The sequence below is a fragment of the Musca autumnalis genome, unplaced genomic scaffold (assembly GCF_047663935.1).
Source record: "Musca autumnalis isolate F117 unplaced genomic scaffold, ASM4766393v1 scaffold_1, whole genome shotgun sequence".
In the NCBI taxonomy this organism is placed as follows: Eukaryota; Metazoa; Arthropoda; class Insecta; order Diptera; family Muscidae; genus Musca; species Musca autumnalis.
The window spans coordinates 166441991-166514079 of NW_027411644.1; positions in this window are offsets into that span (position 1 = coordinate 166441991).

Here is a 72089-nt window from a genome sequence, read left to right on the forward strand (position 1 = left end):
CATTATAGATAATATCCTTAATTTTAGTAAGCGTGACTACACAAACGCTATATACACTGGCTTCAATAAGTGGGAAAGCGCGATCAATCCCACGTTTTAAAATACAGTACAGCCTCGATAATATAAAATGCTGCGTGATCGAAATTCCAAAAAATTGATTGAGAAATCAGGCAAAACCTAATATCGAAGGTGGTTAAATAACTGGAACGTCTAAAAATGTAAAATGGTCACTAAAACGACGGGTAAACTATGCTATGATCTTTCTAAATGTATATAGATTCTTTAAGACTGACATGATGTTTTAAATTAGACTTCCGTGTGTGCATGTTCATAAGGTGGTAGAATACAGAAAATGGAGGGGATGGGGGACCTCTCCCATAACAGGTTTTAACAAATCGCGAAACTCAGAGATTATTAGACGTATTAGTAAAAACAATAGTAATTGTGGCCTCTGTCAATAATGGGTTTTTTGAATCAGTATATCGCAATTGCGTCCAATTTTTGAAAACTTAATTCTTTCTGATCCGATTCACTAATTTAAAAAGGGGGCAGCAAACACGCCGCGAACATTAATTTTAGGGCTTGAAATACAGCAGAGTCTAGAAATCTAAATTCTAAAATTCAACTAGCATTTTGAAGTAATTTTTTATGAATCACCGTTGTTTCATGTTTAAAAGTGTAAAATAATAACATGATCAATGAAACAGCACTTTGTTAACAACAAGTAAAAACGACGTTACCCACTAACATAAATTATACTGAAATCAGGTTTCAGAAATTTCGGTTGAAAAAAAAATTCCCCAAAAATCGGTAGGTATCGTTTTATGGGGGCTTTATGGAAACGTAGATCTTACCCACAATTCTCTGCTAAAATACTTGATACCTCTAAAGGAGACTACATACCAAATAATGTTGAATAATGCCGCTAAAACCTTGAAAATACCGAGAACCGGAAGGTGTCGTTCAATGGAGGCCACATAACAACTTCTACCGGTAATGTTTTATACCCATAATGGAGACTAAACACCAAATTGTATCCTTTTCGGTGGAATGATGACTCTAAAAACTCCAAAATATTGAAACTCGGGAGGTACAGTCCTATGGTAGATGTATTAGAACGTGGACATATGCCAATAATTCTCTGCAGAAATGTTTTATACCCCCAAGAGAGACAAAGTACCAATTATAGCCATTTCGTATGAATAATGTGGCTATACACATACAAATATCGAAGTTAGAAATCTAGCGATGACTATTTACAAAACCTGGACCTGTACCGAATATTCTATATTTTATACCCACACTGAACACTTAATACCAAATTGTAGCCATTTCTGTGGGATTACGAGACTAAAACCTTCAAAATATCGAGACTCGGGAGGTACCGGTTTAGAGTAGCTCTATCAAAACGTGGACCTATGTCGATTATTTATTACAGAAATATTGTATGCCTCCAAGGGAGACTAAATACCAAATTATTGTCATTTCGGTAAGATAATGCTGTTAAAACCTTGAAAATACTGCAAATCGGGCGGTCAGTGGTATGGCGGCTATATCAAAATGTGGACTGATATAATAACTTTTCAATACGAAACATGCTACGAGTAATAAATAGAAACTTCTGTACCAATTTGAAGAGTTCTATGTTAAATATCGCGAGCTGTATCTTGATTTCAACAGATAGACGGATATCGTTATATCGACTTATTTTTTATGTTGATCACGAATATATACTTTATAGGTTCTCCGACGTGTTCCGATGTGTTGCAAACATAATCACAAAGTTAATTATACCCTTAAACATCGTATGGTGGAAGCTATAATTTAATTAACTTTCTATTCTACATCTGGAGATACCATTGTATGAGGGTTATACCAAAACATCGACATATCGTCAATTCGGTTCGACAATCTAGAGGTATCAATATTAGATAGATAAATTGTTGATAGATTACCAATGCTTACATGGAAAAAACGACGGGCCAGCAACGCGAAACCGGGTCAGCTAGATCCATAGGTGAGCAGGTCTTCTTTACGAACAATTATGACGGAGAAACCCAAATATTGCCAAGGACTACAGTCGACCCATAATAACAATGTAATTTTTCCTTTTAAAAATTTTAAGAAGTAACAGATTATTATTCACCTAACTGGTAATGCAGGAAGTAGGGACTAAATACCAAATTGTAGCCATGACGGTGGGAAACCTCCAAACTGTTCTATGGTACCTATATCAGAACGTTGACTTATACCGACAAGTCTCAGCAGGTATGTTTAATACCTGTAGCGGCAATACTCTGCAGAAGTATTTACGACCCCCAACAAAACAAATTACAGCCATTTCAGTTTAATAATTTGGCTAAGATCTTGCAAATACCCAACATCGGGTGCTTTATTAAAAACTGGACACAGAATGGGAATGCTTATACCCCAAGGAAGACTGAATCCCATTTAATGGCGAATACCGAAAATCGGGTGGTAAAGTAGCATGGGGATTATATCAAAACGTGGACCGGTATAACCCATTTTCAATACCAAACATCCTAGGAGAAATTCATTACAAAGTTCAATGTTAAATATTGCGGGCTGTATCTTGATTTCAGCTGAAGAACATCGCTTCATTAGCTAATTTTTATTCTGATCAAAAAAATTCGAAGTGTTAGAAAGGGAAACAAAAAGTTAGTTACACCCTTCATCTTATGGTGGAGGGTATAATTAAAAGAATTTTCTATTTTAAATCTGGAGATACAATTACATGAGAGTTTTGCTAAAAATTTTATTTTATGAAGTTTCATGAGGAATGCATAGTTATGTACGTCAATTCGGTTCGAAAATGGCAACATTCCATTCGTAATTCGATTATCCTATTTGTAATTCAAATTATTCCATTTGCAAATTTATTTACAAAAATATTCCATTTATAAAAAGGAAAGGAAAAAAGGAACAAATGGAATAATTCGGATTACAAATAAAATAGTTCGAATTACAAGTAAAATAAGTCGAATTACGAATGGAATAATTCGAATTACAAATATAATAATTCAAATTACAAATAGATAAATTCTAATTACAAATGGAATAATTCGAATTACAATTGAAACAAATAAAATGTTACGAATTAAAAATGGAATTCTAGAATTACAACTAAAATGATTCGAATTGAATCTGAAAAGATGTGGATATATGTATAAATATGTAGATGGGTTATAAATGTTCACACGGAAAACTAAAAACGGGCCAGCAACGCGGACCGGGTCAGCTAGTATATATATATATATATATATATTGAAATCAAGAAGATACCGTCCTAATATTTACGACCGAGCTTCATAATTTGGTACAGAAATTTCCCTTACTTCTAGGAAGTTTGGTATTGAATATATATTATTTCGGCCCATGTTTTGATATAGCGCACATAGAGCGGAACCTCCCTATAAAACTGTATACCAGAAAATTTTCAGTATAGGTCTTTGGGGTTAAAAATTCCCAAACAATTCCCGAAAAGTCTAGAACCGCACATAATCAAAAATGTTTCAACAAGCTGTGAATAGATATAGCTTATCTCCGAAATTGACCTAAGTTTGGAACAAATAGTACATAGCTTGGATCAACTCGGTTTGTTATTCCCTTCGAAAGTAATCGTGTCAATCAACCAGACAGAGAGACGGCAGGACGAACACGTCTAGATCGAATGCAATTTGTCTAAAAAAGACACTTAGCTAAATGTAGCAATCCCAGGGCGGCGGGTGCTATGCACCAGATTGCTTGCTGCGCATGAACATCTCTTCGTCCTAGTCTTTGGAAGACGGAGCATCTAACACCACAAGTTGTTTTTAGCGGCCCGGAAATGCCTAATTTCTGTCATTCAATTTCAACAGTCTCCGCAATAAAGTCTGCGAAATTGTGGATTTTATGGATGGGAAAAACATCACGTAGCTTACATTGTTGGTTACAACGTTCTGCCGAAGGATCGCACAAGAAGCGGAGGAAGAGGACTTGCCTTACTAATACACCAATCTGTCCAGCACAGACCCATCTCACTTGAGCTTGAAGATAGTCACCCATACATGGAATGTGTGGGGGTAGCAATAAAGTGTGGTACTGCCGAGGTAGAGCTGCTTAATACCGCCGATAAATCGCTGTGCCCTGCCTATCAACGTCTCCGTAAATAGACCACCCGACTTCATAATCTCTGAACGCCGTACTTTTCGGAACCACGAAAAGCTTATTGGCAAGGGTTCAGAGAGAGCTGAGACAACTTTGAAGCGGTAATTGATAAATTCTCTGAACCCTTTCCAGCACTCCCATGGTTCCGAAAAGTACGGCGTTCAGAGATTATGAAGTCGGGTGGTCTATTTACGGAGACGATGATAGGAAGGTGATCCGAGTCAAGAGAAACGAGGGGTTTCCAGGATACGTCGTTTATCACACCTGGTGCCACAATGGTGATATCTAGCGAGCTGTGGCAATCTCCTCTTATCCTCGTAGGAGCGTGCTCATTCACCGTTCAAAACGTGGAGCTATCAATTTGCTCGGCTAGTGCTGCTCCTAATATCGGCTAGTGCTGTTCCGTGCAAAACGTGGAGCTATCAATTTGCTCGGCTAGTGCTGTTCCTAATATCGGGCATATAACGCAGGGCGCAGCTATTCATCGGCGGTATGTACACATAAAGCAGCTCTACCTCTCGGCAGTACCACCATTTCATGTATGGGTCACTAGAGTCAAGCTTAAGTAAGATAGGTCTGTACTGGTCAGATTGGTGTATTAGGGAGTCAAGTTCTCCTCCTCCGCTTCTTGTACGATCATTCCGCAGAACGTTGTAACCATTGCAACGTTGCAAGCTACATGATGCTTTCCGACGCATAATTTCGCTGGCCTTATTGCGGAGACCGTTGCAATTAAATTGCAGAAATTATGCAAAAATTTCAGACATTTCGGTGAGAAAATGTGGTTAAAGTCTTCAAAATGGTTGAGTTGTCCGCGAAAGCCACAGCTATTTACGATAAAATCAGAAGTAGGGAAAAGTCCTCAAGAAACCTTGTTGGCCACTTACAAAGCTATAGGCCGCTTAGTGCTACGCAGAGGAAGAATATTCCAACCTGCCAGAATGCCGCCCTGAGGACTGTAATATGGTACCTGCTCAGGACGCCAGTGAACCATCTTCATGAGGAGGCGAATGTTTTACCGGTGCATCAACAGAACAGGATGTTGACTATGCAGTACCTGCTTGTATGTTATCGCAGTGAGCATCCCTATCAAAACTTAATGGACAGGCTCCCCCACCCTGGCACGTCAGGAGAAATCTTCATGATCTAGAGAGAGAGTTCCAAAGGAGCACCTGATAACTGAAATAATACACGATCGAATATATTTACGTTGCTACAACAGCAACCAGAACTATACTATAGATCTGTTCCAGGAATAGTTTTACCATGTTTTTTTCCTACAAATTTAAAATGTTTTACAACAGGAACGAATAAACAAGAAACTCCTGAAGCAGAAAAAAATTAAATTTAAAACAGAAATCTGATTATAAAGATGTTTTAGTTGGAATCACTAAAAAATTTTACAACATAATACTCAAACAATGTCATAGGAATTTCACAAAATATTTTCCATTCCAAAAAGCAGTAACAGCAACAAAATGCAGGTTTAACATTTACTAGTGTTGTAGTGTTTTTTTTTGCATTTATTGTGAAAATTGATGTCCTAAAACACCTGTCTGCTGTTGATGGTGAGTGTTCTGGAATATTTATAGTCACTTCTACTGGCTGTGCTGCACTGGCATTCCTGTGCATGTTCGTTCGTTAGGACACTACTTACTGCTCTTTTGGATATTATATCCCCAAATGACTTGACTGAGTTTTAAGGACGACAATGGCACGAAACGGGCAATTGAGGACTCAAAAGAAGCATTTATGCAATGCTCCATAAATACATTCATACTCATCGCTCTTCTTCTTTTTGTGCATTTTCCCTTTGGTGTTCTGGTCGTTGGGCTTGTCGTTGCAATACTAATGACCAATGTCAAACACAAAGGATGACCAACAAAGCTGCGACTTCAGACCTGGGAAAAGAACTTTCTAATTGCAGTTGTATTCATGGAGAATATATGACGCTGAGTTTGTCACTCACTTCTTCGTTCATTATTTGAGTCTGAGTTATAGAGTTAGGCAGGCAGCTGGGCTGGTGGTGGTGTTAACTCAAAGTTATTTGCTTTGTTTTGTAAATCACACACACGCAGTGTCAATACAGTTTTGGAAAGATTTTTAGCAGACTTTTTGGGAGCTATGTGTGACCCCCTCTAGCGCAGATAAGTCCCAATGGGAGTTATGTCCGCTTTTAAAATTTAAGTGATTTTTATTTAAATACAATTATTATCTCAAATGTATATGAAAATTACAAAATAACTTTAAGTTCACATACATTTCAGTCGAACCTCAATTATCCGGGAATCGATTTTCAGTAATTATAATACATTCGACCAAATTTCAATGGACAAAAAACAAAACTTCGATTTATACCAAACATCCGATATTCCGGTAAGATAATGTGTCTAAAACCTTCAAAATATCGAAAATCAAGAAGTACGCTTTTATAGGGGATATAGGAAGACGTGGAGTTATACGAAAATTATCTTCTGGAATATAAAAATATGGCCAAAAACCTTCAAAATACCAAAAATCGGCATGTACCGTTCTATAGAGCAATATGAAGGCGTGCACCTATGCCTACAAATTTCAGGGGGGAAAGTTTTGTACCCCCAACGAAGACTAAATACCAAATTTCGTTCTATGGGGCTATATGAGGGTGCACAGTGTCACGACCTTGGACAAAAATGGTCAAAACCAAGTACTTCGGAATACAAATTTATTGATGAGAATTGATAGTAGACATTTCAGTTTGAAGGAATTTGAATTATGGTATTGATTTTTCAAGTAGCTTTGTCCATGTGAAGGTTCAAATCCGAGAATTGTTGGAAATATGCATATTTGTCCTAATTATACTAAAATTAATAACTTTTATTATGCTCCAATATTTCAAAATTTAAAGTAGTTTATTGTTCTAAAATAAATATTTACAGTTGCTTTGGATGTTATAAACGTGGATTTACTTTTGTTTAGAAGAAAATAGTGATCATATAGTGTTTACAGGTACCCTAGTCTGTAGTACTTAGTACATCGATTTTGTGAACCAAATTTGAAAATTAGTGGAGTGGGAAAATTTTTTATAAAAGTGTATATCGATACTATTTGCTGTTAGAGTTGTGAAAAGTGAGTACTTCAAATGTATAAAGGTGCCAGCTGCAGACCACCTCATTAGAGAGTTGTCCACTAAAGCTCGAAAACGAACGGACCAATCATCATATATTTTTGTGAACTTATTAAGTACCTAATAATATTGCTTTTGGACGAGAGACTTTTCAAAATATAATTTAAAAAAAATAATGGTGAACAGCCAATGTCAACATTAGATTGTTTGCAAAAAAAAAGGGCCGTTTTCACCACTACTAGGTCAAAACACATTTTAAAGTAAAATGATCATTTTTGAAGACAAGAGTTTGATGTATTCAATAAGCCCATAAAAAATATGAGAACTGAACACCAAATTTCAGACATTTCGGGTGGCTATTGAGGGCACAACCTTCAAAATACCGAAACCTACACTGACAGATTTCAGGTTAAAACTTATATACCCCCAACGAAGACTAAATACCAATCTTCAGCCATTACGGTGTGATAATGAGGCTAAACCCTTCAAAATACCGAAATTTTGGGAAGTATCGTCCTTTGGGACGATACCGACAAATTTCAAGGGGAAACTTTTATACCCCCAACGAAGAATAAATACCAAATTTCATCAATTTCGGTGTGACAATGAGGCTAAAACCTTCAAAATACCGAAAATCGTGAGATACAGTTGTATGGGGGCTATATCAAAACATGGACTTACACCCACAATTCTCTGTTGGAATGTTTCATACCTCTGGCGAAGACTAAACACCAAATTTCAATAATTTCGGTTGTTTATTGTGACTAAAACTTTCAAAATACCAAAAAATCGGAAGGTAAGGTTATATGAGGGATATATCGAAACGTGGACCGAACATCCCAGTTTTTTGTCCTCGATATTGTAAGTCGACAGTAAGTACGTGTACAAAAATTTATGCACCTACGACATCTCCTTCTATATTTGGCCACAGTTAATATGAACTTGCTACATGGTGGGGCGTGGACCTATACAGACAATTTTAGAGGTCATAATCTTCCAAATACCGGAAATCCAGAAGTACTGTTCTATAGGGGCTATATGAAGGCAGTCATTATTGTGACCACAAACTTCAAAATACCGAAAATCGGGAGGTACCGTTCTATGGAGGCTATATGAAGGCGTGGGCGTATACCGACAAAATTCTGGGGGAAAGTTTTATACCCCCAACGAAGACTAAGTACCAAATATTTGTGATAATGAAGTTAAATCCTTCAAAATACCGAAAATCGGGTTGCACTGTTCTACGGGGGCTATATCAAAACCTGGACAGATATAGCTCATTTGCAATACCACACATCCTACGGGTAATATAAACTTCTACACCAAATTACAAAGCACTATCTTAAAAATTGAGAGCTGTATCTTAATTTCAACAGACGGACGGACAGACGGACATTGGCATATCGACTTAGAATTTTACCCTGATCAAGAATATACATACCTTATAGGGTCTCAGATGAATATTTCGATGTGTTACAAACGGAATGACAAGTTTATTATTATGGTGGAAGTTATAAAAAGCGCCGCTGGTAAAAATATATTTGAAAAAAAAGGCGATTTGTTTTACTGAAATATTTCCACTATTTAATAAAATAAACATTTTTGTTACATTTTCCAAATTTTTTCTGAAAAACATAGAACGCAACAGGCGAAAATATTTTTAAAAATATTGTGCGATTTTTTTACAAAAATATTTTTAAAATCTCGCAATTTTTTATAAAAATATGTTCACTAGTTTATTCTGAAAAGCAAAAAATGCCACTGGCGAACATATTTTTGAAGAATCTTAACAAATATTTTCACAATTAAAATAATACAAAGTTTTTGTAAAAATATGCAAAAACTTAAAAAATCGGTCGATTAAAACTTGAGTTTTTCCTGATAATGCAAATTAAGAATAACAAGTTAAAAAGCGTTAAGTTCAGCCGGTCCCAACTTTTTATACCCTCCACCATGAAATACTCTGAGCTAATATGGAATTATTAGTTTTCTGTCTGTTGCGAAAGTACCAATCTATGCACACAATTTTAGCTGGAGAAGTCACTTGACCACTAGAAACCCTAAATGTCAAATTATAGCTAATTCGGTCTGAAAATGTATCTAAAAGCGTGAAAATAGCTGAAATCGGGTTGTACCAAAGCGTGGACCTATGGCCATAACTTTTGGTGGAGAAGTTTCTTGATCACTAAGAACCCTAAATGCCAAATTATATCTAATTCGGCCAGAACGTGTAGCTAAAAACGTCAAAATACAGGAAAACAGGCGGTACCGCTATATGGGGGCTAAAAGAAAACATCGACCTATGTCCATAATTTTTGGTGGAGAAGTTTCTTGCTCACTAGGAACCCTAAATGTGACTAAAAACGTCTAAATATCTGAAGTCGGGCGGTACCGTTATATAGGTGCTATACCAAATCGTGGACCGATATAGCCCATCTTCGAACTTGATCTAAGTTCAGACCAAAAACACATGTGTACAAAATTTCATTCGGAAGATAGCGTGATTACAACAGACGGACGGAAGGACAGGTCTAAATCGACTTTGAATTTTACGCTGATCAAGAATATATTTACTTTATAGGGTCGTAAATGATTATTTCGATGAGTTACAAACGGAATGAAACTTAATATACCCTCCATATTATTGAAAAATTTAAATAATTAAAATGTATACGAAACTTCTCCAAACAGCTACTGAAATAATTTCGCTTTTAAATAACACTGTGCAACATTTTTAAGGTAATCTTATGCAAACAATTTGAACTGAGGATTTTTTGAAAGAACAGACCCAAACGACAATAACACTAGTTGGGTTTTGTTGTGTCAGATCCAGCTTGGATTTAATGGCCTCATCTAAACTTGGGCTATATCTCTGAAACCTATGTGAATCTTCATCTCTCTTCTGAAGCAAATTTATAGATAAGGACAATAATAAAATATTTGTAGAAATAATGAACTAGAAAAACTACAATTACTGCTTCCAATTTTATAAAATATACAAAATTTCCATAATTTGTATACATTTCGCACCATATCTTCAAACCTTTAATTTTTTTTAATATTTTCTTTTGGAAAAAAATTCGCTGGAATGTACTACACAACTCTTCAGAACATGCCGTTGTTGTAAAATGACTCTCTCACGTTGTTTTCAGTATATTTTTCACAAATATGTCAACAATGTGGTGAAATCCGAAATGCGAGAATAAACTGTTGATGTGAACTGTGTTTGAAATACGTGTTTTAAAAGATATGATGCAAAATACCGCTCAAACAACATGAAATAAGCATTTTAGAGTTTCAGATTGTTCTGAAGAATTGCTGAGAACTATATTTGGAAGATTTTTCAAAGGGTTAATGGTTCAACTCGCAATAGGTTAGCTGATACTGACTAGAATTTCAGCAATTATGTAAAATTTTCTATATTTTATCGATTTTGATGCCCTAGATGGAGTTTTTCTTATGTGGTCTGTTGAAAAGATAATTTCTACTAGTTTAGGGCTACAATATTGCCAATGACAGCAAGGCCAAATTCCTATTCGTATCTGAGATAAAGGCCCGATAAATGCAAAAAACTGTAGTTTTAGCCCAGTTTAGATGAGGCCATAAAAGCCGAACTGGATCTGACAGGACAAAACCATACTAGGGTTTCTGGAGTCTTAATATGAACTTTTAAAAAATGCATACTAGAAGTTGTTTGCATTTTCAGTGTTGCATAGTGTAATTTTATGAAATCAGGAGGATTTTGTCGATACTTCGACACTATATGGCACTCAAGCCTATTCAAGTGTACAATTCCGCTTACATTCTAACTTCTTCTCTAAGATAAATAAAAATTTTTATAATTATAAATTTTTAAATTAAGCAAAGAAATAATTTTAAAGTTAAGAAAAAAATTCTTGAGACTTATGTCCGCGATTTTTTCAACTGCATTTTTTTCATTTGTTATAGGATGTCCCAGTTGACACATACGCGACACGCCTCAGAATTGGACTAAAAGAAATACCGACCCAGCAAAATGTTCGATGCCAAAGATGCTATTCAAGAATGGGTGCAAGTGAAATGGAATGTCATTTTTTTAGCATCTTCACTCATTCTTTTTACAAGAGCGTGACCCCCAAAAGATGCAACTCATTTTCAGATCCTAAGCATGTCATCTCCACTAACTCGGTGGAATGGCATCTTCAACAATTCTTTGGCATGGCATCTATACCAAATCTTTGGCATGTCATCTTAATTAATTCCCTAGAATAGCATTTTCGCTAATCTTTGGCACGTCATTTTCACCAACGCTTTGGCATGATTTTTTCACGGAAAATGCTGTATTGAAATATGATTTTCATGGCTTTTGTATTTATTCAATGCAATTTATGAAATAACTATAACTTAATTATAATTGCAGTTTGTTGTTGTAACAGTAGTTTACATGTTAATTTTTCTGCTTAATGAATGTGGCTACATATTGAAGTTTGTTAGTAGATTTGATGCTGAGAAGATCTTTTGTGTCATGAAACTTTGCTCTATAGAAATTTAAACGGCAGTACCATCCCGAGCGTATTGAGCCAACAATACTCTGCTTTGTCCTGACAGCTGACGCTCCTCAGCTAAGATAAATGGTCGATAGTTGTTTATTGAATCTGCGACTGCATTCATGTGAATACTTCTTAAACCTGCTTGATAGGCTTGTTGATCCTGGTTCTGCTCCCAGCGACCATGACATTCAACTCTATTGTTCTCAACTCTGCCGCCCAGGTGGTGAACAAAGTGGCCGTAGATTTATTGGCTGATATTTGTATATTCCTCGCGTGGAAAAGGGTGGTAAGATCAGACAAAAATGAGTTCAACCTTTCACAAATTTCATCAGGGAAGGCACCTGACACCAAGATCGTACAATCATCCGCATACGTTATAGGTTAGACAGTTCCTGCAATATCACCTCGGACAACTCAAAGTTTCACTCTACGGGTCTCGGACATCTTGATTCTAAATTCTACGCACGACAGGCGTCCAAACGTATAATTTATTATGCAACGTTTCAAACTTGGCCGGAGCGTAGTCTGCTCGATGAACTCAAACAGCGTGGAGTGCTTGACAATCTCAAAGGGTTACTATCACTGTTCTATTGCACTGCTTACTTTGATTGAGTCCTCGACTAATATGAGTAGAGATGGCGTTGTTGTGCTGCTTGCGGATCTCATGTTATTGATCCGGCAACTAGACAGTTATTTCTGATGCTGGGGTCTTTGTTACGGGCGACTAAAGCGAAATTGGTCCGCACGATTTACCTTCGCTGGCATACTTGCTTGGCTTCAGTAGCTGGTATATTTTCCAGACTTCGGGAACGATGTGTGTGGCTAGCGACAGGTTGAGAACTTTATTGAGATACTTGACATTCGGCTGTCCAGCTGTTGCAGTTTAAGCACCGCCGCTACTCGCAACATAGTTTAATTCCTCCGCAACTGATTGATTGATTCATCTTACAAAAGGTTTTTCAGTTCCCATCACCAGTACAGATTTCGACATGGACTCTAACTGTAAATTACTATTTCGTGAATTTTATTTTACGAACATTTTGGAAATGTAGAGATCTACAAATTGACTTGTAGAGCAGGGCTCTCTAGAGCAGACAAGGAAAATTTTATAATACCAATGATTGGGACTTCCTAGGGTTATAAATCTTACATAGCTTAAATAAATCTTAGATAAGTAAAAGAAAAAATATATACATGTGTATAAATAAAAACACAAAATTCATCTCTATTGGATCGTTGGAATGGGTTCAAATGCTGATGAAAAGATCGGATCTATCACGACTTCCTTTGAATGGGTTCAAATGCTGATGAAAAGATCGGATCTTTCACGACTTCATTTAAACCAATGCAAAAGATCCAGTGAAATCATGGCATCTCATGGAACCACATCCTTAAAATGTTGCTGGGGAGTTAGTTTCTGTGATCATTGAAATAAATAATAATGTAGGATCTCCCACCATATCCCAGCAAAATGTTCGATGCCAAAGATGCTATTCAAGAATGGGTGCAAGTGAAATTGAATGTAATTTTTTAGCATCTTCACTCATTCTTTTTACAAGAGCGTGACCCCCAAAAGATGCAACTCATTTTCAGATCCTAAGCATGTCATCTTCACTAACTCGGTGGAATGACATCTATACCAATTCTTTGGCATGTCATCTTAACTAATTCCCTAGAATAGCATTTTCTCTAATCTTTGGCATGTCATTTTCACCAACACTTTGGCATGAATTTTTCACGTCTTGTTCGGAAAATGCTGTATTGAAATATGATTTTCATGGCTTTTTTATTTATTCAAAGCAATTTATGAAATAACTATAATTTACTTATCATCAAAATTATAATTGCAGTTTGTTGTTGTAACAGTTGTTTATATGTTCATTTTTCTGCTTAATGAATGTGGTTACATATTGAAGTTTGTTAGTAGATTTGATGCTGAGCAGATGTTTTGTGTAATGAAACCTTGCCATATAGAAATTTAGACGGCAGCACCATCCCGAAAGTATTGAGCCAAAAATACTCTGCTTTGTCCTGACAGCTGACGCTCCTCAGCTAAGATAAATGGTGGATATTCTCCGAGGACCGCATGCAGACGATAGATAGCTGTTTATTTAATATGCGACTGCGTGCATTTGAATACTTCCTAAACCTGTTTGATAGGCTTGTTGATCCTGGTTCTGCTCCTATCGACCATGACATTCAACTCTATTGTTCTCAACTCTGTGAACAAAGTGGCCGTAGATTTATTGTCTGATATTTGTATATTCCTCGCGTGGAAAAGGGTGGTAAGATCAGACAAAAATGAGTTAGCCATTCACAAATGTCATCGGGGAAGGCATCTGACACCAAGATCGTACACTCATCCGCATACGTTATAACGGTCACCTCGGACAACTCCAAGTTTCACTCTAAGGGTCTCGGACATCTTGATCCTAAATTCTACGCACGACAGGCGTCCAAACATATAATTTATTATGCAACGTTTCAAACTTGGCCGGAGCGTAGTCTGCTCGATGAACTCAAACAGCGTGGAGTGATTGACAATCTCAAAGGGTTACTATCACTGTTCTATCGCACTGCTTACTTTGATTGAGTCCTCGACTAATATGAGTAGAGATGGCGTTGTTGTGCTGCTTGCGGATCTCATGTTATTGATCCGGCAACTAGACAGTTATTTCTGGTGCTGGGGTCTTTGTTACGGGCGACTAAAGCGAAATTGGTCTGCACGATTCACCTTTGCTGGCATCCTTGCTAGGCTTCAGTGGCTGGTATATTTTCCAGACTTCGGGAAGGATGTGTGTGGCTAGCGAAAGGTTGAGAACTTTATTGAGATACTTGACATTCGGTCGTCCAGCTGTTGCAGTTTAAGCACCGCCGCTACTCGCAACATAGTTTAATTCCTCCGAAACTTTCTCAGTTCCCATCACCAGTACAGATTCGACGTGGACTCTAACTGCAATTTACTGTTTCGTGAATTTTATTTTACGAACATTTTGGAAATGAACACTCTTCTGTTTTGTATGGATCTACAAATCGACTTGTAGAGCAGGGCTCTCTAAAGAAGGCAAGGGAACTTTTATAATACCAAAGACTGCAGTCCGACTCTATTTTTTGCTCAACGATTGGGACTGCCTAGCGTAATAAATCTTACATAGCTTTTTATTGCACTAATAACAATTGACGGTGGTAGTCACACTACGCTAGTTTTTAAGTTTATTATTCTAATTATTTACAAATCTCCCTGAAGATGAGATTCAAGGAATCTCGAAATATTGGAAATAAATAAAAATATAAACATTGACCTCAAGCTCAATTATCTTGGTTTTTATTACAATTCAAAAGGTCGAACAAAACATAGAAATACTTATAATTAACAAAAAGTTTTTGTTTTTTTCAAAAACTCGCGTGCCGACGGTGAGCGTTGAACACGCAACCCTAGGATTTATATTCGGACACACACACACTGTGCCACCGCCCTCATTACATGGTGAGGAGTAAAGTAAGTAGGTTTATCTTGTAAATTTTTTAAGAAGTAACCCATTACTTTTCAGATTACTTGTAATGCGAAAAGAAGCCTGTTTACATTACTTTGCTGGGTATGCTATTTTCATACTCCAAAATGTCACACGGAAATTGTTATGGTTGTGTGCTATCGTTAGAGAAAAAGGATATGGACACTTGGATGTGTCTGAATAATACTTTTTTCTTTCTTTATATTATGGTTTGCACTTTAAAGTTGTTGCTGCTTGCATTGTTGCTGTTGTTACCTAACGACACGTACAGAAACTTAATTAAAAACTTTTCAAAAATTCTCGCTTTTTTCATTTTACAACTTATTTTACACAACTGCATGTTTTTCGTCCATCTTCTGTATGTTCGGAGTTTACAACTCTAATCTCGATTAGATTTTTATCATAAATCTTTAATAATAAAATTGTCTGAGCTTTAAGTAATAACAATTAGCAAAAAATGTGTAAACATTGTAGTATGTAGCGAATATTTTCTGTAGCTTGGTATGGTGATGGCAAGTACAAAATTTTTGTAGAGGTCTAGTGCCACATCCCCGCATACATCACGGGAGACTGTGACCATGTCGGTTTTTCTTCCAAAATGACACATCATCTGATGCCTACTTCTTCACATCATTTCGGCACCGGCGCATAGAGATCCGATAAAGATATTTCAGTAATTGTTTTATTTATTTTATTTGGCGTATGGATTTTTTTTTTAAATTACAGAGTTAATTTTAATTTTATGTATCTACAGGTTAAATGTGTTTATCCAGGATATTGCGTCTGTTGAAAGGGATTGTACTTCCTCAATATTTCCTGGAAAATATATCATTGGGCAGTTGTAAATTATGTGGTCGATCGGCTGGGTGTGGGCTCCGCAAACACAGCTGGCGTCGTTGGCGAGACCCCATATGCGGAGGTTTTCTATTATTCGGCCTGTGGAAGAGCGAAGGCGATTTAAATTACCCCAAGGTTTCCGTCGTAGATCGAACTCAGTTCTTCTGTTTTGTTGGTTGAAAAGAGGACTGCTACGGAAACCATTCTGTCGGTGTTGATTTTAGTGGCCCTGCTATCAGACTGATGGTGGTGTTTAGTTGGTTGTCAATTCGAAGTTCGAAGACAGTTCGCCAAGGCATTTGTTCCTGCGAGTTTCTGGTTGATTTTGTTTCTAGATTTGGTTTTTTTGGGCTGTTTTATCTAGGTGTTGTTTAAACGAAAGGGTTCTGTCAAGGGTTACACCCAGCTATTTTGGATTGAAGTTGTGGGAGAGAATGATCTTATTTAATTTCAGCAGGAGTCCTATTTTCCATATGGTGTCATAGGCTTCCGACAGATCGACAGCTGCTTTTTTGAATCTGGTCGAAACTATTTTCTATGAAATTTGTGAGCCCCAGTATATGGTCGGTGCAGTTCCTTTTCTGAATCCAGCTTGTTCAGGTGGGATACAATTTTCTATATTTTTATCAATTCGGTTCAGTATAAGCCTTTCAAATAACTTTAGGGACACTAAGAGGAGGGCAATCTGTCGGTAGCTCGAAGCTCCAGCTGGGGTTTTGCCTGCTTTGAGAAGGGCAATGACGTTTGACTTCTTAAATGAGACCGGGATATGGCCTGAGTAAAGGATATAAGGATACGGAGACCACCATGCTTAACGAACTCTGGGTAAATGCAATCCACCTCTGCTGCTGTTCCATTTCTCATTTTTGACGGTGCTTGGTCAACTTCCGATACGGAGAAAGGGTGGGAGAACGAGTCATGTGAATGCATAGTCCCTTTAATTCCATGTTGATACTTTTTGTGAAAGGTTTGTCCTCCTCGGCCTTGGATAAATTGTCTATATGGGCAGCAATGATATTTGTATCCATCTTAGGACTTGTGGATAATGGGGGGTTTGCAGCCCCAAGCTTGCGAAGAAGTTGCCACGCTTTACGACTGGAGTGTTTGAAGCTCATGTTGGACATGGACTTTGTCCACTCAGATTTTCTCTGATCGTCTAGACCTTTATTGAGTTCATCTGCTACCTCTGGGCTTTGGTTTGTAAGGAATTCTTGAAAAAGTCTTTCACTGTTTTCATTCCAGCATGGGATAAAGCCCTTGCGGAAGCATCTTGGTATGAACTTTTTGGTTGTGTCAATAACAAGTGAACAGTTCGAAGTTGTTGTACATAGGGGGGCATAAATCTAAGGTCGCGGTCGAGTTTAGCGTTGAATTTGGGCCCGTCAGATTTGCGAAAGTTCCATCTTGGTTTAGGGGTAGATCTTATAATTGTAACAGTTATGCCAATGTTTACAATAACCATAACGGTACCTCCTTATTATCAGTATTTTGAGGATTTTATCTACAATTTTTAATTGAACTAGCTGTAATTTGACATTTGACATTTTTAGTGGTCAGCTGTTCCTACCGACACTGACTGCGCAACTGTATTAGTGTAAATGATTTGATTTCTCTCTCTCCAGATCATGAAAATCTCTCCTGCCATTATGGCAGAGATGTTCACGATTATAACACCGAATCAGGTGAAAATATCTTGTTGTGTTAATGCACCGATGTGTTGATCTCTTCATGATGGTGGTCCACTGGTGTCATTAGGTGGCATACGGTTGCCGTTCTTTTTCCCCTTATGCTCTATCCTATCGACTTCAAGAGTCAGTCTTTAGTTTAATCGCCTTTGCCAGGAAATTCAGTCTAATTTCTGGTAACGAGCATGTGAAGCTGTGATTATGTACCGAAAAGTTCTCTCAATTACTTAAGAATCTGAAGGCACGGACAGCTACCTTAAGCGGTGATTGGTACGTTCGTTGAACCCTTACCAATCAGCTTTTTCATGGTTCAGAAAAGTACCGCGGGTAGAGGCTATGAAGTCGGATCTTCTTTAAACGGCAACAATGTTAGAGATGCGATCTGAACTAAGGTATATGACCGGCCATTTGTCAGACCCGGTGCCACAACGCTGATATCTGTCGAGCTGTGGCAATCTCATCTTATCTTCGTGGGAGTGATTTCGTTTACCGTTCAAAATGTGGAGCTATAAGTTTGATCGGCCAGCGCTATACCCCTCCGATCGGACTTTGATATTTATTTAGGGCGTTATATTTCTGATATTAGTTCGCTTTTGGAAGGCAACTACCGTGGTGCTAGGGAGGGGACTTCACTGCTCATCATGAGCTTTGAAATTCCATCCTAGGCAATGGAATTTCAAAGCTCATGATGAGCAGTGAAGTCCCCTCCCTAGCACCACGGTAGTTGCCTTCCAAAAGCGAACTAATATCAGAAATATAACGCCCTAAACAAATATCAAAGTCCGATCAAATTTTCAAAATTTTTTGTAGAAATCGTTTTTAGCCACAATAATGACCTGTTAAGCTTTCTCATGGATCGGACCACAATTGTTGCATTTAGATAATTTTGGTGAAAATGTTGCTTTGGCCCCATACGAGTTACTATGGAAACAAAGATCGCTAGGTTGGCACGGGTTAACGTTAACCGATCGCCATAAAATTTCTTATATACGGTTTTTGGATCAAATGAAAAAAATTAGGGGGTAGGAAATTCAAAAAAAATTTTTTTTAGGTCACCCTAGTGTTCTCATTAAGAAACTCTACCTCGACAGAATAAATCTGAAGCGAGATATGTCTGTAATGAACAGACCGGTGTATGATTTAGGAAATCCTCATCCTTCGCTTCTTGGGCGATCTGTCCTTTGCCAAAACGTACATTCCATGCCTGTGTCTCTAGAGTCAAACTCAAGCGAGATAGGTCTGTACTGGTCACACTGAGGTATTAGGATGACCAGTTCTCCTCCTACGCTTCTGCACGGTCCTTCCGCCGGTCTCCGACTCATAGAGTCTACAATTTCGTTGACTTCGTTACGGAGACCGTTGCAATAGAATTGCGTGAACGATGCATTCCTGGGTCGCTGAATAACTGACTACATGTTGTGTAAGATTCTGCATTTGTGATTATTGGCTTTTGTAATATTTTGCCCAAACTTAGTTTAAGTTCGAAGATGGCTATATCGGTCCACTCCTTCCGGCTCCTCCCCCACAAAAGTTCGAAAATGTTCGGAAAATTTGTGCCACGATAACTCTTGAAGGGAGTAACCGATTTGGTCCATACTTTGCCCATCGTAAATTGCGTACCAGACTTAGATAGTGTTTCAATATAGACTCAATCGGCCTACTCCTTCTGGTACCTCCCATACAAAATTTCGGAAAAGTTCAGTTTAGGGCCATCTCTCGAATCGCTCTGATTTTTGTTTTAGCAACTTGTATTCACTGCCCTCCATACGACGGTACAAGTCCATTAGGGGCAAGTCCATACTTCCTGAGAAAATAGCCTGAAAGTTGCAAAAAACCCCTATGACACCGTGTGACGTGGTTGGAGCGCAAGAGAACTCTAGAACGGATCTGCCGATTCGGTCCAAAATTTGGCCTTAGTAATATTTTGTCCAAACATAGTTTAATTTTGAAGATAAGCCATATCGGTCCACTCCTTCAGGTACCTCCCCCACAAAAGTTTAAAAATGTTCGGAAAATTTGGTCATACGGTAACTCTTGAAGGGAGTGGCCGAATTTTTCCATACGTTACACATCCTAATATATCTACTAGATATAGATCAGGTTCAATATGGACTAAATTTTTCCACTCCATCCGGTACCTCCCACACAAAATTTCGGATAAGTTCACTTTAAGACCTGCTATCAAATCACTTTGAAACAACTTGCATTCGCTGCCTCAATTACGATGGTAAACGTTTTTTCAGGGGCAAGTCCATACTTCCTGAGCAAACATCCCGAAGGGTCTAAAAACTCCCTATGGCACCATATGTAGTGGCTGGAGATCCACTTCCATAACGGTCAATGTCGATCCATTCCTTATAGTATCTCCTCCGCAAAACTTTTGATCTCTAATCCTAATGAACATTTTTGTCAGTTTAAATTCCACAAAATCTTAAAAACCCCTAAATACATACATTTTTGGGAAAAAATTGTTTCAATATATACATGCTGAGGGTATATCTCTGTCGGCAAAGCCGACTGATACTTTTTTACTTGTTTACTTTCATCTAACTTTTGCACTGAATTCACCTCGAAATCCAGCCTGTTAAATTTTCTTTTTTTTATGCTATTCTCAAAGAGTACAGTAAGAAGGAATCCATAACAAATTTATTTTAGAGAAATTTAACATGTTAGGAGTCGATAGGAACACATTTGGTAATGAAAATAGACTTTAATTTTTTTTAATTTTGGCCAATGGCAACGACCTCTGTGCGTCGTGGGATTGACCGAATTGGTAGTTAATTGGAATGTCGCATTACCAGAAGATAGAAAAGTCATCTATGTTTTGGTATAGCCTCCACATAACGAAATCGCAGGATTTTATGTATTTCGAGGGGTTTGAAACATTTTCGTACCGAAATTGCTGCAATTTGGTATTGGGGGTTCCTAGAGGGTCCAAAAACTCAATTTGGAAATTTTTAATAATAGGTCCATGTTTTGGAAAACGTAATGATGCCACCCGATCTCAGCTCTTTTCTATCTGCCCTAGTTTCCGAGATATCAACGTTTCGGCCCGAAAGCTTAAGTTCCTTTCGGGTATGAAAATAATATTTTAATAACTTACACATTTAAAAACACATTCCAAAAATCAGAACTTAAATTTTCGATTTAGAAGGTTTGAATTTATTGAGGTAATAATGGACAAAGTTGTTTTTCACTCTGCTCCATATGATTTACAATATTTTGCATTTGTGTCATTTTATTCCAACAGATATTCCCACAACTTTTGCCATAGATGTTCTATATTCTATTACTAATAAATCTATTCAAGAATGTAAACATGTTCTTCAGTCAGCTCCAAGTAGTTGCAACGCAAACAAACGGGAAAATGGCGTATTGAACACTTTAGCATGACACCGACGATATAACACAATCACCCCATTTTAAGATTTCTGTCCCCTTAGGACGCAAAATACAAAATTTTATCCTTGAATTCGGAGCCGACTTTGTCCTTTGTAGCCGTACTTGGTAGCCGTCAGGTAAAATTTCCAAATTCCTTGGCTCAGAACAGTTGTGTCCGTCGTTGACAACTCTGGGGAGAAAAAAACATTAACTATTTTGGCATATTATACATGTTCCCAAGTTAGCCTAAAAATGTTTGTCTGGTTGAGTCAAGGGACCTTGTTCTGCAGAGTCTTTATGTATTTATTCTTTTTTTGCTCCTGTGGAGATTAATTTGGATAAACTCAATCATATTGAATGCAATAATCGAACTTTTTGGGAAGCGCTGATGACGGTTTAGGTTCCCTCCTCTGTGTTCTGAATTTGATATTTTCTGGCCCACCGTCTTTATTGGTTTCGCTGATCCTTGTCATCATAAAATACAAAGAAGGTCATGCCTTTGATATCAATTTCTTCACAATGAGAGATCTATCATCTTGATTCTCCCACTGGAAGACTTCATATCTCCTCCAAAGTTTTTTTTTTACTTCACAGATCTCGAGCATCTCCACAGACAATTCTTGTCCTTTCTCACCAGCTTAAGTTGCCACAATTAATCTAATAATTAGTACTATAAAAATGGGACAAATTTTTAATTCGCTGAGTTTAAAAAATTAAGAAATACACCATAAAACACCCTCCCCATTTGGTGGTTGTACATTATGTACAAAATAACCTCTCTAAACATAATCTCCAAATTCCTAAAGGCAACCTCATCACAGCGTTTTGCAACGAACCAAACAAAATATAAACACAAACAATAATATCGTCACCATAATTGCCCGAAGTCGTATCTCCAAAAAGTCAAAATTAGTTTTTTTTAATGAATCTATTACATAAGACTTAAAATACATGCTCTTGCAAAATTTCAAGCTTCTACGTTAAAAAAAAACAACGATCCTATTCAAGAAAAGGCATTTCGGGCAATGGGATAACATTGCAGATTTTGTTGTAATGACGGCGTTTCATTACTTACACCAATTCGTATATGATTGATAATATCCCATATACTCACCTTCATAAGATTAATATTCCATAAAAAAGTTATTCATTCTATAACGTTTTTTGCTTCTACTCTAAAATTATTATTTTGTTAGTTACGACTTTTGGAATTTATGGTCACGATATGTATTTCTTTACCTTTACTACCACATCTTCAGCAGCAAACAATCTGGTTTTCATAAAATTGTGTCATACTTTAGCATTTTGGCTTTCCTAAGTGGCCATTTCCAGGAATACTTTGCCCTGTTGTTATTTTCTTTTTATTTACTCAATCTTTGTTGGTTGTCGTCATCTAGATGAAGTAGAAAAAGAAAACTAATATCATATTTTTTCTATAAACTTGCCTTTCGATAAAGATTGTTGTGAACTTTTGATCTTCAAAGATTGGCAAAATTTGTCCTTTCATAAGTGTACGTACGTATCGACACACGTGATTGATATTAATTGCAGCCACAAGACAACAATCTGACCAATGTAAAAAGGCGTTAAGCAACAACAACAACGACACAATGTTGGACACAACGTACAAAAAAGTTTATCAAATGGGGAGTACCAACAAAGACGAAGATTGCTTTTGCACATTTTCCAATGGGACTTAAATAAACGACTTCTGATACAGGCTTTCAACGTAGGAAGCCACAAAAAATGTTTACAATTGCAACTTTGGAGACTATGTGTTGAACCTTTTTGTGTGACCGGTAGAAAACTTTACTAAACTTCAGTAAAAAACATTTCAACAAATACAAGGTGTGATATATACACACAGGCACACGTACACTGGCGTACAAGAAGAAAAAAAAAAAAAAACAGAAATGTGAACTTTTATTATGAAATAACAATTTTTTAGAAAATAACAAGTAAAATTTCGTTAAGTTCGGCCGGGTCGAACTTTTTGTACCCTCCATCATGAAATATTGTGAACTACATAAATGAAATAATTAGTTTTCTTTCCTGTCTTCAATTTTAGGTGGAGATATTTTTTGCGACCACGAATACCCAAAATGTCAAAATTAGGTCAGAAAATGTAAAAAAATGTAAAATGTCTTCCATCGTGCGGAATCTATATATGACCAAGGTGTGGACCTATGTATGTTGACAATTTTTGGCGGAGAAGTTTTGTGACCACTGCGAACCTAAAATGATATATTATATATATCCCTAAAAGGGAGGTACCGTTATATGGCGATTATTTGGTCAATAAATGTAACAGAACTCAAAATACCAAAAATCAGGAGGTACAGGTCTATGAGGGATATGCCAAAACATAGGCCTATGTTGACAATTTTTAGTGGAGAAGTTTTGTGACTGCAGGTATCCCCAAACGGCATAAAAAGTAAGCGAGGGCTATAGTCGGACGAGGCCGACCATGTGATACCCTTCACCACTACCCCTGGGCATTAGTTTTTCACGGAATTTCTTTTATTTGATTGAGACTTATTTTAGACTTTCGGTCATACATACATTTGTTCATATACATGATAACATATCGGAGATAAAGCACATATATATTCTTACACCTTCATTGCTGGAAACCTTACAAGTTATTTTCCTTATTTTATAATGGGCAGACTGACGGTTTTTTATCCATATTACATTACTTTTTACAAAAGCTAGCACCAAAACTTCAGGAACCCGTACATCATTGCAATTTGCATCGATTTAAAATCTTGAAATTTCTCTATCATGATTTAAAAAAAAGTGTATAATTTTTGCCATTTTTTCTAGTATGGGAGGTAAATGTAGTTATTTACAAGCGAACCAACCAACAAATACCCGAGTATTTACCCAAGTGTTGGGTAAAAACTCATTAACTGCCGAACCACTTGAAGTAGGCTGATAAAACTTGTCATAAATTTTACTTATGTCGAAAGAACTTTTGGTACTGAACATGGGGTCTCTGGGTCCATGTTTTGATATAGCCCCCATATAACCGTACCTCCAGATTTAAGGCATTTTTTGTCTATTAGCCACATTTTACAATAATATTGGCTGTAGCTTGGCACAGTGAGTTCTCAATGTGTAGAAAATATCCTTGCAAAAATTTGTCAACATAGGTCCACGTTTTCTAATAGCTCCCATATAAGGGTACCCTGATTTCGAGTATTTACCCAAATGTTGTGTAAAAACTCTTTAACTGCCGAACCACTTGACGTAGGCTGGCAAAACTTGGCATAAATCTTACTTATGTCAAAAGAACTTTTGGTACTGAACATGGGGTCTCTGGGTCCATGTTTTGATATAGCCCCCATATATCCGTACCTCCCGATTTAAGGTATTTTTACCTATTATCCTCATTGTACAATCATATAGGCTGAAATTTGGCATAGTGAGTTCTCAATATATAGAAAATACTCTTGAAAAAGCTTGTCAACATAGGTCCACGTTTTCTAATAGCCCCCATATAAGGGTACCACGATTTCTAGTATTTACCCAAATTTTGGGTAAAAACTCTTTAACTGCCGAACCACGTGACGTAGGCTGACAAAACTTGGCATAAATCTTTCTTATGTCAATAGAACTTCTGGTATTGAACATGGGGTCTCTGGGTCCATGTTTTGGTATAGCCCCCATATAGCCGTACTCCCGATTTAAGGTTTTTTTCACCTATTAGCCACATTTTACAACCAAATTGGCTGTAATTTGGCACAGTGAGTCCTCAATGATTATAAAATATCCTTGCAAACATTTGTCAACGTAGGTCCACGCTTTCTTATAGCCCCCATATATGGGTACAACGATTTCAAGTATTTACCCAAATATTGGGTAAAAACTCTTTATCTGCCGAACATTGGCGTAGGCTCACAAAATTTGGCTAAAAACTTTCTTATATCAATAGTATTAAAGGTATTGAAAATGGAGTCCCTGAGTCCATGTTTTGGTATAACCCCCATATAGCCGTACCTCCCGATTTAAGGTATTTTTTATCTATTAGCCAAATTTTACAATCAACTTGGCTGTAATTTGGCACAGTGTGTCCTCGAGGAGTATAATATAGCCTTGCACATATTTGTCAACGTAGGTCCACGTTTTCCTGTAGCCCCCATATAAGGATACCCCGATTTCGAGTATTTACCCAAAAGTGGGTAAAAACTCATTAACTGTCGAAGCACTTGACGTTGGCTGACAAAATTTGGCTCAAAACTTTCTTATATTAATAGTATTAAAGGTATGGAAAATGAAGTCCCCGGGTCCACTTTTTGATATAGCCGTACCTCCCGATTTCAGAAACCCATATTGGGGCTACAAGAAAACGTGGACCTACGTCGACAATTTTTTGCAAGGATATTTTATACATATTGGGAACTCACTGTACCAAATTACAGTCAGTAAGATTGTAAAATATGGCTAATAGTTAAAAATACCTTAAATCGGGAGGTACGGCTATATGGGGGCTATATCAAAACATGGACCCAGGGACTCCATTTTCAATACCTTTATTACTATTGATATAAGAAAGTTTTGAGCCAAATTTTGTCAGCCAACGTCAAGTGCTTCGACAGTTAATGAGTTTTTACCCACTTTTGGGTAAATACTCGAAATCGGGGTACCCTTATTTGGGTGCTACAGGAAATCGTGGACCTACGTTGACAAATATGTGCAAGGATATATTATACTCTTTGAGGACTCACTGTGCCAAATTACAGCCAATTTGGTTGTAAAATGTGGCTAATAGATGAAAAAACCTTAAATCTGGAGGTACGGCTATATGGGGGCTATATCAAAACATGGACCCAGAGACCCCATGTTCAGTACCAAAAGTTCTTTTGACATAAGAGAGATGTATGCCAAGTTTTGTCAGCCTACGTCAAGTGGTTCGGCAGTTCAAGAGTTTTTACCCAAAATTTGGGTAAATACTCGAAATCGGGGTACCCTTATATGGGGGCTATTAGAAAACGTGGACCTATATTGACAAATTTTTGCAAGGATATTTTCTACACATTGGGAACTCACTGTGCAAAGCTACAGCCAATATTATTGTAAAATGTGGCTAATAGACAAAAAATACCTTAAATCGGGAGGTACGGTTATATGGGGGCTATATCAAAACATGGACCTAGAGACCCCATGTTCAGTACCAAAAGTTCTGTTGACATAAGAAAGATGTAAGCCAAATTTTGTCAGCCTACGTCAAGTGGTTCGGCAGTTAATGAGTTTTTACCCAACACTTGGGTAAATACTCGGGTATTTACCCAAGTATTTACCCACTAGTTTAAAGTATTGTAAAACTAACCATTTTGAAACGAATTTACAACCTAAACCCAGGAATGGGGTGTAAAATGTTGTATTTGCCATTCAATATAGTAAATACCCAAATAAATACCCACAAATGGGTATTTACCCGGTATTTACCCACCGTGTGGGTATTTACCGGGTAAATACCCGGTAAATACCATCTCTACCGATGCTACTCCTTGCGGTTCTGTTTACAGCGATATTATGTTTTTTTTTCTCGGGCAAGTGCATGCTTCCTGACAAAGTGATCTGAAAGGTCTAAGTTATACGGTGACCAACTGAAGAGACTAGAGGATGCGTATTTTATCGAAACGAAATGACTCTCAAAATAACATCCAGTTCCAAAATGGACAAGGTTGATCCATTCCTTCAGGTACTGCCTCCTCAACATTTTTGAGCCTTAATTCTAATATAATATATATATGAGCCCTAATTCCACTTAATTCATATGTCCAAAAATTGCCACAAAATCTGCAAAACTCCTAAATAAAGAATTATTGGGGAAAATGATTTGGTTGCAAAGCCGGTATTCGATTCAATATTATCCATAGATGAACGTTTCAATTCACATAGGCTGAGGGTATATCTCTGTGGGCAAAGACGAAAGATACTTTTTGACTTGTTGAGGGATCATTCTATATAGAGAAAGGCCGCCAAGGTGAAGTTCCAATTCTCCACATTCTTCTCAACGTGTTCAACCACCTCATGTAAGGCGGTTTCCATTGATTTCCCCTTGAATTAGGCGTCCACTTGGAACCCTCAGTGCTATATCAAAATGTGGACCAATACTCACAATTCTCTGTTGGAATATATCGCAGCCTTGGCGAAGATCATCTACGACGGAATATCAGCTACTTCGTTTGTATAATGTTGCTAAAACTTTAAAAATACCGAAAATCGGGCGGTAACGTTCTATGGGACTATATCAGAACGCGAACCATAATTTTTATCAGAAAAGTTTTTTGTCCACTTGGAACTCCCAACGCAAAAATTCAGCCAATTTTATTGAGAAACTTAGGTAAAATCTTCAAAATGCCGAAAATCGGGAAGTACCATTATATGGGGGCTACATCAAAACGTGGATCTACGAGTATGCTAATAATTTTCACCGATATTGTACTTGTACCAAAATTCATTCGCCTACTCCAACTCCTTCTATTTTTGGCCACAGTTTATTGAACTCGCGACATAGTGCGACGTAGCCAGGGGACGAAACGAAATGGTATGTTTGTAGACTTTTTTCTATATTTTACATACAAAGGCTCGCATTTTGTCCATAAAAAGATACCTCAATTTTGAATACTCCACTCACATTTTGCAACAATTCCAATCCAATGTCTCCATACCACACAAGCTGTAAATGTACTTTAAAAAGTTCCAAGTGTACTTTGTGTGCCTGAGCCAAATTGATTTGTTGTTGTTTTTTTGCTTGCTTTTTTGTTTGGTGACCGGAAACCGAACTCTCGGTATATCGTTGAATTACTCCTTTCTCGGTGTTTTTCAATCAACCTTTAGCTTTTTCCAATCTGGTGAAAACCATTCTAGTGTGTTTTTGTGTGGGTGGTTGTTCGAGTTAATAAACTTTTGTTCACCATCGCCACGTGAACTTTGTAGTTCTAACCGAAATGGTTTTTTTTTTTTTGTTGCAACTATCAGTGGTATGTTTCTTTCGCAATATCTTGGTTCTTTTTTTGCATTCTAAAATCACATTGTCATCTTATGGTTTATACGGTTTAGTTGTGACCGGGAAAAAAGTGTAACAGAAAAAACAGTTCTTGTTTTTAATTTAGCACTGCCACAAATTGTTTTGTAAGTTTGGCTTCAATTTTTCTTCCCTTGTTTACTACAAAAAAAAAAACGGAGCAACTAATCTGTATAGAATATTACCAACAAATTGTGATTTTTAATAAGATGTTGTTGTTTTTGTTTGGGAGTTAGAAGTTTATAAAATGGTCTTGTACTTTCAAAAAAGGCTTAACATAGTTTATCAACCAAGCCTGAAATAATCAATCATGAGGAAATTTTCAACTAAAGTGTATGGATCATTTGCATTGTGGCTTTACTTAGTAAAATTTACTATCTAAAACGCATTTTACACTTGCACTTAAAACAGGTGTTTTGGGAGTTTACGTCATTTATTTGACAGATATTGTATGGAATTGACAACTTAAATGATGCATGTTTTATAAAACATGCTAAATGTAAAATGCGTTAAAACGGTGTTTCATAATTCGATTTTACTGGCCAAAACCTCAATTTTTTATCATCGCCGATTTCTAAAATATTGTAAATTGAAAATAATCGCTAGCACTTGGGCTTCTAGTAAAAGGAATACTAGCAAAAGAATAACAAATAAAAAAGGCGTTAAGTTCGGACGGGCCGAACTTGTTATACCCTCCACCACGAACTGTATTGAAGTGAATAGGAACGTTTAGTTTAATTTGGTTTATGAAGGTACCAAACTCTTTCTTTTATTGCAGAAATAGTACATATATCCCAACTGATAATACTCCCTTCAAAACATCTCATATGGGGCGTCATCGTTGTTCTTTCCAAAACATGGACCGATATTTAAAAATTTCCGAATTGAGCGAAATACATAAAATTGGGCAAAACCGACTATTCTGGAGGAAAGTTTTGTAACTCCAGCGAAGACTAAATATTAAAATTCAGTTATTCCGGTTGAATAATGTGGCTAAAAAATACAAATAAAAATACCGAAAATTACGAAGAACTGTTCTATGGAGGCTATATAAAGACATGGAATAATACCGGAAATTTTCCGATGCAAAGTTTTATACCACCAACGGAGACTAATTATTTAATTCCAACCGTTAAAATACCGAAAATCGGGAAGTACTCTTCTTTGGGAGCTATTTCAAGACATGGACTTACAATGATAATTCTTTTTTCAATATTTTGTACCCCCGTGGAAGCCTTAATACCAAATTTGAGTCATATCGGTGGTACATTGAGGCCACAATTTTCCAAATACAGAAAACCGATATGTACGGTTTTATGGGGTCTATGTGAGGCCACAACTTTCAAAATACTGAAAATCGGGAGGTACCGTTCTATGGAGGCTACCTGAGAACGTCTACTATACCGACAAATTTCAGGTGGAAAGTTGTAAACCCCCAGCTTTAATATTCTACAAAATTTCAGCCATTTTGGTTGGATATATAGGCCACAACCTTTAAAATCGAGAAAATAGGGAGGTACCGTTCAAGGGGGGCTATATGAAAGCGTGGACCTATACCGAGAAATTTCAGGTGGAAAGTTTTGTATCCTCAACGAAAACTAAGTACCAAATTTCAGCCATTTCGGTGGGATATTGAGGCCACCATCTTCAAAATACTGAAAATCTGGAGGTACCGTTCTATATATGTTCTCTATGCCTATATAAGGCGATAAGCTATGCCGATAAATTCAAAGTGGGACGTTTTATACCCCCAACGAAGTCTAACTACCAAATATCGCTCATTTCGGTGGAATATTGAGGACACAACCTTCAACATACCGAAAATCGGAAGGTACCGTTCTATGGGGGCTATCTGAGAACGTCTACCTATACCGACAAAGTATAGGTAGAAAGTTTTGTTCCCCTAACGAAGACTAAATACCAAGGTTCAGCCATTTCGGTGTTATAATGAGGCTAAAACCTTCAAAACACCAAAAATCGGGAGGTATCGTTCTATTGGGGGTACATCAAAACATGGACCGATACCGATAAATTTCTGGTAGAAAGTTTTGTAGTCCCACACAAGACTAAATGCCACATTTTAGCAATTTCGGTGTAATAATAAGCCTAAAACCTAAATAATACCAAAAAATCGGGAGGTACCGTTCTATGGGGGGTACATTAAATCATGGATCGATACCGACAAATTTCTGGTAAAAATTTGGTAGTCCCACACAAGACTAAATAGCAACTATCAAATGAAATACCGAAAATCGGGATGTACCGTTCTATGGGGGTATATCAAAATGTGGACCTATACCAACAAATTTCTGAAGGAAAGTTTTGTTGCCCCGAAAACGACTAAATACCAAATTTCAGCCACTTTGGTGAAATAATGAGGCTAAAACCTTCAAAATACCGAAAATCGGGGGATACCGTCCTATGGGGACTATAACAAAACGTGGACATAAACATCTTTTTGTGGAAATGTTTCTTAGCCTCTGTAAACACAAAATGCCAAATTACAACCGATTCTGTGGTTAAATGGTTAAATCTTAAAGTGACGCGTACTATACATACAAATATGGGGCGTTATATGGGGGCTATACCAAAACGTGGACCTATATAAACAATTTTTGGTAGAAATGTTTTTTAGCCTATGGAGACACAAAATACCAAATTACAACCAAATCGGTGGTCCAATGGGATAAATATCTTAAAAGTCGACGACGCGTCATGCGTCACTTCGTATGGGTGCTAAACCAAAACGTGGACCTATATAGCCCGTTTTCAATACCAAAAGTCCTACGTACATACAATAGACTTTGACAAAATGTCAATCACCTAATTTAATCCTTTCGGACGCTAGAGTGATTTCCAGACGGACGGACATGGATATATCAATATATAATTGCACTCTGATCAAGAATATATATAGTTAGTAGGGTCTAAAATTATTATTTTATATTGCCGAAGAAACAGGGTACCATTTTCTTCGAAGCGCTACTTAAATAATGAATTTTCGTTGAGTTTGGATCATATTTGAAGACCCACACGGTCGATTGCGGTTTTGTTTCGGACTGATACGCCTAATACCATGATTCGTCACCTACGACGATCTTATAAACGCAATTTGAAGCACCGCCATCATATGTTTTCAATCGACACGAGCCTTTTTTTTTTTGAACGATTGCAAAATTGTGCTGGATCCAATGACAGGTGTTCATGTATTATCGAATGTATGCTGCTGGAAGAAGTGTCCAAGGATGCCCCTATGTTACGGTATGTCAAATGGCGATTTTGCATTATCACTTCACGCACAGCATCATCGTGTCTGAGAGAGCGTTGGCCACGATTGAATTCATTATACCAGTTTTTTTTATAAGATGGTCCTTCATCGCCATACCAAGATTTAAGTTCATCGGTGCACAGTGCCCCAGAATTTAATGGCATTTAAGATAATTTGGTCTGCATCGGCCAGAGTGCAATAACGGTTAATTATACCCTACTACACAATGCGGGAAGGGTATTATAAGTTTGTTTTGCTAAAAATTCACATGACACCGCGAAATATTCGTCGTAGACACCCAATGTTATATACCATTTTGCATATCTCGGCGAGATAAAGCGGTATAGCGATGTGTGTCCGTCCCTCCGCGTGTCCGTCTGTCCATTATAAATTGTTTGATTACAGGTCACAATTATGGACCGATCGTCACGAAATTTGGTATGGAGGTCGGTTTTACATCCGAATAGATCGCTATTTTAATTGGTGATGATGGTAAAATATTTAGCAAGTGAAATGGACCAAAAACAAAATTTTTATCCGAACTTGTATCTGCTTTGTAGATCGCAATCATAGTCCGATCAGTCCGAAATTTTAAATAAGGTGTGAGTTTATGACAGAACAAGTAAGAACGACGTTAATTTCGGCCGGGCCGAACTTGTTATACCCTCCACCACAAGTTGTATTGAAGTAAAATGGAATAATTAGTTTCCTTTCGTGTATGAAGAAGACTTAATACTAAATTTCAGCAATTTCTGTAAAGCAATGTGAGGCACCATTCTATGGGGGCTATTTCAAAACGTCGATCTATACCAACAAATTTCTGACGGAAAGTTTTTAGGCTCAAGAAGACTAAATACCAAATTTTCTATATTTCGGTAAGAGAATGTGGCTAAAACTTAAAAATACCGAAAATCAAGAAGTACGCTTCTATGGAGATATAGGAAGACGTGGACCTATACTGATAATACTCTTCTGGAATATTTTATAACTCTTGGAAGACGAAATAACGAATTTCAGCCATTTCGGTTGGATATTGACGTCACAATCTTCAGTATTACGAAAATCGGGAGGTACCGTTCTATGGGGGCTATATCGAAACGTGGACCTATACCGACGAATTTTAGTCAGAAATGGGAAAATTTGAAAGCGTGGACCTGTACAGATATATTTCTGGCGAACAGTTTTATATCACATTGAAGACTAAATACCAAAGTTCAGCCATTTTGGTGGAATATTGAAGACACAACCTTCAAAATACGAAAAATCGGGAGGTACCTTTCCATGGGGGCTATATGAAGGCGTGGACCTATACCGACAAAATTCTACGAGAAAGTTGTATACCCCTAAAGAAGACTACGTACCAAATCTCAGCCATTTTGGTAGGATAATGAAGCTAAAACCTTCCAAATACCGAAAATCGGGAGGTACCGTTCTATGGGGGCTATATGAAGGTGTGGACCGATACCGACAAAATTCTGGGAGAAAGTTTTATACCCCTAAAGAAGACTACGTACAAAATTTCAGCCATTTTGGTAGGATAATGAAGCTAAAACCTTAAAAATACCGAAAATCGGGAGGTACCGTTCTATGGGGGCTATATGAAGGTGTGGACCGATACCGACAAAATTCTGGGGGAAAGTTTTATACCCCTAAAGAAGACTACGTAACAAATTTCAGCCATTTTGGTAGGATAATGAAGCTAAAACCTTAAAAATACCGAAAATCGGGAGGTACCGTTCTATGGGGGCTATATGAAGGTGTGGACCGATACCGACAAAATTCTGGGGGAAAGTTTTATACCCCTAAAGTAGACTACGTACCAAATCTCAGCCATTTTGGTAGGATAATGAAGCTAAAACCTTCCAAATACCGAAAATCGGGAGGTACCGTTCTATGGGGGCTATATCAAAACGTGGGCCGATATATCCCATTTTCAATACCAACCATCCTGCAAGTAATAAAAACTTCTGTACCAAATTTTGACTCTCTATCTTTAAAATTGCGAGCTGTATCTTGATTTCAACAGACAGACAGACGGACGGACTGACGGACGGACGGACGGACAGACGGACATGGTCAAATCGACATAGAATTTTATGCTGATCAATAATATATATACTTTATAGGGTCTCCGACGAATATTTCGATGTGTTACAAACGGAATGACAAATTTAATTATACCCTCCATATGGTGGAGGGTATAAAAAAGGTTGCAATTTTACATAATGATCAGATAGTTTTTAGCGAGTGAAATGGACCGAAACGTTGGTGTGAAAATTGGAAAAAAACTAATATATATTATATCATTATTCCTGGTATACACATTCCGCCACGTATACACATTCCGCCCACGCGTAATTTTTGAAAGACAATCTTTCGACCTTTCCATAGATGCCAATTATGTTGATGTACGTGCTCAGATAACAGAGTTACAGCCTAGTATATACAGAAATTCCACAGTTTTCATTGTGTGTACGGTAACCATAACCAGAGTTCGAAGTTATAGTTTAATACTGACAAATTTTTACACGAGGTACGAATTTTGGTCGAGGAAGATGCCAACCATTTTGGATAATAACCGGAACTACTGCCTAACATATAAGTGTTTTTTTTATTGTGATTTTCTTTGATAGAACTACATTTACATTCCATGTAACAAAATGTCGTATTCATGATAAAAATTTCAAATCGTGAAAGAAGAATTGCCAGTTTTTTAAAATTGTTACAAATTACAATGCTGTACGGGGTCTTGAAGTTTTCGTGATACCTTTGGTAAAAGGTAATGTAATGTTACCTCGAAATATTGGACACCGAAATATATTTCTAAAATTCGTTTAATATTTGTTGTTTCGTTTAATGTTGAGGGTATACAACATTTAGTCCAATGAGATTATCGAAATAATGAGATTATCGAAATATGTTTGGACGAAATCGATTTCAGACTATTTGAAGTCGATTTACCCATGTTCTTCCGTCTGTCTGGCTGGCTGGTGCGGTTTGGTTCAAATTTTAGGTTTCGTAAAGTTTGTCCAAACTTAGTTTAAGTTCGAAGATGGATCATATCGGTCTACTCCTTCCTTTAATTACCTCCACAAAAGTTCAAAATTTTTCGCTAAGATCATTCGCACGATAGTTCCAGAAGGGACTAACCGAATTGTTCCAAACTATTGTGTACTTCGATGCAAATATCAGGTTCAAATATGGACTATATCGGCCAACTCCTTTGGGAAAAGTATAGCTTAAAAGCTCTTCTCGAACCGTTTTGAATTTGTTTGAAACATGTTCGGCTTGCGGCCCCTTTTACGACGGTGCAATTTTTTTCTTTTGGGTAAGTCCATACTTCCTGAGACGACGCCAACTAAACTAACTAGTGCCTAAGATAACCCTCGAAGGGAAAAACCGGTTTGGTCTTGATTTTGTACAGCGTATTATTTCATAGAGACTTGGATTACGTCCGAATATGGACAACAGCGGAACACTATTTCGGGTGCCTCCCACACAAATTTTGGAAAGAGTGGCATTTAAGTACTCGTAGCGGAGTGTTTAAATTTTTTCGAATTTTTTGTCTTTGTGGCCCTTGTTACGTTGGTACAATTTTGTTGGGGGTCAAAGTTCATTCTTCTTTGGAAATCGGACCAAAATTAAAAAAAAAAACAGAGAGAAATGACTGATACTTTCTAACTTGTTTTAATAATATGTAGCGGAAAAGCCCCGATTGCTCATTATAAATAGACAGCGGTCTCCTATGCAATTGCACATATGGTTAGGATGGTCGTAGAGAAAATCTGATTAGACAGAAACTCGTTTTATCAAAAAATAAAACGAATTAGGCCCAGAAATTTTTGCATATTTTGCATATCGTGCATATTTTGACATATTTGCATAAAATGAGCATATGCAAAAATATATACAAGGATTTGTGGTCTAAAAATCCCACCGAAATGGCTGAAATGTGGCATTAAGTCTTCGTTTGGGGTATGAAACTTTACACCTACAATTTGCCCGCATGGATCCACGTCTTCATACGTCTTCATTTGCTTAAATGGGTTAAACTTGGTATTAAGTCCTTCTTGGGGTAAACACCTTTCCACTTCAAATTTTTCGCTATAGGTTCACCTCTTCATATAGCCCCCATAGAACGGTACCTTCCTATTTCCGGTATTTTGAAGGTTGTGGCCTCAATATCCCGCTTAAATGGGTGAAATTTGGTATTAAGTCTTCCTTGGGGAAACCAACTTTCCACTTCTAATGTTTCGCTATAGGTTCACCTCTTCATATAGCCCCCATAGAACGGTACCTCCGGATTTCTAATATTTTGAAAGTTGTGGCCTCAATATCCCTCCGAAATGGCTGAAATTTGGTATTAAGTCTTCCTTCCTACCTAATTATAAAATACGGAAATTAATACTTAACGTTTCCAGTATAGTCCGGTCAAAATAGACATTGAAATAGCAAAAATTCCCACAAAGCTGAATTTTGGTGGAGAGCTAGGGTTTGCCATTAGAAGCAACGTCCTAAAAGTCCCCATCGATCCCATGTGTGCAAAACAAGTTATTCGGGGTCAAAGGTCAAAATTTAAGGGTTTTTAGGTTTTCGGATTTATTTTTTGAAAACGGTTGATCTAATCAAAAAGTGACTAGAGTAAATATTGTAGACAGAAAAATTATCTACAAGTTTGACCCTTATAATTTTTTTCTTAGAAGGAACCATTCTTGAGATATAGCTGTTCTAAAAAACACATGATTTTTATGCACTTATAAGGGAAATATGCACATATTCAGACGAACCGGCTAAAATAAGCGAAGTAATCGGGTCTGTCCCCCAAAAAATATATATTTTCTTGAAGAGCGAAATTATAGCTATCTTCTAAAAAAATTCTAACAAAATCGGAGTGTGTTTAGTAGAGTTATTCAATGTTAGAGTCATTTTATGCAAAAATAGCCCATTTAACCCACATGTATAATCGAAAGCCCAACGGGAACGACCCCAACGAAAACTCTCCGATTTTTTTCAAGTTTTGTTTGAAGGTAGGGTCTGTTGCGCTGATTACGGAAATGTATAATTTTCAACGGTTGCGGATCCGGTTCGCTGGTTATTCGACCAGAAAGGCCAAATTTAAAAACTGGGTTAGACCCGGCTCTACTGAACCGATTACTGCAAAGTGGATATCGTTTGAAAACTTACGGAAGAATCTAACACATAGTGTCGTTACTTTAACCGGTTCGCCTCACAATGTACTTACGCGGCTAATTTTTTATTTGACCTTTAGATCGCGATATCTCGAAAATGGTAAGTCTTTTTTAAGAATCTTAAAGGCCAATCTTGTAGACAATTATTGAATCTACAACTTTTAATTTAGCGGGCTTTTGCTAAGTATTACCGTTTTTGAGAAAAATTAAAAATACTGAATCAGGGACGTACGCAGGATTTCATTTCGGGGGGGCCCAAAAATCATGAAAATTAAAAATGTTGTGTGTCGTTACGTAAAGCTATTTTAAAGGGGTTTTAATTGATTTTATGTATATTCAATATTGCCACCAAATATATACATTCAAAAGAGAGAGATCACAAAATTTTAGATACAAGATTGAAATTTGGAACTGATTATAATATATTAGTCCTTGGATGAACCATATCAGACCACGTTCGGCATAGTTTCCTTACAAAAGTTTTTAACCAAATTCTCCAACAGAACTGAAGTAATAACTAAAAAATCTTTCAATTTGATATTACCCATATAGATGTACGTTTTGGTGTATCCCAGAATTTTCAACCACATTAGCTCTTATTTGACATTTTGGGTTCTAAATCCCGCAGCGAATAGCTTTCGAAACATTTTCTATATTCGAGGCTATTGGCATAGTTTTTAAAAATATCGTCAGTAATATGGATTTTGGAAATCATTTTGTTGGGAGAATTTCCATGCAAAAAGTGGTGAAAATAGATCCACGTTCGAACGCAGGGATTGCATTCGCGAATATGTCGAATAGATATATACCTTTTTTGGAGGATATAAACAGTTCGATCTGAACATAACGCCGTTTCTTCTTTATCACACACTAACTTCAGTGCCATTAAAAAAGTTTTGTGTTATTGTAAGAAAATGATATTCTTTAAGTGCATAAAAACACCAAAACTTTACTATTTTACCAGAAGTGATAGAGTCCGTGAAAGCCAACTAATAATTCAGAAAATTACATTAATAAAAGAAAAATATATCAGGAGCCGGGCTATGCAATCTACGAATCATAGACTCCGAATCCCACTCGCAGTACTGTTTGAGACTACGCAAACACATGGTCGAAAAAATATCTCTCAAAAAAGATCGGCAACATTTTAGCTAAATCCTGAAGAAATAGCTTAAGACGAAAAACTCCATCCATTTCTCCATTTCTATCTTAATTGTATGACTAGATGTTTATGGACTCGATGACCTTAAAATCTTTCCAACGACCAATCACTTCTGTCGGTACAGCGGAGACAAACTTATGAAAATTCATAACTTTTGTTTTCTGTATAACAAGTAAAAAGTAACAATCGGGTTTGCCTACAGAGATATAATCTCAGCCTGTGTGAGTTGAGACTTTTATATATAGACAGATCGAATAGGGGCAAGATATCCAATTTTTTTCTATGAATTGTATAGCGAAGAAGTTTCAGAATTTAATATGTACGTTATTATAGGATGTTTCGGTCAAATCGGATAATTGAAATTTTGTGTTGGGGGTATCCGATGGAGTGAATCGATATAATCCACTTTCGAACCTACTCTAGGTCTCGAAAAAATCGGATTGGACTTTGCTCAAGATTTTAGAGAAACATTTTGAAGTCTGATGTCCAAAGGAAGGTTGGACAAAATATTGCGAGATCCAAAATTTGGACCAAATCTGTTGATCTGTTCGAGAGTTATAATGGGACCGAGCCAGACAGATGGAAAAACTGGGATAAATCGACTCCAGCTCAGTTTTACGATCAAAGAATTTTGCAAGTGAAAAAGGAAAGCCGAAGACTCGAACCGACAAAAACACCAAATTACCACCAAGTTTCGCTGTTGCTTTAGGCAGCTCATCAGACATATCGGCCGTGGAGTGGTTTCTCTTGATTTTTTTTTATTCGCTGAAAATTAGGCTATCACACAATCGGCCCCATCTAACTGTAGTCTTTTCTAGGCTTATAATAATGTAGTCAATGTTGCGTGGAATTACAAAATATCTTAATACTATGTATCGTTGTCATGTCAGTGAATTAAACCATTATCTCAATTTATTTTTGCATACAACCGAAATGTTGTAGATGTAGAAATATGATTGAATCAATGAAATGCACATTCCCTTGTGATTTATTTACGCTTCATTGGTTGATGCAGCGATTGAGAACCTTCCTTACTTTTTCAAGCAGAGGGGTGCAAACAAAATAATGCGAAAATACCGTAAGGATATACCTATTTATTTATTTTTTATAGAATGTTACACAGATTATTTGTTGAATATTTTATGTTTTCTTATAAGTGAATTCAAATGTTTTATGGTTTTTGTGCTAGATACGATGGCAACGGAAAAAAGACACATTGCTAGATGCTGCTACCCACCTACTTTATTGCTTCTACCTACACGATAAGGAGATTTCAAGGACTTTGCAAAGAAAATGCATTTTTATATTTTTGCATATCATGCGAATGAGAAGAATTCGTTGTCTAACTAAACCTGGATGGTGTCTTTCTGGGAAAAATAAATCCAAAACTGCGGGTGTTTCGTTGACCGTTCGTTCAACTATCTGGTTGGTTTCTTTTCGTTGTGTTGCGTCTTTTGTTTTTGTACTGCGAAGCAATTTCTTTGGCCATGCATACAAATAACGGTGAGTGAGCAGTTTTTCTTTCTTTTTTTCTTTTTCAAACCTCTCAAAATACAATTTGACCGTGTATATCTTGGAGCTTAACCAAACAACAATCCTTATGAACTGCATGGCAAACTGCTGAATAAAAGTAAAAAAACGTCACAGAAATGTACCTTGAAGGTGACCTTTAATGGGTGTGATCGGTTACAGAGATAAGGACTAGCAAAATTATTTGTTGAACGATTTTTTTAGAGAATACTACCAAGAAGGAGATTACCCAATTCAGGTATGAGATCTTTTTTTACCCTCCATTATAATATGGAGGGTATATTAAACTTGTTTGTTTTTCCGTTTGTAACGCATTGAAGCAATAACATGCCACTCCATAAAGTAAATATATTCTTCATTGGGATAAAATTCTGAGTCGATATAGCTATGTCCGTCTGCCCGTCTGTTGTTCTCTCTAGCGTCCACAATACTTGACATAGAACACTATATGCTTGCACCAGAGTGTCTTTTTGCCGTAGGCAGATCAAGTTCGAAGATGGACTATATCGGCCCACGTTTCGGTACAGCCCCCATATGACGGTACCTCCCGATTTTTGGTATTTTGAGTATTTTACCTATAATTTTCAACCAAACTAACTGTAATTTGACACTTAGGGTTCTAAGTGGTCACAACACCTTTGCTAAAGCCTCCATATAACGGTATCTCCCGTTTTCAGTATTTTGAGGGTTCTATCTACAATTTTTAACGGAACAAGATATAATTTGGCATTTGAGGTTCTCTATGGTCACGAAACTTCTCCACTAAATATTGTCAACATAGGTACATGTCTGATATAGTCCCCATATAACGGTGCCTCCCCTTTTTCGGTATTTTGAGATATTTAGCAAAAAATTTTAATCGAACTGGCTGTAATACGACATTTGAAGTTCTCAGTGGACACGAAACTTCTTCAATAAAAATCGTCTACATAGGTCCAAGTTTTGGTATAGCCCCATATAACGGTACCTCTCGATTTTCGGAATTTTGAGGGTTTGGCAACTATTTTTAACCGAACTATCTGTAATTTGATATTTGACTTTCTGTGGTCACGAAACTTCTCCACCAAAAATCGTAATACTGGTCCATGTTTTGGTATAGCCCCAATATAACGGTAACTCCCGATTTTCGGCATTTTGGAGGTCTTAGCTACATTGTTTGACGGAAGTCCACACTTTTATATAGCCCCCATATTAATGTCAGGTGGTACCTTAATATGGGGGCTATAATACTTTTTATAGATTGGATAAGATAATTTAGGCATTTGGCGTATCCGTTGTTGCACCTAAAATTATGGACAGGAGAAGAAACTCATTATTCAATTTTAGTTAAGAAAATTTTATGGTGGAGGGTATAACAAGTTCAAACCGGCCGAACTTAGCGACTTTTTACTTGATTTGTATTTTTTAAGATAATTACATAACTATCGTTATGTGCAAGTTATACAAAAACATCGAGTATAACCTAACTTGGGACGGAATATTAGGTGGTTCAAAATTTGAGTTGCATGAATTGATTCGTTAGAGAGTTATCGTGCGCACCAGCCATATATACGGACGGTTCTATACCAAAGTTCTGGTGGAAAGCTGTATAGCCATAACGAAGACTAAATGCCAAATTTCAGCCATTACGGTGCGATATTGAGGAACAACTTTCAATATAACGAAAACGTGGACCTATACTGATAATTTTCTTCTGTAATAATTACCAAGCGTCATCCATTTCGGATAATGACGATGAAAACTACAAACCATGTGAAGATGTGGACTTTACCTACAAATATCTGATGAAAAGTTGTATAGCTCCAACGAAGATCATAAACTTCAGTCTATTCGGTATGATATTGAGGTTAAAACCTTGTAAATATCGAAAATCGTTTGTTTTAAGGGGGCTATAGCAAAACGTGGTCCGATGTAGCCCCTTATTAATACTAAACATTCTAGGAATATTATATCCTTAACGTCGCAACAGACGGACGGAAAGAAGGGTATAACGTTGTGTGCACCCTACAAGCGAATATTATCGATAAAGTAACCAAAGCCTACCGCCTAAGCGATAGAAACAGTTACGGAAGGTTTTTGTCGTCGGAATAAGAAACATCTCCCCAACAAAAACAAGTACAGCATCTTACACCACATTATGTTGTACAGCGCCCCTCAAATGCATAATTCCTGCAATTCAATTTCAACGGTCTCTGCAGCAAAGTCAGCGAAATCATAGACTTCATGAGTCACAGAAACATCATGGTCGCCACGTTCCAGGAAACAACTTTGCGATAGTTACATGTTTTGCAAAATATCTTACAAAAACAGGAGGAGGATAACGTGGACATACCTTCCTTATACACCAGTCTGTCCAGTACAGACCTATCCCGCTAGAGCATGAGTCTAATATCTAGATCTGCCGAGGCATAGTAGCTTAATGTCTGCACACCGCCGATGAATAGTTGTTAATTAATTCGCTTTTGGTGGCAATAACCGTCTGGTGCCAGGGGACTTAAATGTTCATCATAAACCTTGGTATTCCGTCCTTGGCAATGACTAGAGGGTTACAGCGCTGACCCAAAAAAATAATAGATCCACATTTTGGACGGTGAACGAAGACACTGCTACGAGGATATTGGTCATCTGAGTAATGACATGCCCGTTATTTTCCATGGCTCAGACCATTTTTCAATCATCTTCTCCGTTGGTAAATTCTCTAGAAAGGGTTAAGAGAATTTACTATTCACTACTTCAGAACGCTGCCCTCGTCTAGCTAAGAGAATTTTCCGTGCCATCATCGCTGTTGAAACTGATCGCTACATACCTCACGGTGCTCTTGAAGCAACTTTAAATGAGAGGTGCTTACACCAGAGATTTTTTGCGGATTCTGAAACTACAATGATCATAGATGAGAAAATCAAATCAAAAATCATAAAAAAATCACCAGAGCGCTTTAAATAAATCGCGATTCAAGATGAACTTTTTAGGGGTTTTAGGTTTTCACGATTTTGCTTGGAAACCGCAAGTTCTATCGGAATAAGGTAGCGATACAGTCAATGCATTGTCCCAATTCGAACTTCTATATCTCAATAACAGTAAAACCTACGAAATTATCGTAAAGGTCAATCATGTAGAGAATTTTCATAGCTACAACATTTTCGATAGGACTTGCGATTTCCAAGCAAAATCGTGAAAACCTAAAAAATCCTAAAAATGTCAACTTGAATCGCGATTTATATAAAAAGCGACTTTTTTTGTTTTTTGATTTTTCTCATCTATGAACATTGTAGTTTGATAATCCGCAAAAACTTACCAGGTGTAAGCACCATTTAAAGTTGCTTCAAGAACACCGTAACCTGCTGATAGAATACCCAAAATTAAAGCGAGACTAGCAAATAAGCATGATGATCTTCGTCATACGAACCCTGACTCTAAAACTAGGGAATTTGCTCTTAAAGGAAGCTACCGTGGTGCAGTGGTATGCACGTCCGCCTTGCACTCAGAAGGTCTGCAGTTCAATTCCTGACCAGTAGTGCGATTCTCTAACACATTTTTGAAGTTACCGACAAAAATCGGTAAAATTCAAATGCTTATAATGTCAGTAATTAACGATATTATTCGATAAGTTTGCGACCAATAAAAATTAGTCGTAAAGTTCTACCGATATCAATAGTGTTATCAACTTTCACTTGAACTTTTCATTCATAAGTTACCGATTTTGTCGGTAACTAAAAAAATTTGTTAGAGAATCGCTCTACAGAACATCAAAATTTTCGGTGGTGGCATATCCTCCCAGTGTAATGCTGGCTTACATTTCCTGAGTATTTCACCCATGAAAACCTTCTCTATTAGTGGTGTCGTAAGTCACGCCGCTCGGAATCCCCGATAACAAGTTGGTCCCATATCATTATGCCCTTAGCCTTTAGGCTAATGAGAGTGTATACACTTTGATACGACCAAAAATGTGCCTCATCGAAATAATGTTTGACTGAAATTCGTTTCAGACAATTTGGAGTCGACATAGCCCTGTCCGTCCGTCTGTCTGGCTGGCTGGCAGGCTAGTGCACATGATAACCGATAACCGATTCGAACCAAATTTTGTACACATAATATTTAGCCCAAACTTAGTTTAAGTTCGAAGATGGACCATATCGATCCATACCTTCGGGTACCTACCCAACAAAAGTTCAACATTTTTCTGTAAAATAGTGTGAATAACTTATTATTCCTTCCAGATATAGATCGGATTAGAATATGTACTATACCGGTCTACTCCTTCGTATACCTCCCACACAACATTTGGAAAAAGTGACGTTTAAGAGCTTCTCCCGGATCGTTTGGAACGGCAACCAAATTCGGTATTGTCATGAATCAACCACTATAACTTAGCCATTTATTCACCGATTTGAAGTAATAATAGCTTATTCGAAAGATATCATTCACCCCTTAAAAAAGAAAAAAGGTTAATAGAAATCCGTTTTGAAAAAAATACGATATGCCCGTTTTAATTTGAAAATGTAAGAAACCCAGATTTTCACTAGTTTTACCGTTATAAAACAATAAAACGAAGTGACCCAAACGAACCAAAGGTATTTTCGTTGTCCATGGACCCCAACACGATAGAATTTTGAAACAAAACGATTCAATATTTGTCTGGTCAACTTTTGTAGCACAGTGTCATTTATCGATATTTGCAGAAAATTTTGCGCAGTTTCAAGGCCAAAACTGCCTGAAGGAGCATTCCAATACCTTTACGATGAACTAGAGAGTTCTCAATTTTTTTGTTGGCTCCAATTTTGGTTTGCCTGTTATATGCCAAAATATCCAAAAAACGTCAATAAAAAACTTCAAGTCAAAATTGGGGGGCTCGATTTTCATCCTAGACATATGGTCCAGTGGACTTTTTTTTTGTTCAGTTCAATCCCAGGAATCAGAAACGCGAAGGGTCCATTACAGATTTCAAATCGTGGATAGACCACCTAAATCAATGCAACATCACACTCTCTCCCGGGAAAGAAGGATGCTAAAATGGCTGTTCTTTCAACGACATGCAGTGACAGATCCGAACAAGTTAGCGTGTGATTTTAACCGATGATTTATAAACACACAGAGAGTAATAAATGGAAGAAGAGTGTGCTAAGCCGTATAAGAGTCCTCTCAGCCGAGGATTTACTATCACAATTTACGAGGAACGATGTTACAGAAGTCATCCGAAACGCGAAATCGTCCAAAGCGATGGGCCCACACGGAATCTAAATGATAATGCTTAAGCAACTAAATGAACCTGCAGTTTATTATTTAACATCTGCCCTCAATTTGTGGTAGCCATTGTACCAGAAAGTTGGAAAATTGACAGGGTGGTCCTCCTACTGAAGCCAGGAAAGGATGTCTGCAGAGGCGATATGTAAAAGCCGATTTATCTTCTGTCTTCGGTGCTTAAAATCCCACGATGATAGCTGTTTCCCAGTTGCAGGACCACAACAGCATTACATGACATATCCACACAAATCACTCCAGTCTGCGACTACCGTCAACCATGTCAAGTGGCTCGAGGACATATAGAAGACTTTTTTCCAGACGTGTTTTAAAGGTTGGGTAATCAAATATAGGTGTGTGGACGCCAGTCGTTTGTAGAATTGAAAAATAAGAAGTATTAGACCCGAAAAATGAAAAAAGGAATGTCCCCAGGCCGGGCTGATATCTCCAGAACTGTTTAACCTTTACCTTTCTAAAATTACACACGCTCCAGACGGCATAGAAATAGTAATGTATGCGGATGACATATGTTATAGGTTAAATGTTTACAAAATTGACCTAGTGCAGTTCTTCCATCTGAGGAATATGAAAATATCCTCAGTTATTTGCGAAAAGATCAGAAGTAGAAACAAGGTTCTCAAGTCGCTGGCAGGCAGCACATGGGGCGCTGACTAGAAACCTTGTTGACCTTTTACAAAGCAATAGGACGGTCTGTGGAAAGCTATGTGGCGCCAATATTGTGTGTAAATGATAGCACTACGAAGTGGACGATTCTTCAAACCTTCCAAGATGTCAACCTGAGGACTGCAACAGTGTGCCTCTTCATTACACCAGTGGACCATCTTCAGGAGAAAACGATGTAGTACCTACTTGGTTATCATCACCGTGAGCATCACTGTCACAATCTAAAGCAAACCTGCCAGTATGTCGACCTGAGGACTACAACAGGGTGCCTCTTCATTACACCAGTGGACCATCTTCATGAGGAGACGATCTAGTATCTATTTAGTTATCATCGCCGTGAGCATCCCTGTCACAATTTAGTAAACAGGCTTCCTCACACATCCACGTCAGGGATCTTCGTGATCTAGAGAGAGAGGATCAAATGTACAAGCGAGAACATCTAAATCAACGAACCTATCAGACAGGCTTGGGTAGCATTCACACTGATGCAGTTCCACAGTCAGTGCAACGAAAGAAAAACGCCAGTTACTAAGGCAAACATGAGTGATTTTAGCCCAGCTAAGATCCAGACGATGTAGCCACCACATCTATTCGATACTCAACACATACCGTGCATGTTGATTGAGAACACACAAAACGCTGCCTTTCTTTAACTGCCAAGCTAACCCCACTCACCTGTCTTCTGATTCGTTATAGACGCATTGAGTCAAGGTTGTTTTTTGTTTCTGGACACAGAGGAACCAGAACCAGATAATTGAAAGAAAATATATACGACAGCGTTGCTCCGACAGCAACAAAGGAAGATAGGTAGTCGCTTTCTTAACGAGGTAGTGATCTATACATCTTTGCATATACATACATATTTATACCCTCCACCGTTATATAAAAGGTATATTCATTGGAGACCCTATACAGTACATATATTTTTTGATCAGTGTAAAAATCTGAGTCGATCTACACATTTCGTCTGCCCGTCTGTTGTATTCACAATAGCTCCCAAAATAATTAAGTCAGAATGCTATATTTTTTAAACCCAGTGTATTTGTTCCATACGTAGCTCAAGTACTGGTAACTCCGAATTTTAGGTATTTTTAGATTTTTTCCGAACTAGCTGTAATTTGATATTGGAGGATTCCCGGGGTTACAAAAATTTTTAAAATAGGTCCATATTTTTGTACCTATAGATTCTACTTTTTTGGAGATATTAGTTACGGTTTTTGACCGAATTAGCTGCACTTTAACGTTTGAAGTTCAGCCCCCATATAACATTACATCCCGATTTTTGGTATTTTGCGGTTTTTAGCTACTTTAGCAAGTTATACAATAGTATAACTGTTTGTATCAACAAAACATATATGTATATCATATACATAACAGATATAATATGATATTAATGTGGGAATGAGTGTAACAGTTATGATATTGTTTGGCTTGTGTGTACTCACAATAAAATAACTGATAGAAACAGTTCTGTGTTGTATAGGAACGAGTGAGATCTTTACTTGTTTTTTCGTTCTCACGTATCTGTTGTACAACATATATTTTTCAAATACTACATATACTATAGGTGTAACAGGCTTGTGTGAATAACTTCTAAGGAAAATTTAATAAAAAAATAACATTTTTCCAAAAATTTTTTATACCCTCAGCATTTATGCTAACGAGCACAGTCTATACAGTCGGACACTCAGCCCAAACTAGTTAGGCCTGACTATTTAGTTTGCTGTCAAATACATTACTGTGACATAAAATACAAAGGAAATCAAATCACAATAATGAACAATCTATTATGTTTGTTGTCAAAAGTTGTTAACAGAACTCTTAATAGCCGACCTTCTGTAGGCCTTGCTAACGAGGGTATATACACTTTCATACGGGCAAAATGTGCCTCATCGAAATAATGGTTTTAGACCCCAAGTATGTTTGGACGGAATCCGTTTCAGACAATATGGAGTCGATTTAGCAATGTCCGTCCGTCTGTCTGGCTGGCTGGTGCGCACGATAACTCTCGAACGGATTAACCGATTCGAACCAATCGGTCCACTCCTTCGGGTACCTCCCACACAAAATGTTGGAAAAGTTCAGTTTAGGACCAGCTCTCGAATCGCTTTGATTTTTGTTGTAACCACTTGTATTCCATGCCCCCATACGACGGTACAAGTTTCATCAGGGACAAGCTCATAATTCCTGGCAAAATAGCCTGAAAGTTGTAAAAAAAACCCTATGACACCGTGTGTAGTTGTTGGAGCACAAGATAACTCTTGAACGGATCTGCCAATTCGGTCCAACATTTGGCCTTCCTAATATTTAGGTTCGAATATAAGCCATATCGGTCTACTCCTTCAGGTACCTCCCCCACATAAGATCAAAACTGTTCGGAAAAATTGTGTGCACGATTACTCTTAAAGAGAGTGATCGATTTGGTCCATACTTTACACATCCTAATATATCTACCAGATAAGTTCACTTTAAGACCTGCTCTCGGATCACTTTGATTTTTGATGAATCTACTTGAATTTTCTGCCTCAATTATGGCGATAAAAGTTTTTTCAGTTTTTTTGTTTTCCGTGGACAAGTTCATGCTTCCTGTCCTACTGGTCGAAATGTTACACTGTGCAACACTGAAAATGCAAACAGCTTCTAGTAAGCATTTTTTGAAAGTATATATTGAGACTACAAAAACACTACTAGGGTTTTGTCTTGTCAGGTCCAGTTCGGATTTTATGGCCCCATCTAAACCGGGTTAAAACTGCAATTTCTTGCATTTATCAGACCATTATCTTAGAAACGATTAGGAATTTGGCTATTGTAGCCCTAAACTAGTAGGACTTATATTTGAACAGACAACATAAGAAAAACTCCATCTAGGGCATCAAAATCGATAAAATATAAATATATAAAATTTTACATAATTTCTGAAATTCTGGTCAGTATCAGCTAAACTTTTTGGAGTTGAACTAAATAACCTTTTGCAAAAGTATTCCAAATAAAGTTCTGAAACTCTAAAATGGTTTCTTCATGTTGTTTCAGCGGTATTTTGCATCATATCTTTTACAATGCGTATTTCAAACACAGTTCACACTAACAGTTTATGCTCGCATTTCGGATTTCACCACATTATTGACTTCTTTATTAAATGGTCGTTAAGAAATATACTGAAAACAACTGATAGAGGCCTTTTACAACAATGACATGTTCTGAAGAGTTGTGTATTACATTCCAGCGAATATTTTTCCGAAAGAAAACATTGAGAAAAAATTAACGGTTCTGGAGATATGGTGCGAAATTTATACAAATTATGGAAATTTTCGATATTTTATAAAATTTGAGACAATAAATGTTGTTCTTCGAGTTCACTACTTCTCCAAATATTTTATTCTTGTCCTTATCTACAAATTTGCCTCAGAGGTCCGAAGAAGATTCGCATTGGTTTTAGAGATATAACCCCGAATAGCTTTAAAAAGTCAATGTTTAACCATGTTTAGATGGGGCCATAAAATCCAAGCTGCATCTGACACAAAACAAAACCAACTAGGGTTTTTGTCGTTTGGGTCCGTACTTTCAAAAAATCCTCAGTTCAAATTGTTTGCACAAGATTACCTTAAAAATGTTGCACAGTGTTATACGATGGCCCACTGAAATGACTAGTGGGTGTGAAATCTATCGAAAAGATAATACTCCCAAAATAAGATCCACTTTCATAATGAACTATGTCGGTCCATTCCTTCAAGTACCTCCTCCGCAACACTTTTATCCTAATCCACATTTTTGTCTGAAAGTTCAAATGTTTAAAAATGGTCTCAAAATTCTGAAAAGACCCTGAATACATTCCAACTGTCCGTAGGTGAAAGTTTTAATTCACATAGGCTGAAGGTATATCTCTGTCGGCAAAGCCGACTGATGCTTTTTACTTGTTAATTTAGGCGATAAATATATTAAAGACATGAACAGTTACAACTGAACGCACCAATTTGAATGTTTTTCTGTTTTCAGTGAATGGAATGTACGAGTGCTACAGAGAAGTTTCAGGCCTAATAATGAAAACGCGGATATTTATGAAAAATAGTTTAATCATATTTCAGAGAATTCTTCAGCTTGATTGATACACTTTTTCATGCGCTCAAACCAATTGTTGAAGCGTTCTTGTGGTTATTTTAAAACTAGATTTAAAACACCTAGATTTAAAATACCTGTGGTTCGTTTAAACAAGTACTTACATATTGAAATCGATTCACAATGGATAGTTTTACAATACTTTAAACAAGTGGGTAAATACTTGGGTAAATACCCGAGTATTTACCCAAGTGTTGGGTAAGAACTCATTAACTGCCGAACTACTTGACGTAGGCTGATAAAACTTGGCTCAAATCTTACTTATTTTAAGAGAATGGGGTCTCTGGGTCCATGTTTTGATATAGCCCCCATATAACCGTACCTCCCGATTTAAGGTATTTTTTGTCTATTTACCTCATTGTACAATCATAGGGGCTGAAATTTGGCACAGTGAGTTCTCAATATGTAGAAAATATCCTTGCAAAAATTTGTCAACATAGGTCCACGTTTTCTAATAGCCACCATATAAGGGTAACCCGATTTTGAGTATTTACCCAAATGTTGGGTAAAAACTCTTTAACTTCCGAACCATTTTAGGTAGGCTGACAGAATTTGGCTCATATCTTTTTTATGTCTAAAGAACTTCTGGTACTGAACATGGGGTCTCTGGGTCCATGTTTTGATATAGCCCCCATATATCCGTACCTCCCGATTTAAGGTACTTTTTAACTATTAGCCTCATTGTACAATCCAATTGGCTGAAATTTGGCACAGTGAGTTCTCAATATGTAGAAAATATCCTTGCAAGAATCTGTGAACATAGCTCCACGTTTTCTTGTAGCCCCCATATAAAGGTACCCTGATTTCAAGTATTTACCCAAATATTGGGTAAAAACTCTTTATCTGCCGAACCATTGGCGTAGGCTCACAAAATTTGGCTAAAAACTTTCTTATATCAATAGTATTAAAGGTATTGAAAATGGAGTACCTGGGTCCATGTTTTGGTATATCCCCCATATATCCGTACCTCCCGATTTAAGGTATTTTTTAACTATTAGCCTCATTGTACAATCCAATTGGCTGTAATTTGGCACAGTGAGTCCTCAAGGAGTATAATATATCCTTGCACATATTTGTCAACGTAGGTCCACGCTTTCCTGCAGGCGCCATATAAGGGTATTGAAAGTGGAGTCCCTGGGTCCACTTTTTGATATAGCCTCCCGATTTCAGAAACCCATATTGGGGCTACAAGAAAACGTTTTTGCAAGGATATTTTATACATATTGGGAACTCACTGTACCAAATTACAGTCAGTATGATTGTAAAATGTGGTTAATAGTTAAAAATACCTTAAATCGGGAGGTACGGCTACATGGGGGCTATATCAAAACATGGACCCAGGGACTCCATTTTCAATACCTTTATTACAATTGATATAAAAAAGTTTTGAGCCAAATTTTGTCAGCCTACGTCAAGTAGTTCGGCTGTTAATGAGTTTATAACCAACACTTTGGTAAATACTCGAAATCGGGGTACCCCTATATGGGGGCTATTAGAAAACGTGGTTCCATGTTGACAAATTTTTGCAACGATATTTTCTACATATTGAGAACTCACTATGCCAAATTTCAGCCAATATGATTGTACAATGAGGCTAATAAGTAAAAAATACCTTGAATCGGGAGGTACGGTTATATGGGGGCTATATCAAAACATGTACCCAGAGACCCCATTTTCAATGCTAGATATTCTCTTGATATAAGTAAGTTTTGAGCCAAATTTTGTCAGCCTACGTCAAGTGGTTCCGCAGTTAATGAGTTTTTACCCAACACTTGGGTAAATACTCGGGTATTTACCCAAGTATTTACCCACTTGTTTAAAGTATTGTAAAACTATCCATTTTGAATCGATTTCATAACCTAAACCCAGAAATAGGGTCTAAGATGTTGTATTAGCGATTCAGTATAGTAAATACCCAAATAAATACCCACAAATGGGTATTTACCCAATTTACCGGGTATTTACCCATTGGGTATTTACCCACTGTCCATCTCTAGTAATTTTTTAAGGTAAGGGTTGGTCCAAGCTGAAGGGACCTTCAATACACTTACCAAAGTATTATCCACCTTCATACTTCGGACATTAAAGTGATTTCCACAGAAGGACAGTCATGGCTATATCGGTGTAGAGCAGGGTCGCCCATCTGTATACTGCGGGCGCCCACTGAGTTTTTTTGCTTTTGCCATTCTCCCTCATTCACAGTGTACGTGAGCAAAACAAGACTAATAAACATCATGTGGTTGTAATTTTTTTCCTATACAAAAACACTTGCTTCAGTTTGATGGTATTCTGTTGAGCGACACTGGTGTAGAGGCACGCTGATCAAGAATATATACACTTTATATGATATTAAATTATTATTTCGAGGAGTTACAAACAGAATCACAAATTTAATATACCATCCATTACAAATTTAACGACTTTGTTATTCGCAATGGTTTTCATCATGCAGAATTTGTTATTGGTTCATGGAATGATTCGGAAGAAATTCGAAAATCACATTTTTGATTTGATTTGTAGAACCAGGTCTAATCAGATTTTGTATCCTGACTTTCGGGTCAAATATGTTATAGGTGCTTTATGTGTGCATATCATTATTAGGTGACTTTTAGGACTTTGTCTTTTTCTGTAGTCACTTTTTGGTAAGGCTCATCGTTTTTTGAGATATATCAAAAAACGAAAATAAAAATATGACCTATGACCATGAATAAGTTTCTTTGCACACATGGGATCGACAAAGTATTTTAGGACCTTATATGTAATGAAAAATCCTACATCTCCACCAAAATTCAGCTCTGTGGGAATTTTTCTATTTCAGTATCTGTGCAGGTGTTTAATTTAAGGTTCCCAGTGGTCAAAATCTTTTCTATCAGAAATTGTCAACATAGGTCCACGTTTTGCTATAGCCCCCATATAACAGTACCTCTCGATTTTGCATATTTTGAGGAATTTCGCTACATCACAAAACTTCTAATTTCAGCATTCGGGGTAGGCCTGGTCGAAAAACTTCTTCACATAAAATACAGAATAGTTTAGTTCAGAATAGTTTATGGTGCTGGGTATAAAAAGTTCGGCCGGGCCAATCTTAACGATTTGCTACTTGTTTCCCTATACAATTCTATTTATATACAATTCGCTAAAAATTATGCTGGGTAATTCCTTTTCTGCTTTAAAGTAACTGCAATTATTATTTTTTTTTTGCGATTTGTCTTTCAATGCGTTTTCCCGATTCTAACAGCATTATGCGGTTTCAAATTGTTCACCGCCCCAGTTGTAGATTGGAATCCCAACGGGAGTTGGGCTGATGAATGATGGGTGGTTGTGCTGGTTGGTTATGTTGCGTCATGAATTTTTAATTAATTTACTTTTTGCGGTTCTTTAACATTTTTCGCATTTCATTTGAGCTTGGCCCACATTCCTTTTCAGCCCACCCGTCGAAGAGGTTCATGCTGCGACGAAATAAGTATTTCACGAAGAAAATTTTTATTCATCTTTTACTGAACATTTAGCAAAATTCAAAGAAAACGTGAGAAGAGTAAGGGAATTAAGTGAAACGGACTAGACCATCCCTTCACACAAACACACGCAACACAAAAGCGGTTGATAACGAAAAGTGCACGAAAGATGAAGAAGCAAAATGCAAATATTTCGCACAAAATAACATCAGAAATGCATTTAATTTGCATGACGCCTTTTCAGCATTAGTTAATTTCTTAGTTCTCGCCTTCGTATTCGTCAGTCAGCTCATCTTAATGGTTGAGTTTTCAACACTTTTTCCTTCTTTGTGTTTTTTTTCTGTTTTCACTTGGCATTGATGGTCTAGTATTTTGTTTTTTAGTCGACGAGTCCTTTACACCATTATCATTTTAGTTAGTCGTCTTAAGGAGAAATTGCCTCTTGACGCGTTCGCAAGAACTTAGGTGGTAATTCTAAGGAGGCATTAGTGCAGTAGTTAAGTGGTCGTTTGTCGCGAAATTAGAAAGGTAATTAGGCACAAGGCTCACAGAACTATGGTCGAAAAAACATTGGAGGACATTTGGTAACAAAGACACAACCTAAAGAAGAAGCGAAAATGTACCATAAACATGGTTATATTGCAAATTTAGTTTAACTTAAATTGGATTTCGGTGTTTTTTCTTTTTTGGTGCTCTTAATGCGGCTAAAAATTAATGTCTTCATTTTGCATAACATTAAAACAAAATAAAATCTGAGGTGGGAATGAAATGAATAAGCAAAATGAAGCAAGATAAACGATTTTGCTAAAATTCTCACATCTGTCGTAGGTGAGTGCAGGGGTATTGGAGTGGTATGATCTCCGAATTGCGAGTTTTTGGCCACCTATGAAAATATTAAAATCCGTGGGTAAAAAAACTCAAACCGAACAGATCAGTACCAAATATTATTTCAGACCAGAAGATAGCCGATTCTACGAGTTGCCGAAACTACAAATACCCAAAATTGTTGGAACTTTTTCTTGGGGAGTAAACCAATATAGACCATATACGAACTTGATCCAAGATTGGAAGATATATTACTATATACAAAATTTCGACAAAATTGATTACACCCTTCGAGAGTTATTGCGTTAACTAAATATACAAACCGACGGATGAATAGTCTTGAGTAGATCGATTTTCAGAAATGGCATATGTGAGGTCAATTAGAACGCGACAAAGTATATAAACATATCCATAAAGTTGAGGACATCAAAAACATCCCACAGAGGACGTAAAACCCGCTAGGGTGGAAGAAACACAGGCATAATACCACCACGGCCTCTTCAACAATAATCACGGTGACCCTGGACTAACTTTAAATGAAGGGTGCTTACACCTGGAAAGTTCTTGCGGATTCTGAAACTACATTGTTTATAGATAAGAAAAATCAAAAAAAAACAAAAAAAACAAGAAAGTCGACGAAGTGATTTTTAAATAAATCGCGGTTAAATTTCACACTTTTAAGAGTTTTTTAGGTTTTCACAAATTTGCTTGGAAACCGCAAATCCTATTGAAATGGGTCTAAATAAAATGTTGTAGCAGAGAAAATTCTTGTAGAGAATTGACTTTTATGTTTGACCTTTTTGATATTTTCCAACGTTTTGAGGTTTTTGAAATATAGAAGTGCAAATCGGGACAATGCACGATGCGCCTTAACTAACTTTAAATGACAACCGCTTATCTTTATTTATTTATTTATTTATTTTATTCATACACAACAAGACAAATGTCTTATAAATTACAGTGTAGAATTATAGTTGTAATCACAAATCCGACATAAATTATAAAATAGGACAAATTATTAAAAAAAAGAAAAAAAAAACAATAAGGAAAAATTAAAAATTGAGAATAAAATAACATATTGTAAATTGATACATTTCGATAAGATACAAAATATTATATAAAAATTATTTTTAATAAATTAAATTTGAATAAAGTTAATGATAGGAGGAAGAGAATGTTTTGAAGAAAATGATATGATCACATTATACTAAGGGAAAGCATTATGAGATAATACTTGTAAGCCTTTTTTTGAACGTTACTATATTGCTGGTACGTTGCAGATTATGTGGCAAATTATTCCAGAGACGTATAGATCCTGTAAAAAATTGCCATTCGGAGACCAGGCTCCTTCGCCTAAGAGGTTTAATCTTTCTGCCTCTGTTGGATCTAGCAAATTGTATTTTCCGAAATAGATATGTGGGTTTCTGTTTCACTATGATTTTATGTAAAAATTGTAGAACTTTCAAATTAAGCAACGAATTTAAACTGAGACCAAAAAAGCTATTTGAAAATTGAGATACATGTTCATTTCTTCTAAGGCCATATACATAGCGCGTTATGCTGTTAAACGCTACATTTAGTTTACGCCGACTCGCTGAATCACAGTGGGCAAAAAGTTCACACCCGTACAATAAACCAGGAATGAGAAATGTTTTGGCTAGTAGGTAGCGTATGTTCTGCGGTGTGTAAGAGTGAGTTAGCCATAGTGTCCGTAGTTTGGCGTATGTTTGTCCTACAACATAATTGACGTGGCTAGACCAAGTTAACGAGTTGTTAAATATGACACCGAGATTTTTTGCAGTTGTTACAATATCCACTTTCTCTTGATTTACCAGTATGTCAATGTTCTGCAGCGAAAATTTTCTATTTTTATGTATAATTAAGCACTTTGATTTAGAAGGATTGAGGCATAAACCGTTAGCTTTGGCCCATTTACAGACGCGCGAAAGGTCTTCATTAAGTTTGTTTATGACCTGGGATATATCACTAAGCGGACTGCTCAAGTATATTTGTACGTCATCTGCGTACATATGTATACGGCTGTAGGATAATTGAAGAGGCAGATCATTTGCGTACATAGAGAAAAGTAGTGGACCTATAATAGACCCTTGAGGTACTCCTTTATCTACTGGCAACGGTCGGGATTTAATATTTCCCAAGTACACAGATTGCGTTCTATGGGTAAGATATGACATTATAAGATTACTGGCCGAATTGGTAAAATGAAAGAATCTTCTAAGTTTAAAAACCATGTTCCGATGATCAACTGTATCGAAGGCTTTAGAGTGATCGAGAAGCACAAGGAAACAAGCCTGGTTGTCATCAATGTCATTCCTGATTGACTCTGAGACGTCAACTAATGCTGTGATACAGCTATGCCCAGCTCTGAAGCCTGATTGCATATCGCTCAGCAACGATTCACGTTGAAGAAACTCAGACATCTGTTTATATATAATTTTTTCAAATACTTTAGACATATAACACAGTATGGCTATAGGTCGATACTCCATATTGGTATTTGGAACTGGTATAATTTTGACATGTTTCCAAAGATTAGGATATGTGCTGGTAGTCAGAATAGTATTAAAGATGTATGAGATATAGGGCAATAGTCGCGGGAGAATAATTCGTATAAACTTCGGATCGACGCCGTCTGGACCAATGGCATTGGATTTAACCTCTTTAAAGCTACTTAGGACTTCTTCATATGCAACACAACGGAATTCAAAATTTCCGACACCAAAAACAGCATCGGAAGTTTCATAGGTATCTGAATAAAAGGTTGGATCAGCCTTTGTAGCTGGAATGTTGATGAACATTTTATTTAGTTCATCTGCATCACCAGAAGAGGGGCCAATATCCTTATGTTTGCCAATACCAAGATCACTAATGGTCTTCCACTTGCTTTTGGAATCAACTGCGGAACTAAAGCGTGTAGCATAAAAATCAGTTTTAGCAGACTTTATGCATTTATTAGCTCTTTTTCTTGCAGAGGAGAATTCTTCATATAGATCAGGTGTTTTATATCTCTTCCATCTGGAATAGGCTATATCCCTGGCCATTATACATTCTTTAACATGGTAATTAAACCAGGGTTTATTTTTCGATGTACACTTTTTAGTTGTAACAGGAACAGACGAATTATACAGAGAGAGAATATTTTTTTGCAGAAATTCGAGTTGTTCATCTACGGAACTTATACCATACAATTTATTCCAATCCATTTCCATAAATTTGTCCTCTAAGTCTATGTAGTTTAGACTTCTATAATCGCGAAAAGAGTATGTTTGTTCTTCTTCCTGCATGTTAAATCTATATGTGAGAAACAATAAATCATGTTTGGAAAAACATGGAGCAGAGATTTGGTCATAAAGAAGCACATTATCAAGGCTATTAACAAAAAATAAGTCGAGAAGTGTGTTAGCAGTAGCGGAGAAATGAGTGGGATTGCAGTCGTTAGTAGCATAAAGACCAAGCGAACCCATGATATTTGTTAAAGAAGGATCTACCAGTGTATTTGAGTTAAAATCCCCTGTTATAATGACGTCATTATAACCTAACGATACAGTTTCCAGGATGTTATGGAGTTGGCCAATATCAATGGTGTTGTTAGGCCTATAAACACAGCCGATAAGCATTTTCCTATCAAAGGATTTCAGTTCAATAAATACGTGCTCAATATCGTCGCCTGCACTTGATTTTATACGAAATTTTGTATTCAAAGTGTTTTTGGTGAAAATTGCAACGCCCCCACCACGACGTCGGACTCTGTCGGATCTAAAAACGGAGTATCCATTGATATTAATTAAGTTATTTGGTATGGTCGAATGGAGCCAAGTTTCTGAAAGACATATAATGTCAACACCAGAGTTTTCAAAAATGTTGGCGAATTCTTCTGTTTTATTCACTAAACTTTGAGAATTAATATGACAAATATTTAAACCCTTCTTTTGTTTAGCTAATACATTGACTAAGTTTTTAGTTACGTCTCTGGAATCTCTATTTGATCTATGAATATGAGTCAAAGATGTGAGTAGAATGGGGTTTTGAGGTACCAGCAACGTGTATACATTTTAAAACTGATATCCAGATAATGAAAGAATTTAAAAATGTGATCATAACATTTACAATGCTTGAGATGGTAAAGATTATCATATCAGAAGATTGAGTGGATAAGTAATAAATTTCAAAGGAGAATGGAATGTTAATATTAATAAAGAATAATAAGGTGATATTGTTAAAGTTAATTATGATGTTCCAAGTGCTGTTCGTTACCCATATTGCGAAATTCATCGATAATTTTTTGATGGTAAACGCAGATGGGTTCGTTGCTGTTAAGTCGTTTAATGTAAACGAGACCGCGAAAGGTATAAGCAGCTTGAATGAGGCCTTTTTTCTTGATGTGAATGGCATCCAGCAGGAGTTGGAAGTTGGTGTTGGAAATATTTTCATTAATATAGTACTGGCTGCTGGAATTATACCCAATGGTGTTCAGAATGAGTTTATTACCGTTCAGCTTTTTGTAGCTGGATAAGGACTTAAGAAAAAAATTCTTGTCATACGGCGACATAAATTTGGCAATAATAACGCCATCAGGTGAGTTAACATTCTTTGTGTTATTTCTGTTTTTAAGTCGATGAATAGATTTAGTACGCGGAATGGCTACCTTTATAGACTCGCAGATTCTTCCAAAAACATCGTGTAAGTTCTCATTTTCATAATAGGGGATCCCATTAATTCGAACTTCACATGCAACATTTGCGTTTTCTTGCCTCAGGAGTTCAATTCTAAGATCCTTTAAATCCGATTTTAAAAGTTCGGAGTCAGTAGAAGCCTTTTCAAGCTGGGAGACACGTTCGCTTAAATCATTTAATTCCGTTTTTAACTCACAAAATCTCCGATCTATCTCATTCAAGATGTGATTTTCTGTTTCCCGCAGAATTGACTTAAAATCATCCTTCAACGTCGACTTAATATCCTCCTTCAAACGATCGCTGAGTTTTGTAAACCGATCGTCTAACATTTGAAATAGACGAAGGGGTGAGTCGGATAAACGTGGCGTTTTTACAAAATTCGATCGATGAATGAAACTTTCTCTGTCTCTTTTTGGAGCACGAGAATTTCTTATAACGCTCTCATCATCCATTACATGTTCCATTTGCGTATTGTCAGCTTCCGTTTGCTCATACATTTTAAAAAAAAATAACGAATTTATGTTTTATGTGAACAGGGTGATTCAAGACAAACGTGTGTATAATACGTAATGTTTAAAGAAAGATCTGTAGCACACTTTTAGGCTCTCGTTGATAAACTATTTAAATTAACAGTTTTTAAAGACAGAGCTTTTGCAGTATGTTGGTTCGTACTTTAACAGTTGAGTGTTGAGTTCGTACTTTAACAGTTTGTTAAAATCAAAGCTTTTGCGGTATGTTGGACAAAATTTGTTTTGACAACTAGCACTTTACGTCATTTGTCATTACATCCCCTGGGATGTTTTTGATGAAAAAAATGCAAAAACAAGAAAAACAAGTAAGAGAGGGTTATAGTCGGACAGGGCCAACCATGTGATACCTTACTCCACTACACCTGGGTACTATTTTCCAAGAAATTTCTTTTATGTGATTGCGACATATTTTAGCCGTCCGGTCATACATACATGAGTTGATACACATGGTAACATAGCAGAGATATAGAACAACATATATACGCCGTCATTACTGGAAACGTAAGTTATTATTTTCCGTATTTTATAATGACCAATCGGGGCTTTTCCGCTACATATTATTAAAACAAGTTAGAAAGTATCAGTCAGCTGTGCCGACGGAGATATACCCTCAACTTTGGACACAAAGAAAATAAGTAAACTCATTATTTATAACGTCTCTATGAGTTTTTTTTAATTTTGAGTCAATTTCTCAAGGAGAATGGACTGTGACGCCCAAAAAATTTGTAACGTCGTAACAAGGGCCACAAAGACAAAAAATGCAAACAAAAAATGCAAACAATCCGAGACGAGTCCTTAAACGGCACTCTTTCCAAAATTTGTGTGGGAGGCACCCGAAGGAGTGTTCCGATGTAGTGCATATTCGGACGTAATCCAAGTCTCTAAGAAATAATACGATGTACAAAATGAAAACCAAACCGGTTTCTCCCCTCGAGGGTTATCTTAGGCCCTAGTCAGTTTAGTTGGAGTCGTCTCAGTAAGTATGAACTTGACCCAAAAAAACAGTTGCACCATCGTAAAAGGGGCCACAAGGCAAACATATTTCAAACAAATTCAAAACGGTTCGAGAAGAGCTGTTAAAATAAACTTTTCCCAAAGGTGTGGGCCGATGTAGTCCATATTCGAACCTTATATATGCATCGAAGTAATATTTCCACATCCCTAGTTTGGAACAATTCGGTAACCGAATTTCGGTTAGTCCCTTTTGGAACTATCGTGCGAATAATCTTAGCGAAAAATTTAGAAACTTTTGTGGTGGTAGTTAACAGAAGGGGTAGATCGATATGGTCCATCTTCGAAGTTGAACTATGTTTGGACAAAATTTACGAAACCTAAAATTTGAACCAATTAGGTTGATCCTTCGAGAGTTATCGTGCGCACCAGCTAACCAGACTGGCGGACGGACAAGGGTAAATCGACTCCAAATAGTCTGAAATCGATTTCGTCCAAACATATTTCGATAATCTTATTATTTCGATAATCCCGTTGGCCTAAATGTTGAGGGTATAAACAAATATTAAGAGAATTTTAGAAATATATTTCGGTGATCAACGAAAAAAGACCAATATGTCGAGGTACTATTACATTACTTTTTACCAAAGGTATCCAAAAAACTTCAAGACCGCGTACAGCATTGTAATTTTTAACAATTTAAAAAATCCTTCTATCATGATTTGAAAACTTTTCTATCATGATTGCGACATTTTGTAACATGGAATGTAAATGTAGTTCTATGCAACAAAATCACAACAATAAAAAACACTTATATGTTTGGCAGTAGTTCAATTATCTAAGCACTATATTTATGTTTGGTTTCAAGTTTATTTGCGTAGATTGTCGAAATATCTCTCCTAGAAATAAAATATAGACCAAAAATTTAGTTTGGATATTTTTTCCCACAAAAGTTCACCCGCTAAGAACTATAGGCTCATCATCCAAAATTTTAAAAATTTGTCTGTATTAAACTATAACTGCGAACTCTAGCGTGGTTATGGTTACTATACACACAATAAAAACAGTGGAGTTTCTGCATATACCAGGCTGTAACTCTGTTATCTGACCGTCTTTCAAAAAAACTCAAGTGGGCGGAATGTGTCTATCAGAAATAAAGATAAAAGATATTTATTAAAACTTTTTCCAATTTTCACACAAAAGTTTCGGTCCATTTCACCCGCTAAAAAACTATCTGGTCATCATGTAAAATTGCAAGCTTCTTCCTGCCATAAGCTCACACCTTATTTAAAATTTAAATGATCGGACTATGATTGCGACCTACAGAGCAGATACAAATTCGGATAAAAATTTTGTTTTTGTTCCATTTTACCCGCTAAATATTTCACGATCATAACCAATAACAATAGCGATCTATTCTGATGTGAAACCTACCTCCATACCAAATTTCGTGACGATCGGTGCATAATTGCGGCCTGGAGTTTGATTACAATTTATATTGGACAGATGGAGATATGAAAAATGGTATATGTATAACATTTATCGGTGTTTCGTGAACAAAACACACAAAACAAACTTATAATACCCTTCCCACATTGTGGAGTAGTGTATAATAATAACCTTTCCACATTGCGGAGTAGGGTATAAATAGCTGGAGGGATTTTTAAATACGATTTTGCTTGGAAACCACATGTCCTATCTAAATGGGACTAAAGAAAATGTTGTAGAGAATTTTCTTTGCTACAACATTTTCTTCAATAACGTTTTGATAGGACTTGTGGTTTTCAAGCAAACCTCAACTGCCAAATTACAGATAGTTCGGTTATAAATTTTAGCTAAAATCAGCAAAATACCGGACCTATATTGAAAATTTTTAATGGCGAAATTTCTTAACTGCATGTTGACAATTTTTAGTGAACAAGTTTTGTGACCAATGGGAGTCTCAAATGTCAAATTACAGGTATTTCGGTCAAAAAATGTAACTAAAATTTTCAAAATACCAAAATTTGGGAGGTATTGTTATATAGGGGCTATACACAACACAGAAATGTGTTAAACTATGTTGATGGAGAAGTTTTCTAACCACTAGGAAATTATAGCTAAAATTCTCAAATACCGAAAATCGGGAATTAATTAATTAACATTCAAAATACCCCTGACGAGCTTTGGCAACCACCAAGCGAAACGGTCCGTAGGGTAATTGGTTGAATGTGTGTTGTGGTATAACGCTAGAATTCATTTTTCAATACAAAACTCCTTAGGCCATGTTAGCTCGATTAATCCATAAATAATAAACTTTCACAAATAATTGGCCTTCGTCCTAAAAGGACAATAATAAATAAAAATTCACAGCAGAGCCCGGCTGCCCCGGCTGAGGTTTGAACCTGGGTCCTCCCCAGCAAATAGACAATGTTGTCGAGGTCCTAGCGCTCTAGGCCACAGCCAATCTATCTATCATAACTACTGAAAAAGTAGGCATTGCAAGTCATGAAGGAAAACCCCCTTTGATTGTACATGTGTATGTATTGAGAAATTGATTTCTAGACAAGACACTAGGGTGACTTGATAAAGAAAAAGACTTCAATAAAATACCTCATATTTACAAATTTGTAAAAATGTGTGTATAAATAGAAGTTATCAAAATCAGCCTTTGTCTTCTAGCCATTAATTAACATTCAAAATACCCCTGACGAGCTTTGGCAACCACCAAGCGAAACGGTCCGTAGGGTAATTGGTTGATGTGTGTTGTGGTATAACGCTAGAATTCATTTTTCAATACAAAACTCCTTAGGCCATGTTAGCTCGATTAATCCATAAATAATAAACTTTCACAAATAATTGGCCTTCGTCCTAAAAAGACAATAATAAATAAAAATTCACAGCAGAGCCCGGCTGCCCCGGCTGAGGTTTGAACCTGGGTCCTCTCCAACAAATAGACAATGTTGTCGAGGTCCTAGCGCTCTAGGCCACAGCCAAATCTATCTATCATAACTACTGAAAAAGTGGACATTGCAATTCATGAAGTAAAACCCCCTTTGATTGTACATGTGTATGTATTGAGAAATTGATTTCTAGACAAGACACTAGGGTGACTTGATAAAGAAAAAGACTTCAATAAAATACCTCATATTTACAAATTTGTAAAAATGTGTGTATAAATAGAAGTTATCAAAATCAGCCTTTGTCTTCTAGCCATTAATTAACATTCAAAATACCCCTGACGAGCTTTGGCAACCACCAAGCGAAACGGTCCGTAGGGTAATTGGTTGAATGTTTGTTGTGGTATAACGCTAGAATTCATTTTTCAATACAAAACTCCTTAGGCCATGTTAGCTCGATTAATCCATAAATAATAAACTTTCACAAATAATTGGCCTTCGTCCTAAAAAGACAATAATAAATAAGGGAATTACTGTTGCCTGTGATTATTTCAAGCGTTACAAACGGAAAAACAAAATTAATATTCCCCACGGTACTCTTGAATCAAATTTAAATGAAAGGTGCTTACGCCTGGGAAGTTTTTGCGGATTCTAAAACTACAATGTTCATAGATGAGAAAAATCAAAAAAACTAAAAAAATCACCGGAGCGCTTTTTAAATAAATCGCGAATCAAGTTGACATTTTTAAGGGTTTTTAGGTTTTCGCGATTTTGCTTGAAAACCGCAAGTCCTATTGAAATGGGACTAACGAAGATGTTGTAGCTATGAAAATTCTCTTTAATGATATCTTCGTAGTTTCTACAATATCTTCTTCTATTCTACAATATCTTATTTAGTTCTATTTCAACAGGACTTGCGGTTTCCAAGCAAAATCGTGAAAACCTAAAAAAACCCTTAAAAATCGCCATTTATTTAAAAAGCACTCCGCCGATTTTTTTAGTTTTTTGATTTTTCTCATCTATGAACATTGTAGTTTCAAAATCCACAAAAACTTTCCAGGTGTAAGCACCTTCCACTTAAATTTGATTCAAGAGCACCATGACCCTCCATACTATCATGGAGTGTATAAAAAGATCCTTCACTGAAGTCGTTCAGGATAACCTGATAGTTACTGTTTGCGTAGCAATATGGAAAGAAAAATAGAGAAAAATAAAACACGATGTGAAAGTATTTTTTCTAATCGCAGTGGACTGTATTTTTATTGATTTAACGTTCGTGGAACGGTATTACCTTTGTACAAAGGATTTGACGAGTAGGACGTGATCCTATCGTTGGTGTTACTTTAAATAACTCTAGCGTAGATACTGAGAGGCGGGCTTTTCTGAAACGTCACTCATTAGATTCTGTCATTACCTTTCATTTTATGTACGAAGTACATAGTCGTATTTTAAGGTAGTAGACAGACTCTAATGAGGAGAAAAAGCATCCTTGAAACAAATTTAAAAATTAAAATGGGTTTAATAAAACCTCATAGCAAATTGTTCATTCCGCCGGCCTTGCAATATCCAGCTATGTTGCAAAATTAAATGTTAGTTATTTAAAAAAGTACTTTACATTCGTGTGCCCGTGGGGCACGATCGTGCAATGCCTCGTGGAGACCTTGATCATCATGTAAAGATTGTAAAAGGTGATTGAAGACCACCGCTTACAGATTTACGTGGCGAGACCACAAGTTTCTCCTGGAGGAACTCCAAGGAGTCGCCGAGGGCGAAATTAATTTGTATAAAAATAGGACTGTATTCTCCGAAGGAGGTACAGTACCAGCTGTCCTTTTTGCCGTAGGCTTCATGTGGAGTGGCTTTTTAATCAGCTTGTTGTTCCTTGTCGTGCATGGGGACGTCATCCTCACACCATCGTCGCAACCATCATTCGAAATTTTCCAAGTCATAAGAAAAATGGAGAGGAAGCGAGAATTAAACAATAAAACAAACTTTTAGGTCAGAAGGACCTCTTAACCGTTGGTCGTTTTACATATATATAGCCCGATGCTTCGCGGCTCTAACACGGCCATCAAAGCTATATTTTTCCAATAACACGAAAAAGTAGTGAGGTCGCGTAGACGCCTCGAAACATGTTCTATTATTAATTAACTCCGTGGGAGTAGGAATATGGATGTTTGAGTGCCGTCGGGATTAAATTTCGTTTTCAGTATCAGTATTGATACCCTCTTTCGAAAATAGATAAATATTTTTGCCCCGGAGGAGCTTGAATGCAATATCCAGTGACGGAATATTTTAGGACTTTTTAATCATTAAAATTTGAATCAAATGCCTAATGAACATTTTAAGATGTGCCCATTAAAACTAATAAGATAGACGGCCGTAGAGCCAAGGTTTAAGTAGATGGTCGTAGAACCAGTACTTGCGTAGCAAGTGATGGTGAAGCGTAGGCGATGTAATCTCTGTTTTCCGTGGGAAAACTAACCTAGCATGGCTTACTAACCCGTCAACACATACACCACCGAAGGTTAAGTGCATGACTCTTAATAGCGTCCGTATGGATAAATTGGAGCCCAAAGACTCAATGTCCCCAGTCTTCTATCCTAACTATTTCAAGGAGAATCCCTAAATAGAAGGCCCAGTATGGGTGAATGGCATTGGACCTGTAAGGATCCAGCCGAAGACTGTACTCTGCGCTATCAGTGAACCTACGACTTTGGTAGGGGCACCTTGTAGCAGAATCTTTGGATAAAGATCTGCCCCAAGAAGAATGTCAACAGGACGGGAAGAGAATGTGTTGGAATCGGCCAATCGTAGATTTGGCCAATCGTTGATTGGAATGGAAAAGGAGGGCAGATTATCTGCAATGGTCGGGACGATAAGAGCAGTTGTGTCCATTGAATGCGTAGCGTCCAACGGAGACACAATGTGAATGGAACATTCATTGCCAGAAGTGGCAGAAACTGACCCACTTACACCCAAAATTGTGGCCCTAGCTACATTTGTTGCTATACCTATTCTACTCTGCATATTTTTAGAAATGAAAGATGATTCAGAAGCAGGATCAATTAAAGCTCTGGCTGGGTACGTAGTACCTTGGTGCACAATATGGACCATAGCCGTGCCTAACAATACTTTCCTATTCTGAGTGGTATGGAATACCTGTCTCGTAGTAGACCCAGATGAAAGAACTGTAGAGGTAGAAGGGGAACATACTGCAACTAAACTCCTGGAAACAGGTGACGTCGGAGACGTGTGAAGTGTTGAGACCTCCCTATGTAACAGGGTGTGATGCCTTTTGTTGCATATAGCACAATTATGTACACTATTACAGTGTGAAGCCTTGTGTCCGTGAGACAAACAGTTAAGACAACAGTAATGTTTCTTAACTGCACTTATCCTTTCAGGAACTGAAAATCTAAGGAATTTTTGACAAACCCTAAGATGATGTCTTTGTCGTGAACAAAGAGCACATGATTTAGGCGAGGGTGCGCGAGAATACCGTGAAGAACGAAGTGTGCTTTGTGGCGTGGCCACAGATGTTTTAATGCTTCCACCATTCGTGGAATGGGAAAGTCTTTTATGGTGATTTAGAGGTTCGACGTAGTCTATGCCCCTAATATCACGTAAGCAGGTAAGAGTTTGGATTCTTTCCGTGAGAAATTGATCCAAATCTGCCCACGAGGACAATGCAGATTTGTTTTTAATGCATTGTTCCCATAGCACAACGCAGTGTTTAGGTAATCTCTGAAGACAAAGGAAAACTAGAATTGGATCCCAGTCTTCTGTCGGCACGTCATAATTAGACATGGACGAAATACACCCGTTTATGCCTCTTTGCAAAGACTTCAACCCTAAACAAGTTTCCTCTTCTAAAACTGGTAGGTCAAAGAGGCGTTTTAGTTGGTGGTTCACCAAAATACGTGGATTGTCGTAAGTTTGTTGCAAAGCATTCCACGCCAGACTAAAATTTGTGTGGGTAAGCGAAAACTTAGCCACTATTTCATGGGCATCACCACTGGTCTTTTTCTTTAAATGACATAAGCGTTCTATATCACTTATGCCGCTGTTGTTTATATAGAGGGCAGAAAATAAATCCCTGAACGTAGGCCAGGAGAGAAAATCGCCATTAAACACTTCAATGTCACAGGGAGGTAAATTAAGTCTGTGACCAGCATTAACATCTCCACAGGATGTGAAGGATGTGTTATTTGAAGGTGTCAATCGATGTGAAACATCGGAAATGGTCGTTGTATCTTCAGAACGTGATACTGTAGGTTTATCTATATGAGATTTTGGAGAAGTGAAAGTAGGTGACTGAGACGAGGTGCGGAGTACACCTAACTTTCTATTAATGGACGATAAAACATTCATAAAACACTTGTATGCGACATCGAATTTGATGTCGGCAGCTACAAGGTTGTCCTTATTGGAATTTTTATCTTCATATAGATAATTGAGGCATATATCAGATTGTAGTTTAACTTTTTCCCATAATGTTCTCGCCTCAGCTCCTAGCAATTCTAAGATATAAACATCGAGCTCATCGTCCCGTTGGGAACTGAAGTAGGCATCAAATTTGACTAAAGCATCAGCAGCTCTGTTGAATAAATCTAAAGGAGTGAGGGGCATTTTGAATGAAATTCACGATTAAAGTCAAAAACAAAGATAATTTGTGACACGAAATGTCGTATTGAGAAATTAAATGTAGTCGAAGACTAAATGAATTTCCTAAATAATGCACGTAGTTGTACAAATTCAATAAAATTGCACGAAAATTATTTTATTACTTTGGAAATGACACGTGATGTCAAAAATTGTAGGCGAAAATCCAACAAAGGTAGTAAATTTTCACTAAAGTATTAAAAAAATAGTTTTAAAACACGTGATGCTTCAAAATAAAATTATTTTATTGGAAAAATACACTGAGTTTATTAGTAGTCGTAGACTATTTCCATAATGTATCGTGGATACGGCAATATATTTGAGGTTTAACGTGATTAAACCACAAAAAATTCTTTAAATTTTAAGAAAAATGTAAAACTAAGTCCAATTTTCTCTCAGTGTATTCTAAATTTCGCAAAATATTTAGAGTGTATCGTATAATACACGTACACTATGGCAATGTATGGAAGATAGCACTTGCCGAAAACAAATTTCCAAAAATATTAAAAAAATTGAAAATTCGCAAAACCACTTCACTAATACCGACGGTAGGGGGCACGGTGTCAAAAACACGAATAAAATTTATTTTTAGTTAATATCCGAAGGATTCAACTCAAAAAATACGAGAAAACAGCACTAAAATATCTTTACGAAAATAATTTTAATTTTTAGTACACGGGAATACCCCTAATACAATCGATCGTAGTGTAAATGGTATATAAGTGCCAAATCTGCCACCCGTATTAATTAAAGGTGGAAACAATCAGCAGTAATGACAGTGAATGACATTTATTCTTTTATATTAGAATTGTTATTGTTGTGATGATTTTTATGTTTTTGGCGAACACGAAGAAGAGAATAAAAGGAAAACACCACAATAACAATATGGATTTATATTAAATATAAAAGAAATGTGCGAAAACACCAATAAATGTGGAAATTAATAAACATAAAAAATCACTGTGATTGTTGTTGCTATTATGTGAGAAAATAGTGGGCGATTTGACACTTAGTTTTGTTGGTATTTTTTAAATGAATTTTACCGACGGCAATATCGTAGGTGGCGGACGGACATTAAATATTTATTGTAAAACGACAAACGGTTTTGTTTTTTTACTTTTAATTATGCACAACACTTGTAAATTTTGGTATGTCACTTTTTCACGTAATGAAATGTGTACATACCTTTGTTGTGATGGTAAAAATCGCAATTTATTGGAAAATAAATTGATGTGGTTGATCGTAGATCCTTTGTTGTTGTTGCTGCGACGTAGTCGTTGCTTTTTGTTGTTTTTTTGGGTTTTCCTTGTAAAGGCAGAGACCGATCGTAAAATCCGGCTCGATTGGACCAATGTTTGCGTAGCAATATGGAAAGAAAATTAGAGAAAAATAAAACACGATGTGAAAGTATTTTTTCTAATCGCAGTGGACTTTATTTTTATTGATTTAACGTTCGTGGAACGGTATTACCTTTGTACAAAGGATTTGACGAGTAGGACGTGATCCTATCGTTGGTGTTACTTTAAATAACTCTAGCGTAGATACTGAGAGGCGGGCTTTTCTGAAACGTCACTCATTAGATTCTGTCATTACCTTTCATTTTATGTACGAAGTACATAGTCGTATTTTAAGGTAGTAGACAGACTCTAATGAGGAGAAAAAGCATCCTTGAAACAAATTTAAAAATTAAAATGGGTTTAATAAAACCTCATAGCAAATTGTTCAGTTACCATGGCCAACGACATGAAGCGAAAACTGTCTTATTACACAACTGCGAAATAGGGTAAAGTAGAAATTAAAATAAACGACGGAGGTCAGTCAGAGTCAATTTTAGATTTCATAAATACTAATAACACTGAGCCAAATTTTCAAGCCAATTTTGTGCAAAAAAAAATTCTACTGCGGATTTTATGAAGGTACAGACCCAATCGACAAGAAACCTATTTGGGTATTGTGTTGTTAGATCGGGCTTAGATTTTATGGCCTCATCTAAACATGGCTAAATATTGACTATTTTAGTAAAAATCAATGCAATATCTGTGACACAAATTCGAATCGTGTTAAGACCTCTGAAGCATATTTGTAAATAAGAGCATGAAGAAAAAAATTTGGAGAAATAATCAGCTCGAAAAACTGCATTTGTTGCCTCTAAAGGGGTTATATATCTAAAAATTCCTTTATTTCGTATATTTCGCACCATATCTCCAAGACTGTTACATTTTTCGTTAACTTGTATTTGAAAGAAATATCCGCTAGAGCGTAATTGACAACTATTCAGAACATTCCATTCTTGTAAAATTCCCTATCACGCTATTTCTAGCACACTTTTCAAAGGAAATTTGATAAATATAAGAACTATACATTGAAATCCCAAATCTATATATTGGTGAATATTGCGAAAAGACTTGTTTTGGGGGTCGAAAACGGCAAAGTGCGAAAATGGGTTTAAATAAATATTTTTTGGCTGATACCATATGACAATTTTATTCATAAATTAGCAACGGGTCATGTATATTTAAGGATTTTAAGGATGTTTTCAAGCCACGGGAATGACACAGACCCACGGAAATGATATTTAAATATAAAATTTTGTAAGATTTATTTGTCCTTTCATTGTTTTAATTAACTACAGCCTTGTTTTTGAAATCGGTCTATTTGGATATAGCTCGCAAGTACAATTTAACATATTCACAGTCGTGTAGGGTCGACATGAACCTTTCCTTATTGACCATTTTTTTCCTCTGCATTTCTACTTTTTATTTCTTTATGGTTCCATGTCGTATTTGATGGTTGGTTTAGAAATCCTATGATAAATTTATTTAATAATTATCATTGATTGAATAATCTCAAATTTACCTTAATTATACCCATGGTAATGAGTCCACAGTAATTATGGAAACGTGACTATTCTTGGATTTAAAATTTGTTACAAAATATGATATAATTCAATGAAGGCTTAAGAAATGAATACACCATTACCATAAATTTGGAAATTTTAATATAAATAACGGAAAAAATACTTCGCACGGGGATGACAAAATTTTCGGAAACATGCACAAAAAATACTTAACACTTCAACAGTTCTCAAACAAGAGACTATATTTCCGGGTCGATTATGGATAGCAACTCAACTGTAGTGGTGTTGCCAGAAGAGAAAATCATGCAATTAAAATGAGCAAAAAGACGAAAATTTTTGTCAAATTCAATCAATATCAGTGTTTTGAACCTTCAGCTATTAATTTAATTGTAAAAATGTATAAATTTTAATGCGGAAATAAAAAATTCTATTACTAAATTTGCTGTGGGCAACGCAACTGGAGTTGGGTTGCTATCCATAATCGACCCGGAAGTTCGCCGGGTCCACTAGTAATGTAATAAATATGTACATCTATGTTTCAAATGTATGTATTTATGTATATGAAAATTTCCAATTATAAAATGAGTTGGGTATATAATTTATTAAAAATCGCCTTTACTTTAAGAAAACACAAAACGCTGATTTATTTACTCACGTTACCGCCTTCACTGAACGATTGTCTTCAAGAAAGTGAATACAAATGCTCTCTGCCTTTCTTGTAAAAAGAACAAAAATACCATTTTTTCTTTTCCTCTTCGCTTGCTAAGTTGGTTAACTGTGAATTAAAGAAAAAATGCCTGCTTGTGGAAGAATAAATCGCAACAACAACAAAGAACGAAACGTAAGCGTTTGACCGCATACGCATACACACCGCCAAAGCAAAAATGAACTTTTTCGCCCTCCCGTCGTCGTTTCTGTGTCTTCTATTGCACCATACTCACAGCTCTCTATTCTAGAAAACGAGAGCCCTATTGTTACGCTCTTTGACAAAACCAACCCATAAAAAATATGCTCTTACATAAAAAATCACGGTGCTCTTGAATCAACTTTAAATGGATGAGAAAAATCAAAAAACTAAAAAATCACCGGAGCGCTTTTTAAATAAATCGCGATTCAAGTACAAACTTTTAGGGGTCATTACGTTTTCACGATTTAGCTTGGTAACCGCAAGTCCTATGGAAGTAGCACTAAAGAAAATATAGTAGCAGTGAAAATTCTCTACAAGATTGACCTTTATTTTATTTTGTTAGGTTTTACCATTTTTGAGAAATAGAAGTTGAAATTGGGACAATGCACTGACTGTATAGCCTCTATAAAAACAATGTCATGACTGCAATTTCCCACCTTAAACTTATATATCTCAAAAATGGTACAACCTAGGAAAAAATTACAAAAACCAATCCTGTTGAGAATTTTCAAAGCTATAAGATGTTCTCCAGTCTTATTTCGATAAGACATGCCGTTTTCAAGTAAAATAGTGCAAACCTAACAAAAAAAACCTAAAAATGTAACCTGAACTTATATAACTCAAAATTGACAAAACCAAGGAACAGATCATAAAGGTAAATTCTAGAGAATTTTCACAGCTACAACATTTTTCCTTAGCCCTATTTGCGTTGGACTTTCATTTTCCGAGCAAAATCGAGAAATCGTAAAATAAACCTAAAAATATGAACTTTGACCGCGATTTATTTAAAAATCCAGTGTTTTTTTTTTTTTTTGGATTTTTCTCATCTATGAACATTGCAGAATCCGCAAAAACTTTCCGGGTGTATGCGGTTTTTATTTAAAGTTAT